At 38.5% G+C, this 65659-nt stretch overlaps 1 protein-coding gene across 3 annotated transcripts; it reads left to right on the top strand.

Annotated features, from left to right (window-relative positions):
• The first annotated feature begins 15600 nt into the window (after positions 1-15600).
• On the top strand, positions 15601-38919 carry LOC136385762 (charged multivesicular body protein 1B2). 3 transcript variants are annotated; one of them, XM_066356971.1, is made up of 9 exons: positions 15610-15791; positions 21490-21690; positions 22391-22455; positions 28936-29082; positions 29452-29520; positions 29606-29713; positions 33774-33817; positions 37548-37620; positions 38023-38919. In XM_066356971.1, the coding sequence occupies exons 2-9, from the start codon at positions 21600-21602 to the stop codon at positions 38065-38067; spliced, it is 642 nt and encodes a 213-aa protein (XP_066213068.1). In that variant the 5' UTR covers positions 15610-15791; positions 21490-21599; the 3' UTR covers positions 38068-38919. The 3 variants fall into 3 exon arrangements, with proteins under 3 accessions (XP_066213070.1, XP_066213069.1, XP_066213068.1); XM_066356973.1 differs by lacking the exon at positions 21490-21690 and having other exon boundaries at positions 15601-15791; positions 22358-22455; XM_066356972.1 differs by lacking the exon at positions 37548-37620 and having other exon boundaries at positions 15606-15791.
• Positions 38920-65659: the final 26740 nt, after the last annotated feature.

The following is a 65659-nucleotide window of genomic DNA, read 5'->3' as shown; positions in this document are numbered from 1 at the left end:
AGGGAAGGACAGCTCAGGATTTAGAAGTGTGATGCTCAGAAGCTTAAAAGGAACTGCCTTCCTACAGATGAAACCTCAGCCCCTGATTTCAGAGAAATGTTCTCATTTTCTTCTATTCTGCCCCAGCCCACATACCTACACTTTCTTGTGTCTGTTTTTTCTCTCTGTGTGTTGTTGGGCATGTTGCTTTTGATTTTAAGTGTAGAAAGTATGCATGGTTCTAGAGAAATCATCTTGCAATTCTTTTCAGGTGTGGTGCCAATCTCTTATAGTGGGAAACGTGGGCGCTCCTGGCATTCCTGTCTCCTTCTTTTTTCCCTGTGCTTCTTTCGTGGCTGGTAGAAGTTGCCAGCAACTGGAATTCATCAACCAACAAGTCAGGCTTCTTAGCTTCAGATGATGTATCCAATGCCAAGAGTTGCTGCCTCTCCAAATTGTCATCAACCTCAGAGAGGGGAGTTGGCCGGAGAAAACTCCATTTGCCTGGGGAGGGAGCAACCTGGTGGAGATAACACTGAGAAGACTCTGAAATGCAATGGCTTTCTGGGAAAGCTCGGAGCTAAGCCATGTAGTGAGATGAAAGCACCCTGTTCAGCTCGCCTTGACTCTCATCATAAACTCAGTAAACAGGTAAGCATTTCCCAAGTCATTCTAGAGCAGCGGTTCTCAACCTGTGGGTCGCGACCCCGGTGGGGATCGAACGACCAAAACACAGGGGTCGCCTAAAGCCATCGGAAAATACATATTTATTATACATTTTTAAATAAAATATGTATTTCCGATGGCTTTAGGCGACCCCAGTGTTTTGGTCGTTCGACTCCCGCCGGGGCTGCGACCCACAGGTTGAGAACCACTGTTCTAGAGCTCTTAACCACTTGTGGATGATCCTGTCCACACTCAAGGGATTAAGGATTTTTTAGAGCAGTGTTTTTCAACCACTAGTCTGAAAGAAATTTTGTGCTGCTCTACAAAAGAGCTAAGTACCATGATGTGGTATGAAGATCATAGACCCAATGATCTTAGTTGAATTCACCTATGCTGAGGGTGATTTCTACCTTAGCAGTCCCTGAAATACTTCTTCTAATTTTACTGATCTCCAAGTATAAAAAGGTTGAAAACCACTGTTCTAGAGAATGAAGAGGACTCCAGAATTATAGGTAACAGCACACACAACTTCCACATGATGCGTGACTAATACCTGAAGAAGCAGGAAAGTAGAAACTCACCTGAATGATCCAGGAAAAAACTTTAGCTTTAAAAAACAAAACAAAACAAAACATTTGTTAGCATCTCCTCACCTCTGCTCTCACCAAAGCCCTTGAGCCACAAGAACTCACTTTGCTGGCCGCTGCTCTCCTAGATCGTCCCTGGAAGAGCGCTCTGGAAGGGCGGGATGTGTTGGTAGAGCCAGGCTCTGGAGGGAGCCTGCTGAGATGCACAAAGAGAAAGAGGGTGGTCAGAGAGAGAGGAAGAAAGAAACACAGACAGATTAAAATAAAATGGAAGGAATCATAGGAGAAGGAAGGAAAGAAATTAAGGAAGAAAGGAAAAGAGAAGGCAGAGAGCAAGAACTAGCAACAGCAACTGCTAAGGCTGCTAAACGCCACTGTCCAAAGGCAAATGGGTGCTGCAACGACTTTCCCCCAACACACTCCGTTAGTCCCAGTCACCCACTCCACTGCCTCCCCTTCCTCCAAGGCTCATCTCCTTTCCACGGCAACCTGTCCTCATGCAATTTAAGCTGCTCCCAGGATAGTATTTGAACAATCCAAGCCACAAATCACTTATACCTGATATTATCAATAACTAAAGCAAAAATCATCCCTAGGTATATAAACAAGAGCAAGTCCACATACCTTTTATATCCCTGGGTTCTCTTAACAGCACCTAGTGGTCTGGCAGAAAAGAAGAGCTCAATTAACAAGGAAATAGCATGGCTATAATCCTGAATTATTATTATTCAGTAGTACTAGTTACTAGTGTTTTAAGGAAAAGTAGGTTAATAGAAAAAATAAGTCCTGTTTTTCATGACTTAAAGTACAAGGTAGCCTGACCAGGTGGTGGCGCAGTGGATAGAGCATCGGACTGGGATGTAGAGGACCCAGGTTCGAGACTCCGAGGTCGCCAGTTTGAGCGCGGACTCATCTAGTTTATGCAAAGCTCACCAGCTTGGACCCAAGGTTGCTGGCTTGAGCAAGGGGTTACTCGGTCTGCTGAAGGCCCGAGGTCAAGGCACATGTGAGAAAGCAATCAATGAACAACTAAGGAACTGCAATGAAAAACTGATGATTGATGCTTCTCATCTCTCTCCATTCCTGTCTGTCTGTCCCAATCTATCCCTCTTTCTGACCCTGTCTCTGTAAAAAAAAAACAAAAACAAAAAAAGCCCCCAAAAAACTAAAGTACAAGATAATGGTCCTTAAACTTTCTGAATATAAAGAGCCCCTTTTAATACCAAAACGATTCCCAGAACCCCACATAACAGCAGTTATGATGTTCATTGTCACTGACTAAATAACTATATGACAATAACTGTGATTAATCCAGTAACAATTTTAAATAATTGTATTTTGGGGACTTCATTTAAATTACAGTCAATTCCAAAACATAGATTATCTGTAATGAATCAGAGCTCTTGATCTTTTAGGAAATTACTGCTCAAAAGTGTATATAGCCTTGGCCAAGATATACACAGAATTTAAATCAATCGATTACAACAAAATATTTTTGAATTACCTACTAGGTGCCAGGCACTATGACAGGGCCACATGATAAAAGATAAAGTGAGTCCCTACTTTTAGAAAGTTCAGTATATTGGGAAACACTAATTGACCATTATAAACACAATCTGTGTGTACAAGAAATGACATCATTATACAGGGAGATAGTGAGGTGGCCAAAGAAAGATTCTGATGGATGACATAGAGCTAAATCTTAAATGAAGAGTAGGAACTACTAGGGTTTAATGACAGCCCAAAGCAATGCCACAGAGATGATAACTAGTATCATATAGACTTAGAGACAAACCTCTGGATTGTTGTAGCAAAATAAATGTATAGATCAAGCAATTGCAGAATATAAGAGTGAAAGAGACAGAAAGAGGCCTAATCATAAAAGACCTTATGTGACTATGTTAAGGAGCTTAAATTTTATGCTTAAATGATGGGGAACCATTTAGGGCTTTAAGCTGATATATGGATAATCAGACTTCTGCTTTATATAGAGCTTTGTGGTAGCTGTATAATAAATTGGTTTGAAAGGAATAAGAATAGAGGTAAGAAAACTATTTGTTGAATAAAATGACTAACTGAATGAATGAAACTGTATAGTCCAGACAAAAGATGGTGAGAGTTTGAACTATAAATGATAGAAGTAGAAAGGAAAAGATTTAAAAATATCTGCATCAAATCAGCAGAGCCTAGTGACTGATTAAATGTGAACTATGAAGGATAAGTAAAAGACAAATACTGGTTTAGTGAGTGGGTGGAAAATAGTGTCACCAAATGAAATTCAAAATACTGAATGAAGAGCTCTTTTGTGGGAAAAATAATGAGATCTATTTTTCCTGTCTTGTGAGACAGATATATCTAGCAAGAGTTAGATAATGGGGTTTGAAGCTCAACTGAGAGAAATGTGAGGTATATATACATTTGTTGGTCATCATCACTTAGGTAATAGGAGATAAAGTATAAATTAGTTCATCCAAGGAAAGAGTAAAAAATCAGGAAAAAATAGCTACATAATAAAATCTTGGAAACACCTACATTTAGAGGGTGAAGACAAGGAGTCCATGAAATTCACAGAGAAAGCACAGTACAAGGTGAGTCAATAAAAATGCTTATTTAAGAGTACTATAAAGTGGAAAGTTTCAAAGAGAAAAATGCAATAAACATTATGAAGTAAAGTTGTGTTATATAGTAAGATAAGACATTTTAAAAAACATTCATTAGCCTGACCAGGCGGTGGTGCAGTGGATAGAGTGTCGGACTGGGACCCAGAGGACCCGGGTTTGAGACCCAGAGGTCACCAGCTTGAGTGTGGGCTCACTGGGTTTGAGCAAGGCTCACCAGCATGGACCCAAGGTTGCTGGCTGGAGCAAGGAGTCACTCGGTCTGCTGTAGCTCCCCAGTCAAGGCACATATGAGAAATCAATCAATGGACAACTAAAGAACCGCAATGAAGAACTGATGTTTCTCATCTCTCTCCCTTCCTGTCTGTCTGTCCCTCTCTCTGACTCTCTTTTGTCTCTGCCACAAAAATAAATAAATAAAATTTTAAAAATGTTCATTAAACTTGGAAATTAGATAAATAACAACAACTATGTTTCTGTGAAGTGGAGGAGAAAATCAGATTGCAGTTGGCCATAATATCCATTATCTATTCAAGATAGTTACTGAGTACTATCTACTTGCCAAGCATGATGCTATTTGCTGGACATAGAATAGTGGACAAAACAGACATGAGTACGTTCCATTTATCATGTGGTTAGGTGCCTATACCACATATTTCCTGAACAATTGATAAAATAATTTTAATAAGAAATTTGTTAAAAATTAAGAAGATGATTTGAAACTATTTCCCTGGTTAGATGGAAGAAATATATTTTATATTATGAGGAAGACAAAAGATTATATATTTATACACACATACAAACACACACACTATGCCATAATACTGAATTAGCTGAGTTCCAGGAATACTTACAACTAACTTGAATTACTTTGCCTCCCCTGTTTTTTCTAATGAGAGAGGGGTGGAGTATGGGGGAAGGGAAAGAGATGAGAGGCATCAACTCTTAGTTGCACCACTGTAGTTGTTCACCGACTGCTTTTGATATGTGCCTTGACGGGGGCGGGGGTGTAAAGCTCAGCAGTGACCCCTTGCTCAATCGACCGACCTTAGGCTCAAGCCAGCTACCATGGGGTCACGTTTATGATCCCAAGCTCAAACCAGTGACCTTGTCCTCAAGCTGGCGACCTTGGGTTTTGAACCTGGGTCCTCAGCATTCCAGGCCTATGCTCTATCCACTGTGCCACTGCCTGGTCAGGCTAATTTTGTACTTTTATACTGGATTTGCTAAATAAGCGCTTCATCGTTATGCACAAAAATGTTTATACTACTATGCATACACATTCAACAATGTTGGAAAATACTGAATAGGTCCTAAAATAATAAACTATTTTTATAATCCTTCTGGAACAATTTTTCTTAAGTTATTATTAATCCATGTACTAATACAAAATGAATTAAGGAATACAAAATCAGAATTATAATCAGAATTGAATGATGGGCCCTGGCCGGTTGGCTCAGTGGTAGAGCGTCGGCCTGGCGTGCAGAAGTCCCGGGTTCGATTCCCGGCCAGTGCACACAGGAGAAGCGCCCATCCGCTTCTCCACCCCTCCCCCTCTCCTTCCTCTCTGTCTCTCTCTTCCCCTCCCGCAGCCGAGGCTCCACTGGAGAAAAGATGGCCCGGGCGCTGGGGATGGCTCCTTGGCCTCTGTCCCAGGCGCTAGAGTGGCTCTGGTCGACAGAGCGACGCCCCGGAGGGGCAGAGCATCGCCCCCTGGTGGGCAGAGCATTGCCCCCCTGGTGGGCATGCCGGGTGGATCCCGGTCGGGCGCATGCGGGCGCATGCGGGACTCTGTTTGACTGTCTCTCCCCGTTTCCGGCTTCAGAAAAATACAGGAAAAAAAAAAGAATTGAATGATTAATGTGAGACTAATTTTAAAATTCACAATAAAAAAATCCCATGTTACATTATGATTAGCAGCATATTTGAAACTCTTTTCGCTAAAACTGAAATTCAGTAACCTTAGTCATTTCTATGAAATTTTGTTATAGAACACATCTTCTTTCATTGCTTTGCTTATGCAATTATTTTCCTCCTTTGCCTTTAGGAGCAAAACTGTGCACTTTTCCCTTTTGGGCATTAAATTTAGTCTTTTTATAATAAATGAGACTTAAGGAGTTGATGTAACATAACATCATGGGGACTGGAAGGAGACTTCATTACGAAGGTAAAGAAACAAGAGTTTAGTAGTTCATTCCTTTGTAACATTCAAGTGAAAAATATAAAGATACAAAAGACAACTACAGGCTCTTTAATAAAAGCAGCTGCTTTAATTATATGTTCAATCTAAAATTCAGAACTTGTCCTGTCTGCAGTTTGGGTAGTTTCTTATGTTAAGCCCTATATAGTTGAGTTTCATTCACTTCTATTACTTGAAAGAAAGCAGTTCATATAATCATATAATTGTTAAATAATTCTATGTGTAGCTTCCCCATCCTTTTGCCAGAATCTGCTGTCATACAGTTTGTCAAAAACGACAGGCTATTTTGAGACAGTGCTGTCATAAACAACTTTGGTTGGTCATTGGCTTTTGCTTTTCTTTCTCTCTTAAAATCTTACTCGCCTCCTCTCACATCTGTGAATGACATGAACTTTGTATTCAGTGCCATAGCATTGCCACTTCCCATTTGTACATACTACCTTCTTTCAAAGCACCACTCTTACTACTAAGGATATACCAAAGTTTGATTTCCCTCCCAGGCCTGTACTTTCTGAGAACTACTGAATATTCCAGACCTATTATATTTTTTCTTTCTTACTGAAACTTGCCTGTGTTCAATATCTTCCAGGTTTTGAAGCTTTTAGCCCTTAATAAACTAATTCACACGGAAAAGTTGCTGGCTATAATGTAGTATCCCCCTTTAGGGCATATTAAAGCAGGATTACATAAGAATCACTAATATTGGGAATTTCTAGTGTATGAGAAGATGGTGATATGATTACCAAGGTTAGCATCTTTTTAACAACAACCTTCAAATCATACTGTGTCTTATACATAGGCAATATGTTCTAGTCAAAACAAAAAGACTAGATTGAAATGGAGGATATCTAGATTTTAATATTGACACTAGTATTGTGTGTGGGACCTGGTAAATTACTTTAATCTCAGTTTCCTCCTCTGTAAAATGAAAGAGTTGGAATAGATCATTAAGAATATTAGCATCTCTAACTTTATATGGTTTTATTCTACATAGAAAGTCACCTATACTGAGCAGGCTACACACAACTACTTTGCTTGACTTTAAACTATCTTCATTATACTTTTCAATTATATAGAATTATCAATGAAAAGTTCCCTTGGTTCTTCCAATATGCATGCCTTTATCATAGATATTCAGAGAAGCTGAGCTACTGTTCTGTAAACTCTCTAAACATAGACTATCAAAATCAGACACTGTTCTCCAATATCATGTGCAGCCAACAATCTGCAATCTGCCTCGTAATTGCTACAGATCAACAACTTGAGTTGAACTTTATTCTATACTTGAAGAAAAAAAGCATAATTCACTAAAACCTGTTTTCTAGTTCTAGTTTACACCAAGTCCGAAATTAAATTTGTTCATGTCAAATTCTGCTTTAAATCACATATAGTTAGCTTGTCTGAACAAGAACCAATGCTATCAATTTCTACAATGAATAACTCAGCCATGAAAATGAATACTATCTTGACATTATTACATGGATGAACCTTGAGGTTATTTTGCTAAGTGAAATAAATCAGATGGGTAAAGACAAATATTGTATGATTTAACTGATTTGTGAAATTTAAAAAAACAAAAAGGAGAAAAAATGAAACTAAACAACAACAAAAACCCTCTTAGTAACAGAGAACAGATTAGTGATTGCCAAAAGGGAAACTGTTGGGGATGTGAAATGAATAAAGGGGGTCAATTTTCTAGGAGAAGATTGGTAATTGGACTTGGTGGTGACTACTTTGTACTACATACTATGTCAAACTACAATGTGTACACCTGAAACTTATACAATGTTATATACCAATTATAACTGTGAAATATATGTATGTGTATATGTCTATATATATTCCAAAACTACCTGACCCAAAATGACATTGGTTTAAGTTCAAATGCCTAAATTAGGTTCTTCATTATTCTTGTACAAGAAGTGTATGGTAGTTGATCTCCCATCCAATAAAATAGTATTACTTTAAATTTTATTCAAAGGAAAAAATTAAAAATAACACATCTTTCAGTGACAACCCCTAAATTGTACCCACAACTTGTAAACTGTCTCATTATTTTTCTTCCCATTGAGTTCTTTAGTAATAATGAAAATTTATTGTAGTATCATTGTTGTTTTTTTTTTTTTTTCATTTTTCTGAAGCTGGAAACAGGGAGAGACAGTCAGACAGACTCCCGCATGCGCCCGACCGGGATCCACCTGGCACGCCCACCAGGGGCGACGCTCTGCCCACCAGGGGGCGATGCTCTGCCCATCCTGGGCGTCGCCATGTTGCGACCAGAGCCACTCTAGCGCCTGGGGCAGAGGCCACAGAGCCATCCCCAGCGCCCGGGCCATCTTTGCTCCAATGGAGCTTTGGCTGCGGGAGGGGAAGAGAGAGAGACAGAGAGGAAAGCACGGCGGAGGGGTGGAAAAGCAAATGGGTGCTTCTCCTGTGTGCCCTGGCCGGGAATCGAACCCGGGTCCTCCGCACGCTAGGCCGACGCTCTACCACTGAGCCAACCGGCCAGGGCCAGTATCATTGTTTTTGAGTTATATTAAGTGCAAAGTAAAAAAAAATGATGATCTGACAATAGAAAAGTAAAATCTGTAATGATTTGCATTTCCTTATATGTAAAATAGTGTAATGATGCCATTAATGTAAACAAGGGGCAAATGATTTGTCTCATTCATCTGGTTTTGAAACCTGTAAAACTATTTTAATATCACATAGCTCTGAGTATTCTCTTTTTTAAAAAAGAGAGAGAGGGAGGGAAGGACAGATATGGACAGACAAAAAGGGAGTGAGATGAGAAGCATCAACCTGTTTTTGCAGCACTTTAGTTGGTCATTGATTGCTTTCTCATATGTACCTTGATGGGAGGGCTCCAGCCAAGTCGGTGATCCCTTGCTCAAGCCAGCAACCATGGACTTCAAGTCTGCGACCTTTGGGCTCAAGCCAGTGACCACGGGGTCCTGTCTATGATCCCATGCTCAAGCTGGTGAGGCCATGCTCAAGCTAGCGACTTCAGGGTTTTGAACCTGAGTCCTCAGTGTCACAGACTGACATTCTATCCACTGCAACACTGCCTGGTGAGGCAAAATTCAGAGCTTTGGCTTTTTTTTTGTATTTTTCCTAAGTGAGAAGTGGGGGAGGGAGGCTGACAGACTCCCACATGCATCAGACCGGGATCCACCCAGCATGTCCATATGGGGGGGGGATGCTAGGCCCATCTGGGGCATTGCTCTGTTGCAATCGGAGCCATTCTAGCACCTGAGGCAGAGGCTATGGAGCCTTCCTCAATGCCCAGGCCAACTTTGCTCCAGTGGAGCCTTGGCTGCAGGAGGGGAAGAGAGAGATAGAGAGAAAGGAGAGGGGGAGGGGTGGAGAAGCAGATGGGCGCTTCTCCTGTGTGCCCTGGCTGGGAATAGAACCTGGGACTTCCACACAACGGACTGACACTCTACTGTTGAGCCAACCAGCCAGGGCCAAAATTCAGAGGTTTTAAAAGGTTTAGATAGAATAAAAACATGTAACAAACCTTCTAGACCAGGGCTATGTAACTCAGGCAATTAATGTGATAGACTTACACTTTGTTAACTTTTGCCTCACACTGACTTGTCTTATGGACAGTCTTTCCTTCTGACTGAATAAGAGCACAATAACAGCTATTCTGGCTCAGATTCATAGTCCATCCATCTTAGTATTCTATCATTTGTGCAATGGTGAGCACACAGTAGGCAGTCGATATTTCAGTAAACTGTTCTTCAAATAAACAGGCATATATGACTTATAAGGCACCAATATAAAAAAAAAAACCCAGGTCTTCCATAAAATGTATGCAGATTTTACTCCTTTTTGAACCTACATTTTCAGTATATAAAATCTTTTAACATGTAAAACAGTACTTCTTTTATTTATCCTAAATTACCAATTTCTATACCTCCAAACTCATTCAACAAGGCCAGAGCTACCCTGATACCAAAAGCAGACAAAAACTACAAAAAACAAAAGAGAATTACAGGCCTATATCCCTGATAAACATAGATGCCAAAAGTCTCACCTAAATAATAGCAAACCAAATTCGACAGTGCAATAAAAGGGTTATACACCATGATCAAGTGGTATTTATATCAGGTACACATGGGTGATTTAACATCAGCAAAACAATTAATTGATTCACCACCACAACAAAACTAAGAACAAAAATTGTATGATTAATCTCAAAAGATGCATAAAAATCATTTGACTGGCCCTGGTAGATTAGCTCAGTGGATAAAGCATTGGCCCAGCATGTGTACGCCCCAGGGTTTCATCTCCTGTTAGGACATACAGGAGAAGTAGCCATCTGTTTCTCTTCCATTACCCCTCCCCCTTATCTCTCTCTTCCTCTCCTTCACCTCTTGCAGCCAGGGGTTCAATTGGCTCAAGTGTCAGCCATGGACGCTCAGAATAGCTTGGTTGATTTGAGCATCAGACCCAGATGGGGTTGCCAGGTCGGGGTACATGAGGGAGTCTGTCTCACTCTCTCTCCTCCTCTCACTTAAAAAAATAGAATTGTACAATTGAAACGTATAAAATTTTATTTACCAGTGCCACCCCAATACATTTAATAAAAATTAAAAAATGATTTAAGAGTTAAATGTAAGGCCTGAAATCTTTAAAATCCTAGAATAAAACATAGAGAGTAAACTATTTGACATATTTGGATATGTCCCTGTGAGCAAAAGAAACAAAAAGCAAGAGTAAACAAATGATACTTTATCAAACTAAAAAACTTCTGCACATTGAAGGAAACCACTGACAAAATGAAAAGGGGCAACCTATATAATGGGATAATATATTTGAAAATATATAAGAATGTCATACATCTGAGTAAAAAAAAAAAAAAGAGAATAATTCAACTGAAAAATGGGCATAGGACATGAAACATTTTGCAAAGAAGACATACAGATGGTCAACAGACATATGAAAAGATGCTCAACATCACTAATCATCAGGGAAATGCAATTCTAAACCACAATGAGATACCACCTCATACTATTCAGAATGGCTGTTATCAAAAAGTCAACAAGTAGTATCTATTGATGAGGATGTGAAGAAAAGGAAACCTGTCACACTGTTTGTAGGATTGCAGATTGGTACAGCCACTATGAAAAAACAATACAGAGATTCCTGGAAAAACTAAAAATAGATATACCACATGCTGCAGCAATTCCACCTCTGGGTATTTGGGTTCTTTTTTGTTTGTTTGTTTTTTGTTTTTTTTTTTCATTTTTCTGAAGCTGGAAACAGGGAGAGACAGTCAGACAGACTCCCGCATGCGCCCGACCGGGATCCACCCGGCACGCCCACCAGGGGGCGACGCTCTGCCCACCAGGGGGCGATGCTCTGCCCATCCTGGGCGTCGCCACGTTGCGACCAGAGCCACTCTAGCGCCTGAGGCAGAGGCCACAGAGCCATCCCCAGCACCCGGGCCATCTTTGCTCCAATGGAGCCTTGGCTGCGGGAGGGGAAGAGAGAAACAGAGAGGAAGGAGAGGGGGAGGGGTGGAGAAGCAGATGGGCGCTTCTCCTGTGTGCCCTGGCAGGAAATCGAACCCGGGTCGTCCGCACGCTAGGCCGACGCTCTACCGCTGAGCCAACCGGCCAGGGCTACCTCTGGGTATTTATGCAATGAAAATTTAAAAAAAAAATGAAAATATATATACACCCTTATGCTCATTGCACCAATATTTGCAATAGCCAAGATATGGAAGAAATCTAGGTGTCTATAAAAAAAAGTAAATAAAGAAGATATGAGATATATATATCTCACATGCATGCACGATATATGCAATGGAATATTATACAGCAATAAAAAGACTTAAATCTTTCTGTTTGTGACAACGCAAATGAATCTAGAAGGTATTATCCTAAGTGTAATAATAAGTCAGACAGAGAAAGATAAAGACCATATGATTTCACTTATATCTGGAATCTAAAAAAATGCAAATGAACAAATAAAACAAAACAAAAATAGAAACAGAGACAAAAGCATGTTTACCAGAAGGAAGGAGGTGGAGGGTAGGTAAAAAAGGTGAAAGGGAATATAGTCAATAATATTGTGATAAGTTTTCACGGTGACTTGATTAGCAGAATTGGTGCGGTAATCACATTGTAAGGTATACAATGTCAAATCATGGTATTTTACACCTGAAACTTTTATAACTAATATAATATTGTATATCAACTGTACTGAAATAAAAAATAAAAATAGTTATTTCTACTCTATATCTCCATTAGTTCCAGTTCCAGTATATATTGTATATACTTTAGAGAACTCTTGAAATGTGTACAGTAAGACACAGTGAGTCACTACAGCATTGATTGTAATTGAAAAAATAAAATAAAAGCAACCTATAAATGTCCATCAAGATAGAAATAAATAAAATGCACCATATTTATATGGCAGATTATTACATATATAAACGTAGATACATCAACATGAATAGATCTTGAAAATAATGCGGAGTTAATAAGTATGGAACTAGAGATACACTAAGTGAAATATTAATGTAAATTTAAAAACACATATACATATTATGTATTATACATGAATGCATATTTATGCATGAAAGTAGTTTTCTGCAGAAAGGAGAGCAGAGAATAAGACTAGTGAGTGTGGTCAAAGGAGATTTAAACTTTATATTGCTTTATTTATTTTAAGAAGGACTTTAAAAATTGTGACAAAATATTAACTCTTGTAAATTCTTGGTGCAGGTGAAAACATGGGTGTTAAATATGTTATTCTTTACATTTTTATATTTAGAAAAGTTCTCATAAAATTAAAATGTCTTACAAAACTATAGAAAATCATGTAATATTGAGAGAACGTACTATTGAAATTATTTTAAAAAAGAAAAATACTTCCCCCAAACATTGAATAGGCTATAATCACCAAATATCACCATTTATTATTAAAATAATAATGAAATCTTAAAAATCATAATAGAAATGATAAATATATGGATGTATATTTCCTAAGTATCCAAGACTATTTTTTAAAAATTATTTTCCCTATTCACTTGAATCATACATTCAGCTTCTCATGTTGTCTTATTGTGCTCATCTCTCAATTCCTAGTTACAAACAGGATAATTTTTCTGGTTACTGACAGAAGCCACCAAAACCCATTCTCCTTGTTGTTTAACCTCTGTTTCTGCATCCTTATATTAATATTTGCCTCAGCTAATAGAGATTTACCGCTTCTGCAGCTCTCATCTCTTTCACCTGTCACTTGGAGTACTAAGCTAGAAATGTTGCATATCAAAAAAAAAAAAAAAAAAAAAAAGAAAACCCAAATAAACAAACCAAACAGCACAATGAAATCAGGAACTTGTTCTCTGCCTGCCTAGTTGAACCCAATTTTCCATTATGAACAGGAAAGACCCTCAGTTGTTTACCACTCTATGATTTCTAGGAAAATGAATCATTTTATGTAAACCAGACAGAATGCCTGCCAACTGGAATAATGCCTTCTTTTACTTTTATATTAAATGGGTACCTGAGCTATATAGAAAGCAAGAAGTAGAAGTGCTCTCAATTATGATTGATTCCTCCTTGCCAATCTGCTATACACATTCAAAAGTACTGGATTAGGAATCAAGGAGGCCTGAACTGAATACAGACTCATTTGTTCACAACTTGCTTGAGCAAATCATATTCTTTTTCTGAGCTTTGTTTTCCTTTTTAAAAAACAAAAACAAACTGCTGGACAGTGTAGAGTTATTACTAAATCTGGTAGAGTGGAAGAAGCAAAGCTAAGATCCAAGAAAACCCAGAACAGTAAGAAATATGAATAAATACAATAAAAAATAAATAATTGTGCTTAGGGTGAGAATAAAATTATATTGTTAAAGATTGCATCTGGCGTTAAAAAGATTAACCTTAATCATTACTATAAGTATTTTCAGATTTCATCCTAACATGTTTAGGAGGCTAAACTTAACACTAATATATTCTCAGAGATTATATTAACCTGGAAAGAAAAATATGCCTCATGTCCCTGGTCAGTTAGCTCGATGGTAGAGTGTCAGCCTAGTGTGTGGATGTCCAGGGTTCTATTCCCAGTCAGGACACACAGGAGAAGTGCCCATCTGCTTCTCCACCCCTCCCCCTCTTGTTTCTCTCTCTCTCTCTCTCTCTCTCTCTCTCTGTCTCTCTCTCGGAGTGAGTTGGTCCCGGGCACCTCTGCCTCAGGCACTAGATTGGCTCCGGTTGCAACAGAGCAAAGCCCCAGATGGGCAGAGCATTGCCCCGGACTGGACATGCCAGGTGGAACCCGGTCAGGCATATGTGGGAGTCTGTCTCTCTGCCTCCCTGATTTTCACATAAAAAAACAAAACAAAACGGTTCTCAAACAGTGAAGTACATTGGTTAGCATGGAAAATGACGAAATGATAAAATCTATAAAGTTTTGTCTCTCTATAGAAATATATTTTATGTCTCAAATACAGAGAATTGAGATATCAAAAATAAAAATAATTTTTATACTGTTTCATCTATGGAAGTGGTTTCCAGATTAACTTTATATTAAAAAAAAAGACTTTTCCAGCATGAAGGATTTACAATTAGGTAACAGTCCGAAACCTACCAATTATCGTTAACGTAAAACAGTAGGTTTTAGAACAATTTTGGTTCAATAAAAAGCTCAGCCATTTATGTTGTCATTATTTCGCCCTACATATCGAAAATTTAAATATGAGAAAAAAGCCAAACTTATAAAATTCCTCAGTAAGAGAATAACTATTCGAGCAATTTTTCACAAAGTACTATCTCATAGCTCTTCCTTGGAATTTCCAAGTTTTGAACTGAAATTCAGTGATAGTGGCGCCGAAGATTCCCTTCCTTCCAATAAATCTAGAGGGGTGGCGCCTCACGAGTTATTTTTGGTTATTTTAATAAATCGCATATAAAACACCAACTATGATTTCGTATTTCGGTTAACCTCCCACGCACGATAGTTTAGCGAGATTCGGTAGTAATTTTCGTATTTTACATCAGCTATCGGAAAAAAAACTAAAATGTACTTATTATGAATATAAGTCTCTCAGAAACGTCACCTCTTTAAAGTCGGTTTACTTTTCCGTTCACCCGGTCCAACCTGAAAGTTCGAGGACCGCGACCTTTTTCAAAACTTCAGGGGAACGACTATCGCAACTCAATATTTCCAATCCCGCTTCTCCCTTACGTCCCTTAAGTAAGATGACAACTTCTTTAAAAAAGTAGTTCAAAGTCCTATATACCTTTTTCCTCCATCCGTCAGATTACTCTCTAGGAACAGAAGTGAGGGCCAAAAGGTGTGAGATCTGAGGAGCGAGGGAGGCAGGACGCGGGACGCGCACCGAACTAGGTAGACTGGCTGAGGAGGACGTTAAGCGCGCGCTTAGGCTCAAGTATATAAGGGGGCGGGGCGTAACCTCGGGCCCTGGCGCAACCTCGGGCCCTGGCGCTCACACGCCCCCTGGCGACGACAGCCCGCGCCAGCCGCCTCAGCCCGTGGCAGCCATGTTGGCGTCGTCCCAGCCCCGCCCCCGGGGAGCGGACAGCTCCGCTTCCCAGCCGGCCTCACGCAGAGACAGGAAGTGGGAGCATAAACTGAACGAGGCATCAGCCCGTGCCTGTGGCAGCTGGGGAGTGGGACTGCAATCGGAGCTTCCTCACTTCAAAGCTGGGCTGTCGCCCCCCAGGAAAAGTCGTGGGACCATGTCGACTATGGAGAGTATCCTTTCCCGTGTGCAAAGGTGCTGCTGGGGCTTAGGGACGGCAGCTGGGCTGGGGCGGGAAGGGTGGTGGCGATCTTGAGGTCCAGCTGTGTGGGGCCGAGGACACGTCGCCCACCTCTGAGCACTGGCAGCTTGCTTGGTTTGTTGAGGGGTATCGTTTTCTGGGAGCCGCCGCCATCCTAGAATCGGGAGACTTGGGACTTCTTTGGGGAGAGCCGGACTCGCGGGGCTGGTTGGAAAAGATTCTTGGGCATGAAGCCGCCCTTGTTGAGGGCTGCTGTCACCTGTCCTTTCAGTGACTTGATTCACCTTGAGCAATAAATAGATCGGGGGCTGTGGCGCGGACACAGGCGGCAGGACTCTGACGGAGGTTTGAAGCGGAAGTCTAGGTTTTGAGTGCAGTAGCTTCTGGGCACTTTTACGCTTTTCTCCCATGGAGGTGGCTGGTAAGACAAAGCGCTTATTATCAGCCCTCCAAAGTCACTTGATTGCTTGTGTGTTAATAATTCGATTTAGCGCACGAGGATACTTAGATCGTCACCTAAAGGTATAAAAATTATCAATTGAACCTATGTTCCCACTTAAGCAGTGAGGACGGGGTTAGGAACCAACCTGTATAAGACCCTGAATTGAAGAAGGATGCGATTTGCTTTTCGCAACTGGAATGCCATCACAGATTTTCCATGTCTGCTGTAATTCCTCCTTTTTTCCCAGTAGTCGGCAGTATAGAAAATAGAGGGACCTGGTATCTTGCCATTGAATGAAACTTGGCAAAATGGCAAAAATGACAGAGTGTGGGTTACATAGTGTTTGTTTCACAGCTCATTTTAAAGCGCTTTGCCTTAATTAGTTTGTAAGTCTGAAATACATAAAAAGTTTTGGTCAGAGAATTAAATTATATAAGCCATACTGGGAATATTGATAACACATACTGTTATCGGCCCAAGATAAAAACAAGAATAAAATGTGAAGAAGAGGTGTTACCTTGGCCAGATAGATCCATTGGTTAGAGCATTGTCCCGATATGCAGAGGTTACTGGTTCGATCCCTGGTCAGGGCACATAAAACACACATTGATGTGCAAAAATATGTCATTTTATGAACAGCATTGATAACTAATAGGCCCAGTTATCACTCCAGTTTAAAAGATATAATTTATGAAAGTGTAGCCATGTAGATGATTTTTTTTTAAAGCAGCATCATAAATGAAAGACTACTGGATTATGAGTCAGGAAGTCAATTTCTAATCCCAGTTTCACCTCTAAGAAACATTTGAGTTACGATGAATCAGCCTCTGCAGGGAAAGGTTACTCATCTATAAACATACTAACTGACCTGCCAACCTTATAAAGCTGGTATGAAAATAAAACGAGATAGGCATACGAAATCGTAAAGTATTGAATGTGCTGTTAAGAATTAACAAATAGAGTACTAAGTGCTATCTCTTTCCTTAGAACTTTTGGAAAGATTTGAGGTAGTAGCTCTAAAATTGCCTTTTTCTACACTAATAATGCAAATTAATTTTCTTCTACCTAAGCCTACCCTACCTATGTGATTTCCAATAACAAGATAATTAGTTACTATTTTTTTTCGCTGAAAATTATGTATGCCTGGCCAGAATTAAAATTAATAGCACTACTATCAATAGTTTAATATCTTAAAAATAAACTATTAACTACCCTTCAGTCTGTCAGAAGAAGTGAGGAGGTTTAACTTGACTCATACAGTATGTCAATGATTAATTCTCTTGGTTCCACTTTGTAGATTCTAGACCTCTTCCTTGTAGTCTGGAGGGGGAAAATGACATACTGAGTCAGACCTGTCTTCCATAAATAGTAACTTGAACTGAAACTTCAGGAACATTTATTTGTTACCTATATGTAATGCAAAAATCTCATTGTTAGAGTATATAAGCATATTAAATGTATTCACATTTGAATGAGCATGTTTAATTGTGACTTCTGTGTTTGGACAGTTAAAACACCGAATTTATGGTAGATTAGAGCAAATCTCACTTTACTTTTGTAGCAGCAGAGCCCTTTTTTTTATGAATGAATTCCTATGTGGAACCCTAATAACATAAACAGCATTGCCTTAGTACAATATAAACTTAAGTTGTAAACTTAAATGGGTAATTTAGTCCGCTTGCCTAGTATCAGTGGTGCTTTTTACCATACTGCAAAAACACTTTTCTACTCTTCATTTACTTAAAGCTATTGCGTACAGTACTTCCGTTAGGTACTGCTTTAGACTTATAAGGATGATTTGGACTCATTCTTATTCTCCAGGTGTCCATAATCTAGTTGAAGAATCAGACATGGAAAAATACATATCGTGATATATAAAGTACCATGAGAATATGTCGGAAGCCGATCAACAGCTGCTGGTTGACATAGTCACAGCAAAGAAAATCAACAGCTGCTGGTTGACACAGTCACAGCAAAGAAGAGGTGCAAAGATACTTCCACCTTTAACTTCTTGAATTAATTTTGTGTTTCTCCCCCCCCTTTTTCTGGGGGGTGTGTGCTATCATTTATGGCACAGGGATGATAGCTCCATGCTTTCCCTGCACATTTGCAGTAATTTCTCTGGAAATGAGACAGAGGGTGTGAGTTCCACAGAAAAGCCTATATACCCCCTTACCTAGACTTGTAGACATAGGAGGCTCACTAATCCCCGAAAAGGGGCTAAGTCTGTGGGAAAACTCCTTCCAATAAATCATATTAGGGAAAAATAGATTGTGACTTATGAATAAGTAGGAAACAGTAGCTATACACAAAGGCACCTTTCAGCCTTCACCTAATCCATTACTTTACCTCCCTAGCCTTTTCATATAATAGAAGAATAGAAAAACTTTTCCTTCCTCTTACATACCTGACCTTCAGGTAGTGGAACACTCTGAGAAAAATAAAGTTAGAACTTAATTAGTATATGAATATAGTAGACAAGTACAATTTTAGTACACAATAGGTCATTAGGTAGAGTTATTAATCAATACTGACCTTTTAGAAGCTTGTGTCAATATTGTTGGTACTCAAGTTATTGTATAACTGTACGTAGAATGGCTTACCACCTGATTTATAGCTTATAGAAATGTACTAACCGTTGCCTGGAATATTTACCCATATTGAAGCAAAAATAACTACTAATCATTGTGTTCTGCATAACATGTAATTGTAACTGAGTGTTTAAAAATAAAGTTGTTCTAGCCATTGGCAGAGATGCCTGGCAGATGAACTAAAATAATTCAGCTCTCTCACTCGTTTTGTGCCGACGCTGTCCATTTCTGTGGGACCCCTGGATTCCCCTCCGGGGTGGGACCCCGGCAGGAATACAGGCAAGGTAGCTACTGATAACTGTGAACTTCACATTGTGTTTCCACAGAGTAGAGGCATACCTCGTTTCATTGTGCTTCGCTTTACTGCACTTCGCAGATGTGTTTTATTTTTTTTTTTAATTCAAGGCAAAAACCCTCTAGCAGCAAAAAAGATGATAATTTGCTTTATTGTGATACATACTTTATTGTGGTGGTCTAGAACCAAGTCTGCAGTATCTCTAAGATTTGCCTGTATACTTAAGAGTTTAGGAACAGAATGTGAAAACATTCTTTGGGTGCAGTTATTTTATATTATATTTATATCAAGCACAAATAGGTTCAGCTTATCCAAATTATAATATTGCTACACATTCCTAACAGTGTTGTTCTTATACTAGTATTATTTAATACATGCTTTGGGTTTTTTTCCTTTCAATTTTCAAACAAACCTCATATTTAAAATTTAAAGATATTAACTCATGGTAGCTATAGACTTTTTGTTTTTTGAGGCAAAATTGAAATGAATGTATTTTTCTCCCCACAAATATTTGCTAAGTGTTAGGGTGCTATGACAGGCACTTTGAATGGTCTGTGGAAGTCATACATAATAGCTAACACTTATTGACTGTATTTACCATTTTCCAGTCCCTGATCTAACCTTTTATTTCAGATGAAATTTGTACAAAAATGTAACTTTAATCCTCACCCCCCCAAAATTTACAAAAATGAAAGGTACAATTTTTTTTTAGGGTATATACCAAGGAGTGGGACTGCTGGGTTGAAAAATGTGTACTTTTACTTTTTAATGTGGATGTGTATAATAATATTAGTATTACTTGATACATGGTATTGGGATTTTTTCCTTTTAATTTTCAAACAACCCTTTTTAAAATTCATAGGTACCATTTCATAATATCTATAAATTCCTCATCAAACCTTCTATTTGAAATAAATTTCATATAAAAGTCATGTAACTTTAATTATCATCCCCCCAAATGTATAAAAAACAATAAAATACTAGTTACCTATCATCAGGCATAAGAAATAAAACATTACCAATTCATCTCCTTTCTTCCTCTACCAAAGGCAACTACTGTTTAAACGTTCGTATTTTTCATTTTATTGCATTTCTTTGTATTTTACCACACACATGTACATTGTAAAGATATAGATATGTCTTGCATATTTTCCAGCTTTATATGTGTGGTATCATAGTGCCATTTTTTTAATTTGAGTTTATGCTTGGGATTCATTCATTGTGCCATTTTTATTTTACTTCTGTAAAGTTATTTTGTTGTAATGTTGGACTATCCCACAATTTATCCATTCTGTTATGAGTATTTACGTTCATTCCATTTTTTTCTGTCATTACAAACAATACTGCTGTAATCATTCTTGAACATATTTCCTGTGTCCACTGGGGACAATTTTTCTAAGGTTTATACCAAGGAGTGGGATTTCTGGGTTGAAGAATATATGTACTTTGACTTTTCTATGTAGACATTTGTACCATCTGAAAATAATTATGCTTTGATGATTTCCAGTGTAATTTGTATACCTTTGATTTCTTATCATGCTTGCTGGAACTCTAGCAAAATGCCTTATTTAATAAAAAGCTATAGCAGGATTTTCTTTTTACTGATTTTAAAAGGAATTCTATCTCTTCACTATTAAAGATGATGTTTGCTATATATTTTTATATGTTCTGTGTGTGTGTGTGTGTGTGTGTGTGTGTGTGTGTGTGTGTTTGTGAGAGACAGAGAGAGAGAGGGATCAATAGGGACAGACAGACAGGAACAGAGAGAGATGAGAAGCCTCAATTCTTTGTTGTGGCACCTTAGTTGTTCAGTGATTGCTTTCTCATATGTGCCTTGACCATGAGGACTACAGCAGACCGAGTGACCCCTTGCTCAAGACAGTGACCTTGGGCTCAAGCTTGTGAGCCTTGCTCATACCAGATGAACCCATGCTTAAGCCCGTGATGTCGGGGTTTTAAACCTGGGTCCTCTGTGTCCCAGTCCAACACTCTTATCCACTGTGCCACCGCCTGGTCAGGCTGTTTGCTATATATTTTTGATATACCTTTTTCTTCAGGTTAAGGATTTTTTTTTTTTTTTTAGAGAGGAGAGAGAGACAGAGAGGGAGAGAGAGAGGAGAGAGAGAAGGGGGAGGAGCTGGAAGCATCAACTCCCATATGTGCCTTGACCAGGCAAGCCCAGGGTTTCAAACCGGGGTTTGTTTTTGTTTTTTATGAGAGAGAGAGAGGAACAGACAAGGGCAGAAAGGAAGGGAGAGATATGAAAAGCATTAACTCCAGTTGTGGCTCTTTAGTTGGTCATTGATTGCTTTCTTATATGTGCCTTGACTGGGGCCTCCAGTTGTGCCAGTGACCCCTTGCTCAAGCCAGTGACCTTGGGCTGAAGCCGGCAACCCATGGTGTCATGTCTGTGATCCCACACTCAAGCTGTCAACCCTGCACTCAAGCCAGATGAGCTCGTGCTCAAGCCAGCAACCTCGGAATTTGGAACCTGGGTCCTCAGCATCCCAAGCTGATGCTCTATCCTCTGTGCCTCCACCTGGTCAGGCTAAAGTTGATGTGTTTTTTTTTTTGGTTTTTTTTTTTTTTTTTTTTTTTTTTGTATTTCTCCGAAGTTGGAAACGGGGAGAGACAGTCAGACAGACTCCTGCATGCGCCCGACCCGGGATCCATCCGGCCCGCCCACCAGGGGCGAGGCTCTGCCCACCAGGGGGCGATGCTCTGCCCCTCTGGGGCATCGCTCTGCCGAGACCAGAGCCACTCTAGTACCTGGGGCAGAGGCCAAGGAGCCATCCCCAGCGCCCGCCGGGCCATCCCTGCTCCAATGGAGCCTTCGCTGTGGGAGGGGAAGAGAGAGACAGAGAGGAAGAAGGGGGAGGGGTGGAGAAGCAAATGGGCACCTCTCCTATGTGCCCTGGCCGGGAATCAAACCCGGGTCCCCCGCATGCCAGGCCGACGCTCTACCGCTGAGCCAACTGGCCAGGACCTAAAGTTGATGTTTTTAATAACTATTTCTTGCTGTTCATTTAATGGCACTTTTAAACTAAAAATTATGAAATAGGTAAAAATTTTTGTTTTCTCAAATACCTTATGAATAGTTGGCTTAAATAGTATAATCTTATCTGACAAGTTTTATAAATTTAACATCTTGCTTGCATGTAGTTATATTGGGAAATGACTTTTTGAATAGCCTTAACTTATATTTACTGAACATCTATTTAACTTGAAATTTGCTGCAAAAGACCTTAATAGGAATGCCAAGAAATGTGATAAAGAAGAAAAGGCTGAAAAGGCCAAGATTAAAAAGGTAAGCTATTTTTAATAAGTTTAACTTTTTTTAAACTTGTGTTATGAGCACTATTACTTATGGATGTTTCAGTTTATTTTACATTGGAGAAAGATTACTGGCTTTAGCATTCTAAACTAAATATATTAAGGTAAATTATTATCAGACATAGTTAATAATGGCTCCTTTTTGTTTATTACTACTTATATGTTCAATTATGGCTCATATATAGAGTATAACTGTTCTGTTACCTACATCTAAAGACTACCCTTTGGTTTGTTGTCCAAACCATTCTTACTTAGATGTGTTGTTGTAAAGTACCTAATTCCACAATTCCGCAGGTGTTTGTAGAGGCACATAGTCCAAATAAGTTTTTGGAAAGTTTTATTAAAGGAGGAAATTTATTAAATATGTTGGCCGCATATGGCTGACACAGGGCAACAGACTCAAATTGTGCAGACCCCAAAAACAGTTCAGGGGCTGTTTATATACTCTTAATTATACATGAGAGGGGAGAAAACCTGACATCATGGCATAAATTTATACCTTTTGTTTAGAGATACATATATTAACTACATGCTTTCAGGAGGGGAGGGGTAGTTTCCATAGGGACAAATGCCTATAAATGGTTCATCAGTACAGGAAAAGATTTTAATTTAATCTTTTTTTTTTATTTTTTTTTATTTTTCTGAAGCTGGAAACGGGGAGAGACAGTCAGACAGACTCCCGCATGCGCCCAACCGGGATCCACCTGGCACGCCCACCAGGGGCGACGCTCTGACGCCCAGGGGGCTATGCTCTGCTCCTCCAGGGGGGTCGCTCTGCCGCGACCAGAGCCACTCCAGCGCCTGGGGCAGAGGCCAAGGAGCCATCCCCAGCGCCCGGGCCATCTTTGCTCCAATGGAGCCTCGGCTGCGGGAGGGGAAGAGAGAGACAGAGAGGAAGGGGGGGGGTGGAGAAGCAAATGGGTGCTTCTCCTATGTGCCCTGGCCGGGAATCGAACCCGGGTCCCCCGCACGCCAGGCCAACGCTCTACCGCTGTGCCAACCGGCCAGGGCCAATTTAGTCTTTTTATTCCTATACCTGGCTAGCTATTCACCCTTCCCCCATAGGTATGGAGGAAGGTCAGAGAATCCAAGTCTCCTTCATCTTCTGCATTTACAACAAAATGCCATTGGTCATATTGGTTTTATGCTAATCACACAAGTACATAGAGGTCATCCACAATACCTTTCTGTACACCCGGCCCAAATCAACAAAATGTTCTCTAAGCTTCCTAAAATATTAATATTAATTCTGTAGCTTTTGGCACCTTACAACATTGTAAAGCCTATATGTAAGAATAATATTTCATATTTTGGCTCATTTTAAGTTCTATAGTCTTTGAAGTTTTATATTTAGATAGTACACAGTATTAATGTATATTGTGTTTCTGTATTTGCTAGTAGTGTTAACAGAATCAGTGTATAGTTGTACTCATGGCTGTGATGTATTACGCTAAAGGGATCAAAGCAAAATCAACAATAAGACATAAAAAAGAAAGTAATCCTGCCATTTGCAATAGCATGGATAGACCTTTAGGGCATTATGCTAAATGAAGTAAGTCAAACAAAGAGAGGCAAATACATATGATCTTACTTATGTGGAATTAAAAAAACAAACAAACAACTGAACTGTGGTGGTGCAGTGGATAAGCCTTGAGCTGGAACACTAAGGCCGCCGGTTTGAAATCCTGGGCTTGCCTGGTCAAGGCACATATGAGAGTTGATGCTTCCTCTCCTCCTCCCCTTCTCTCTCTTTCTCCTTTAAAATGCATAAATAAAATTAATAAAAATAATAAAAATAAAACAACTCATAGATAAAGAGAACAGATTGGTAGTGTCCAGAGGACGGGTATGGGGAATGAGTGAAATGGGTGAAATTGAGGCCCTGGCCAGCTGGCTCAGTGGTAGAGCGTCAGCCCGGCGTATGGAAGTCCCAGATTCAATTCCCGATCAGGGCACACAGGAGAAGTGCTCATATGTTTCTCCACTCTTCCTCCTCCCCTTTCTCTCTCTTTCTCTCCCCCTCCTGCAGCCTTGGCTCTATTGAATTGAGTGCCCTAGGTGCTGAGGATGACTTTGTGGTGCCTCCCCATCAGGTGTTAAAAAATAGCTTGGTTGCGGCCCTGGCTGGCTGGCTCAGCAGTAGAGCATCAGCCCAGCGTGTGGAAGTCCTGGGTTCAATTCCTGGCCAGGACAAACAGGAGAATTGCCCACCTGCTTCTCCACCATTCCCCCTCTCTTTTATGTTTATCTTTCTCTTTTCCTCCCACAGCCAAGGCTCCATTGGAGCAAGTTGGTTGGGGCACTAGAATTGCTCCGACCACAACGGAGCAACACCCCAGATGGGCAGAGCATTGCCCCATGGTGGACGTGCCAGGTGGATCCTGTTCAGGCGCATGCGGGAGTCTGTCTCTCTGCCTCTCAACCCACTTCTCACTTTGGGGGAAAAAAATATCTCGGTTGATACCATGGCCCCAGATTGGCAGTGTAGTGGCTCTAGACGGGGGTTGCTGGGTGGAACCTGGTCAGGGTGCATGCGGGGATCTGTCTCTCTATCTCCCCTTCTCTCACTTGGAAAAAAAAGGAAAAAATTGAAAAAGAAAGAAATATGTGAATGTGGTCAAAAGTTATAAACCTCTAATTAGAAAATAAATATAGAAGGTCCTTAGGTTACAACACAGTTCCATTCCTATGACAGTGACGTAACCCAATTGTAGTGTGAGTTGAAACACACCCTAGCCTATGTCACTTACCTATCCTAACACTGTTTTACAATCATAATCTAGAATGTAAAAACACAACTAAGCCACAGAAAAAGGACATAAGTATAATGTACTGTACACTGTACTGTACTGTAGTAACAGAAAAAAAGTGACAAAAAATGAGTGTAAAAATTTCCATATTTTTATTCCTGTGGTTGACTTGCACCCTGGAAGGAGTGTTGCAAGGTGAGAGAGAGTGACCTATTGGGAGGAGGAAGCTGGAGAGTCAGGAGAACCTGCAGAAGGTGCTGGAGATACTGAGTCAGGTGAATCAGGGTTGCCTAAGGAACATTCAGGAGACGCTGGAGATGATTCTACCTGTGCTACAGACGTTTCATCTCGAGAAGGAGCTGGTGTAGAGGGTACCAGATCTGTTGCAGGCCTCTCTACCTTCTTAAAGAATTGCTCCAGGCTAGTCTGGAAGGTTGATGACTTCTCTTCCAAAGTCTGCCTTTAGCATTGTAAGGCATGCATAACAGCTCTGTAGACCTTACTAAATCTGTCATCGCTGGGGTCCTCAGCCTGAAATTTTGCCAACCCATCCTCTATCATAGAAAATCCTTCTGCCAAACCAAACCCTTGGTAGTAAATCTCTTGGGTTCTGGGGTCTCTATTTCTTTCTCTTCATTCAGCTGCTTTTCCAGCTGAATGAGGCCCTCCGCAGATGGCTCCTCTTCATGGGAGTAAGAGTCATAAACTTGAAACTGTTAGAGCCTGAGGACCCCCTGTAAGTCCTGTGGATATAATGTACAACATGGTGACTATAGTCAATAATAACTCTATTACAAGAAAAAAATTGTAACTATGTGTAGTGATGGATGTCACCTAGGAAAATTACTTAGAAAGTGCAGTGAGGTTGCATACCATAGTACTTTTATTACATTGCTCTTTATATTATTGAAGAATTGGAGACAAACCTAATTCCTGGCATTGAGGGATCTCAGCTGATGAACATTCTCAAGTATCTGTCACGTCTATAACTTGTGTGTTTTGCTTTATTGGAGGTCCATCTGAGCTATTTAATATCTTCTAAAGTGACTTTTAAGTTTTCCCTGGCCAAAGCTATTATAGCAAGAAAAGCATGAATCTATGTTAGTTATATCCATTTCAAATAATACATTTATATAATTACATAATTCAAGTGAAGGTTCTTGTTTGTGTAACATCTAAAGCCATTTTATGTACTCTCTGTAGTTTTGTACCAGTGATAAGAAAGCCCCTGGTTAGTGGCACATTCATACTACTAGCCTTTAGAAATGATGATGTAGTTATATATTTGACTTAAAACTATTTTTTTAATTAGGTGAGAAAATAGTGTGCTTTATGCATTTACTTTTTTTATGTTATTTTTTATTAATTTTAATGGGGTGACATTGATAACTCAGGGTACATATGTTCAGAGAAAACATCTCCAGGTTATTTGACATTTGATTATGTTGCATACCCATCACCCAAAGTCAAACTGTCTTCCGTCACCTTCTATCTGGTTTTCTTTGTGCCCCTCCCCTCCTCCCCACCCCTCCCTCTTTTTCCTCTCCCACCCCTGTAACCACCACACTCTTGTCCATGTCTCTGAGTGTCATTTTCATGTCCCATCTATGTATGCAATCATATAGTTCTTAGTTTTTTCTGATTTACTTATTTCACTCAGTATAATGTTATCAAGGTCCATCCATGTTGTTGTAAATGATCCGATGTCATCATTTCTTATGGCTGAGTAGTATTTCATAGTATATATGTACCAAAGCTTTTTTTTTTTTTTTTCATTTTTCTGAAGCTGGAAACAGGGAGAGACAGTCAGACAGACTCCCGCATGTGCCCCACCGGGATCCACCCGGCACGCCCACCAGGGGCGACGCTCTGCCCCTCCGGGGCGTCGCTCTGCCGCGACCAGAGCCACTCTAGCGCCTGGGGCAGAGGCCAAGGAGCCATCCCCAGCGCCCGGGCCATCTTTGCTCCAATGGAGCCTCGGCTGCGGGAGGGGAAGAGAGAGACAGAGAGGAAAGCGCGGCGGAGGGGTGTTGCCTCTGTGTTCCCTAAGTATGGGGTGTCTACAGCCCTGTCACCCCCTCTGCCGCTTCCTATGGCGTTCGGGTATGGGTGTTGCCTGGGCCACCCTGCTGCGGCTGTTCCTGGAGTTTCCATCTCTCCTCCAAGGAAGGGGCTGTGTTCACATGCCTGGCTCTACAAGCCTCAGCTGGTCTCACCCGTCGCCCCAACCCTGCAGGTGGGGTTGCGCACTGTGCACAGGCCATAAGCCTCAGCACCAAGGGCAGGGGTGAGCACATTTGCTCAACTGCATGTTTAGGCCTGTTCCCGGGCTTCCGCCCCTCTCCTGTGCTAGCCTTGGCTCCGTGGGCCGGGTGGGGCTGCGGGCGTGCGCTTAGCTCTGGATCTCCACCTTTTCCTGGGCTTTCGCCCTGCCCCTGCTAGTGGAACTGGATCGTGCATAGGGCCGCAAGCCTTGGTTTCACAGGTCAGGTGAGGTTGCACACCCTTGCTCAGCGGAAGATTCCGCTTGTTCCAGGCCTCCTTCCTTTATCCTGCAGGCAGGGTTGCAGGCGGCCTACAACCAGGCCAGACCGCTTTTGTGCGTCCCACTGCCTCCCGCCCTCCAGCAAGCCTTCAGCAGTGTGGGTGGGGGTGCTGCAGGTCAGACCCTAACACTGCATACTGTAGTCCTGATAGCTCCCTTCTTCTAAGTGGCTCTGCTCTGAATGCCACAGGAGAGCTTGTTTGGCTGGTGTCCTGCTTCCCTTTGCTGGTATTGCTGGTTCCAGGGGAAATATTGACTTCAGATTTGGGGAGTGACTCAGCCCAGGAGTTAGGGTGGCTGTTTCTCAAAGTGTTTCTCCCTGTGCCTCCTAGATTATACTCTCTTCCTGCTACTCTGGTCTTCTCCTCTCTTCCCATCCTCCAGAGCCCTAGGTGAGTGGTTGTGAGACAGATTTTCTGTGTGGTCCCTTTAAGGAGAACCTGGGACTGAGAAAACTGTCTCTTTCTCACAAACAGTATCCTGACTTGTTTCCAGCTAAACACTGTCCATACGCCTCCTCTAGGCTGTGGGGATGCAGGCTGGGGCTTTGTTCCTGGGGCCCAAGGCTCTCCCCTCTCTGCTAAACTCTCTTCCCACCACGTGAGTCTCTTCAAGCTGCTGTTCACTCTGGGGAGCTGGGCAGCCCTCTCTATCCACATTTCCACTTTCCCTACCAGTCTCAACGTGGCTTCCTCAGTGTTCCTTGGTTGAAGAGTCCTCTTAGTTTAGTTCAAAGCTGGTTTTTCCAGATGATGGTTCTTAAAATTAAGTTGTAATCCACTTTGGTTCTGGGAGGTGGAAGTTGGTATGTCCACCTACTCCATCGCCTTCTTGCCGCTCTCCTGCATTTGCTTTGTAATAAATTTATATTGTAATAAATAAGTGTATGTGCTGAGAATACTATGCACTAAAATATTAACACTGATAATGGCTCAGTGATGGATTATGGGGAATTTTCAAAAATATAATTTTAAAATTAAAGAACTAAATTTTCATTTTATTTCCTTAAAAACTAATTATAAAAGCTTTTAAATATTAAAAATAGATTAACTTGGGGTTGTTTTCCTCCTTTTAAGATTTCTTTTGCTCCCCATTTCTGCTGATACTTATTTTTGCTATTTGTCTTCACCACTCTTTACTTTTGCTGTGTTTTAAACAGGCCATTCAGAAAGGCAATACAGAAGTTGCAAGAATACATGCTGAAAATGCAATCCGCCAGAAGAACCAAGCAATTAATTTCTTGAGAATGAGCGCTAGGGTTGACGCGGTGGCAGCCAGAGTTCAAACTGCAGTGACAATGGGCAAGGTGGGGCTTAAAATATGTATGAACAGTAGGAATCCTTGATTTAAGTGTAATGAGAGTAGTAGGGGTTGTCAGAAATCTAAGTCCATTGCAAAGTGCTACAGGATGCGCTTTGGGCAAGGCCTTTATGGACATGAGAAGTACAGTCAAAGTATTTAGTGCAGAAAATGATTTTGACAGTGACTTTTAAGCTAAGGTCTGTGAATTATCTTCCAATGGAGAGTCAAAGACCAGAAGTGCATATTGTATTTTTACATATGGAAAGGGTGGACAGATTTTATAAGTTGATTTGTAAGTATTATATTTAAGAGACTGCCTAAATTTTGAGATTACTTATAGCATGCTCTTACTTTGTTTTAATACTCCCAATAGGTAACCAAGTCCATGGCAGGTGTAGTTAAGTCTATGGATGCTACATTAAGGAGTATGAACCTTGAAAAGGTAAAAAAAAAAAAAAAATCTTGTTTTGTTGTTCAGATAGCATTTTTTCACTAAGTATTTCTTAAGACCATATCTTCTTTGACAGATTTCGGCCTTAATGGACAAATTTGAACACCAGTTTGAAACACTGGATGTTCAGACACAACAAATGGAAGACACGATGAGTAGCACCACAACTCTGACAACACCACAAGTAAGGATAGTTTCTTTACTTAGAATAACTTTTTAAAATTAGCCAACTTCAAAATATAATGGTTTTGTGAGTCAGAATCATCTCTTGAATGTGAAGTACACATGGGGTATCCCCAAAATGCAATTAGGAAGTTATGCTCTGTCCCTGGATTTCTGGGGACATGTTGGAAGGTGCCTTTTCCTATCTTATTTTGAAGTTCTAAGGCTTATACTTGGTCATGTGTCTAGAGAGACTGGAACTTGGTTCTGCTTGGGTACCAGTGTTCTATATGGATAAAGACATTGCACTAGGGGCTCATTAAGCCAGTGGGTATTGCGTATTGTCCTAAGCCTCAGCTAATTCATCTCATTGCAAATATCTTTTGGCTTCCTCTGTACTCTTTAGGTTGTGTTATCTATGCAGAAGTCACAGGTGAATCAATATTAAATTAAAAAAATCAATTATTTCTCAGAAAACCAAGATGTTTTCTAAACCTGCAACTTAGAGATGTGCTACAGAGAAAATGAAACTTTGAAAATAGTTTGTACATGACACAAGCCAGAAACAAAGTTTTATGAAATTTAAAAATTCACATGGAAAATTTCTCTCATTATCACTATTCTCTTGGACCCCAGTACCTATCACATGGTTAATCAAATGAACAAAGAACTCATTACTACAGCTTTGGATGCTGATATGGAGAAAATATAATTTACAGACTAGGTTATGAAAAATCTGTAACCATCCATCAATATTTTAATATAGGTGACTCTTCACAAAAAGATAAATAATAAGATATAACCAGCTTATATTTAGGTTTTAGAGTAAAGAAAGAAGGAATTCATGTGTATGTCTTATAATGAGCCTATATATTTAGCCATTAATTTTATACCTTCTATAGAGCCTTGATCCCCAAAATATGGTTTAGGAATCAAGGACATTTGTATCCTCTGAAAGTTCATTAAGAATGTGGAAATTCAGACCCCATTCACAGACATATTGAATCTTTAACAAGATTCTTTGGTGATTTTTTATGTACCGGGTTTGAGAAGTATTGTCTTGGGATTTCTGATTCTTATTCAAGCACCTTAGGTGTTCCCCAGATGATTATATGATCAGCCAGATTTAAGAAACACAAGTGAATCGGAAAAATGACTTTAAGTCAGGACACTTGGTTTTTTAATTTCCACTCTACAACTAATTAACTTTGGAGATGTTTACTACCCTGGACCTCTGAATATTTAGCTGTAAATTGTAGAGTTTGGATTCAGTGATGCCTTTTAGCCCTAAAATCTCTTGAGATTCATTCATCCAACAGTTGCTGAACACCTTCTGTTTCAGGTTTTTTTTTGTTTGTTTGTTTTTTAAGAGTCAAATATATACAAAACATTCTTCTTAAAAACTCAACCAAAACTCAAAACAGCAATGGAGAAGGATCTGCTTGAACACATTTAGTTGCCCAAATTTTCATACCCTACTAATGAGCAGTTAGAATTTAAATCAGCATATCCACTCTGGAAAACCAATTTGATAATGTCTACAGTCTTGTTTTTAACCTAGCGGCAGAGTCATCCTGTTAAACATGTCAGATGGTGCTACTTTTCTGCTCAAAATCCTCTAATAGCTGCACATCTCCCTCAAAATAAAAACCGAATTCTTGACAGTAACCTGTAATGCCCTATGGGATCGGCCCCTCCCTGCTTTTCTTTTCCTTATGTCCTGTGGCTGCTTAGCACTCCACTTGGGCATGGGCCTCCTTGTTAACCCTCTGAGTAGTGAGATTTTTTCATATTCACTGTCCCGTTGGGGTGAGTTTTTTTTTTCAAAAAATGAAAATAGTCCCAGCTACAGTTTTATTCACTTAAAATCATGTTTATTTGATAACCAATTTATGGAAACAAAAAGAACATACATTTGGCTTTTTTTAATGTTGCCTTCCACATGTATGATCATACTCTGGATGGTCAGGAGGCACGAGGACGTACAAGAACGTTCATGCTACTCAAAGGGTTAATTCTCAAACACACCAACTACACAGTTGTTCCTCTTGAAGTTCCTTTGGCTGTTCGTCCTCCATCCAGCTGATACCTTCATTGCCTGCTCCCTGCCTCCTCTAGTTTTTTGTTCAGATACCATTTTCTCACTGAGGTCTTCCTGACCACGCAGCTTAGAAAGACATTGACTGCATACCCACCATTCCCTGTACTCCCTACCTCCCTGCTTTATTCTTCTTCATGGGACTTAACCACCTTCTGATACACCATATACTTTTTCAGAATTTTTATTTGCCCTCCCTTCACGTGTGCACACTAGAATATAAGCTTAAAGAAGGCAGGGTTGTATTTCTTTTATCATTTTTGTCATTGATGCATTCCTAGCACTTCAGATGATATCTGGCTTAAAGTAGATGCTGAATTAATATTTGTTGACTCAATCAGAGTATATGAAAATGCATGTAACTTGTAATCCAGTACTTTTACTTTCAAATTTATATACAAAGAAACTCCTATGTGTATGCAGTGGTACTTGCCCGTGAGAATGTTCATTGCATCATTGTCTCTCCAATCAAAGAAACTAGGGGTAAAAGTCTAAATTTCTAGAAATTAATGGATAAATAAAATGGAGTGAATTTCTGTACTGTAGTATCATCCAGGAGTGAATATGAATAGATCTCAACATAATTAGATCTTACAAGGTTGAATAAGAAAAGCAAGTTGCAGAATAGTATGTATAGTATAATGTTAAGTAAAATTTAAAAACACAAATAATGCTATTTGAGATATAAAATAACAAAATGTAAATGCACATGAGTATTCCATCTATAATTGACCGTTTCCTACATTTTGGAAATATTATAAAAGTGAATGAAAGAGAACCAGATTAACTAAGGCCCAACAGCAAGATTAGTGAGTTACTTAAAATCATACACCTTGTTAATGGTAGAACTGGACTACATCTTAGAACTCCCATCAGTATGTCAAAAATAGTTTTTTTTAAAAAAAAAAATAGTTTTTAGTGTGTGTGTGTGTGTATATATATTTTTTACAGAGTCAGAGAGTGGGACAGATAGGGACAAATAGGCAGGAAGGGAGAGATGAGAAGCATCAATTCTTCTTTGCAGCACCTTACTTGTTCATTGATTGCTTTCTCACATGTGCCTTGACCAGGGGGCTACAGCAGGCCGAGTGACCCCTTGCTCAAGCCAGTTACCCTGCGCTCCAGCTGGTGAGCCTTGCTCAAGCTGGTGAGCCCGCACTCAAGCGGCAACCTCAGGGTTTCAATAAAGCATGTGCACACTGTACCATGTGCCCATTGGTCCAAGCAAAGTCCCTTTTGCCCCATTTTCACCCCCTTTCCACCTATCCCCACTGCTCTTTCCCCCTGGGTAGCACTACACTGTTGTCTATTTGTGCATGTTTTTATATATTCTTTTTCCTTTGCTTAATCCCTTCACCTTCCATCTTCCAGCACCTCAGTCCCCTTCCCTCTGACAGCTGTCAGTCTGTTCCATGTGCTCATGTCGCTATTTCTGTTGTTTGTCAGTTTAATCGGTTTATTAGATTTTACATATAGGTGAAATGAAATAACTTAGTTAAAAACAAGAGTTATTTTGGTTCATCAGGCTCTGTTTCCAGAGAACTATCCTGTATACTATTTTTAAAGAGTAATAATATGAAATTTGTATCAACTAGCAGAAAGAAGAATATGATTAATATAAAATTCAAATCTATTTCACTTTAAATACAAGCAAAGTGGGTTAAGAAAGAGCTTTATAAGTTAGTTCACTTTGTTAATGAGAGGTACATTACCCAGATTTCAAATTACATGTGAATATCACTGCTAATATTTTTAACATAACCTTATAGTTTAAGGCTTTATTATTTAACATTGAGAAATAAATCTTTTTGAAATAATTCAGCTCCCTCTGGTGGTAAAAAAAAATATTTTAAGAGTTTTTTTTTTTTTTTTTTTTTTTTTTTTAATTTGAAGACCAGTTTCCCCCTTTTAAAGCAAAATCAGGAACAGGAACCACCCCCAAAAAATTGTCATTAAAATATAAATTATCATATTCTTATTCTAGAACCAAGTGGACATGCTGCTTCAAGAAATGGCAGATGAAGCTGGGTAAGAAGTTATTCAGGGGTTTTAGATAATCTTGATTTAATATGTCCTAAATTTATGTGGTCCTAAAATTATGTGGATAAAAATATTTGTCTTTACCACCAATACTCAGAGTTAGGTTCTTGACCCTAAAAGTTAGTATTGGAAGCGCCTTTGAAATATCATCTAGCTCTTTGCCGTGGTCATAAAAATGTGACTTTGTTCAGACCATACTGCTTAAAAATCTCTGGTGAGAAATTCATTTAGTTTGTGATAAGAAATGGAGGAAAGTAATTGAGAGAGGCAGAGGTGTTTAAACCTTTTCTCAGTACCATCTCTATACATCAAATATAGCAGTGGTTTTCAACTGCTGGTCCATGGATCAGGGCTGGTCCGCCACAAATTTCCTGCTGGTTGCAAAAGAGTTAACCGCCCTGTTGGGGTATGAGGATTATAGACCTGATGATTATAGAGGCTATAACCTTCATACCCTAACAGGGTGGTTAACTCTTTCACGGACTGGCATGAAATTTCTGGCAGAACCGTGGTTTAAAACCACTGAAATACAGCATATAGAAATTTTTTGGATTCCTTGTGTAGAAAATATCTTCCAAAAGAATTATGCTGTGATTAGGCCACTAAGTGTTAAGTTTGAGTCCTACAAACTGATTGATATGTGCAGTGTCCAAGGATTTTAAAAGATGATAGCATTGCATCATTGCAGAAGTTCATATATATATTTTTAAGTAAATAATTGACACCCTTAGTGATACTGCTATTAGAAATAGAGTAACTGTTAGTGGGCTACTTATTTCAGGCCCTTCACATTTAAGGGGAATCACTTGTCCATGACAACATCTGTGCTGCAGAAGTCTTTTTATTATCAGTATTCCCTTATATACTGTTTAGTTCAAGAGACCATTGTAGGTAAAGAATAGAAACTTTTTTTCAAAATCAAAGATTAAAATTTGATGATACTAAAGTTTTATAATTTGTCCTCCAAGGTAGAGTAATAGATTGAAATAGGGTTTATATATTCTTCTGCTTTTCTCCTGGAAAGAGAAGAATTGAAGGCACCTAGAAAATAGAGTTGATGAATAGTGTTCTAAACGAGCAGTTCAGTTTATCAGCTGTTTAGATAACTAACATGTCAATAGTGAATTAAAACCCAGGTTAATAAATCAGGTTTGCATTATTTGAAAACAGGGCTAGTGGTTAGGTTGTACAGTGTTTTGCTTTGTTAGTTTCCTGATGTAGCCCACGTACCAACAGGGAGGAGAGCAAGAAAGGTGACTTTTGTTAAGCAGTTAAGAGACTAAGCCCCTTGTATGTTGGAAGACTCCATTTTAGTAATATGAGGCTAAGGACTTGTTTCTGTTCCTACCAAAGGCTAAATAAGAATTCAAGGCTTGATAATACTGCAAAAGAGGTCTTATAAAATGAATATTGTCACATTGCAACCTTGCTGACCCTCAGTGGAAATCAAGTCCAGTAGATACATTTTTGAGAAGAATTAGAACAGCATTTCTCAACCTCAACACTATTGAGATTTTGCGCTACATAATCCTGGGGACTGTCCTGTGCACTGTAGGGTATTTAGCAGTACCTCTACCCATAAGATACCAGTAGTATCCCCACCCCACTGTGACAGACAAAAATGCATCCAGAAATTGCCGAATATTCCTGCGGGAGTAAGGTTGGGGGTCAAAGTAGAGAGGAATTAGATATGTCAATAATGGATGGTGATTAGAGCAGTAGAAACAGAATTACTGATGTACAAATCACTGATGTCCATCCTTAAAGATGTTTAAGTATATAAATTCTGTTTGAGTTTGTGATACCTTCAACAAATATTTCTATAACATATCTTTACCTTTTAAATAACCATGTGTTGATAGACTCTCTAAACGACTTTTATTTATTTATTTATTTATTTTTATTTTTTATTGTTTCCTGAAGCTGGAAACGGGGAGAGACAGTCAGACAGACTCCCGCATGCGCCCGACCGGGATCCAACCAGCACGCCCACCAGGGGGCGATGCTCTGCCCCTCCGGGGCGTCGCTCTGTTGCGACCAGAGCCACTACAGCGCCTGAGGCAGAGGCCAAGGAGCCATCCCCAGTGCCCGGGCCATCTTTGCTCCAATGGAGCCTTGGCTGCGGGAGGGGAAGAGAGAGACAGAGAGGAAGGAGAGGGGGAGGGGTGGAGAAGCAGATGGGCGCTTCCCCTGTGTGCCCTGGCCGGGAATTGAACCCGGGACTTCTGCACGCCAGGCCGACGCTCTACCACTGAGCCAACCTGCCAGGGCCTTATTTATTTATTTATTTTTGTATTTTTCTGAAGTGAGAAGCGGGGAGGCAGAGAGACAGACTCCCGCATGTGCCCGACCGGGATCCACCCAGCATGCCCACCAGAGGGTGATGCTCTGCCCATCTGGGGTGTTGCTCTGTTGCAACAAGAGCCATTCTAGCTCCTGAGGCGGAGGCCATGCAGCCATCCTCAGCACCCGGGCCAAATTTGCTCCCATGGAGCCTTGGCTGCAGGAGGGGAAGAGAGAGAGAGAAAAGAGAGGGGGAAGGGTAGAGAAGCAGGTGGGCGCTTCTCCTATGTGCTCTGACCAGGAATCGAACCTGAGACTTCCACACTCTGGGCAACGCTCTACCACAGAGCCAACTGGCCAGCGCTCTCCTAATGACTTTTTTTTTTTGATAGAGGGAGATAGAGAGAGAGAGAGATAGAGGGAGAGTGAGATGGAGGAACAGACAGGGAGTAAGAGATAAGAAGCATCAACTTGTAGTTGGGGCACATTAGTTGTTCATTGGTTGCTTTCTCATTTGTGCCTTGATGGGAGGGGGTGCTGCAGCCATATCAATAACCCCTCACTCAAGCCAGTGACCTTTAGACTCAAGTCAGTGATCATGGTATCATATCAGTGATCCCACACTCAAGCTGGTGAGCCCACGCTCAAGCCAGTGACATTGGGGTTTCAAACCTGGGTCCTCAGCATTCCAGGTGTATGCTCTAGTGCACCACCGCCTGGTCTCACTCTCCTAATGCTTTTAAAATTACTGTGTTCCCCATACTATTTTCAAACTGATGTTGGCATACACTGGTCTAGATATAGGCAGAAAGGCTAGTTTATATCTTCAAGGAAGAGTTAACAATGTAGATTAAAATCACAGGCCTTGGAGGTAGGAAATCCTGGGTTCAAATCCTATTTATCACTAAGGTGAAATCTTGGGCAAGTGAACTTAATTTTTCTAAACTTCATTTGTATGGGTGAAGGCAAGTAATGATTCTTGCTAAGGGGAGCTATTCACACTGAACTTGAAGTTAACTCAAATGTTAGATATGGATCCTGAGGCTACATTTATTTAACCTATTTTATCTTTTTTGGGCATATTAATTTTACTTTCTAGTAGGAGTCACATAGTAACGTCCAATAAATTGAATATATTGTATGATTTTTATTTTGGTCTTTTGTTCGGATGACCTGATCATTTTCCTGTCTTTTATTAGCCTTTCTATTTACATTTATAAAAATTAACCAGTTTTATTTTTATTTAAATTAAGGTAAAATGCTAGGTACAGTATTCAAATTTGCAATAAGTCTATTCTTTATTGAATTTATTAAGGTGACACTAGTTAACATATTATACAGGTTTCAGATACCCTATTTTATCACTTTTAGAATTACATAAGGAGGAAAATGCCAATATTAACATTCATTTATGCTAATTATTTTAAAATTCTAGACTTGATCTCAATATGGAACTACCACAGGGTCAGTCAGGGTCTGTTGGCACCAGTGTTGCTTCCACGGAACAGGTAGAAGTTGTATTTTATCTTGATTGGTATGAAATTGATGTATGAATGAAATATGTATTATGTGTATATTTATATTTATAAGTAAATGTATGTATACCTTTTTTCTGATATAATATGACATCATACATTAGCAAACTGTGATTAGCCTTTACTCCGCAATGCTGGATCTTTGCTATTTGCGTGCACTTTTCATTTAAAGATTGAAGTTGCTTCCCTTCATAGCTTTCACTTTATTTAGTTCTCCATTTATTTAGAAATGTTTAAAAACAGAAATTCTTAATGTTGGTTTTTGTGTGAATTTTTGAGATGATATTTTAATCTTATTTAAAATATGAGCTATTTGAAATATTAGTGATTTATGTTTGTCACAGCCTTCTGACTTTTAAACTTTTCTCTCTTCAGGATGAACTATCGCAGAGACTTGCTCGTCTGCGTGATCAAGTGTAGTTCAGAGAACTGGTGTTTTTCTTTACTTCACCTGCTTCTGAAGTGCTTCATGTGTATATATGGATAAAGTTGCACTCCATTCACATTAAGAGCACCATATATTACAGAATGCTTAAACACTATTTATATATAATGCTTTTTTTTTTTGCCATGCTGTACTTTCCAATAATTTAGGAAATTCCAGAGAGTTTCCACTTTGACAGATTTTATAGTTTTGTATATTATATGGAAAAATGTGAGGGACATTATTTTTTTGCAGTTGACTTTGACCAAGCTAGCATTACCTTGTTATATATGAAAAATCTTCCTCAAAAATAGCATAAAGCCCTGGCTGGTTGGCTCAGTGGTAGAGCGTCGGCCTGGCGTGTAGAAGTCCCGGGTTCAATTCCCGGCCAGGGCACACAGGAGAAGCACCCATCTGCTTCTCCACCCCTCCCCCTCTCCTTCCTCTCTGTCTCTCTCTTCCCCTCCCGCAGCCAAGGCTCCATTGGAGCAAAAGATGGCCCGGGCACTGGGGATGGCTCCTTGGCCTCTGCCCCAGGTGCTAGAGTGGCTCTGGTTGCAACAGAGCGACGCCCCGGAGGGGCAGAGCATCGCTCCTGGTGGGCAGAGCGTCGCCCCCTGGTGGGCGTGCCGGTTGGATCCCGGTCGGGCGCATGCGGGAGTCTGTCTGACTGTCTCTCCCCGTTTCCAGCTTCAGAAAAATACAAAAAAAAAAAATAGCATAAAAAAATTTAGTGATAAAGTACTACAGAAGAAAGCATAGCATAACGTTTTTGGTTTCTTTTTAATTCAAAGTTGTTTTAAATTTCTGCATTCACATATGATGCATAAAAATAAAACCATAGAAAATATGTTGACTTAACGTGCTTACATAGCCAAAAACACCTCATTTAGTATCGTAGGATGGGCAATGCTATTTTTGTGTTTGTTTTTGCTGTTCAAGCGCAAATACAGTTGACTTTGATTTTGTGTTTATCAGTTTATTAATTTAGATTGTTATTGGAATGTTTAGCCAGTAATTTAATGACTATTGTATGAATTCCTGAAATTAAAAAAAATAACAATTGATAATTTTTCACTTTAACTAGAAAAAAATCTACAATGTTGAATTAAAGACATTAAGGTCTGCTCGGTTTTTATATTTTTTTCTTGCTAAATTTCACTGTTGTTAAGATTCAGTGAAAGCGAACCTTTCATACTTTCAAGTGAAATAGAAACACATTTTAAATGATTCTCTGGTTGCTATTTTACCCATAGTATACCATATTTTACAAGGTTAATTTACATGGCCTCAATATCATTTGCATTTATCTTAGGATTGTTGATTGCTTTTTGAAAATCTTAGCTTACATTTTTAAAACAGCCAAGAAAAATAACAAAACAAAATTAAATCAACTCAAGTTACAACTATTATAAGCCCTGGTTAAATGTGTTTGTCCTTTTAAGCAAAACTCTTTAGTAACTGGAAGAAATGAAGTAGGAATAAATGTTAGAATAAAATGTTTTTCCTAGCCATGTGAATAACTTCCTGACCAATCGAATGAAGTTGAAGTTGGGTGTACACATAAGGGGTGGATACACAGAAATGTCCTAAGGTCAAAAGAAGACTAGACTCTGAAAGGCCTGGATCTTTGGGGAAAAGCATTTGATGGCCAATGCTACAACTTTCCATCTCCCCCAGGATAGCTCTGTTTTATACAAATAAAATTAGCAAATACCTGCAGTTTTCTGTTGTAATAGTCTCAAATGTGGAGAAGTGACCAAGTTAGATTTTTAGCTACTGTGTCACTAATCCAAGTTAAGTAAGGTGTTTTTCATTACTTACTACATGATGGATCCATGAAAGAATTTTAATATTTCACTTAGTTCTGTTGAAGAACAGATCTGTTCAGAAAGTCTTTCTATTGTTAAGTCATGAAGGCATTCAAAGTGCAATTATGGAGACCTTTTTGCTAAGTATTCACTATTCATATATGTTTTCTATTAGAAATGAGAGTGTGCATAAATGAAGATTATTTTTACTAGTTAATGAAATGAGAAGTTATTCTTTTGCTAAGTTTTAGTTAAACCTATTTAACTTTATTGGTACTTAACTATATGGTTTGAACTCAACGTGGTAATCTTCCATTTTGTTTATAATTAATGCTTTGTCCTTTCTACTTAAAGGGTAAGTTTGTTTATATTGGAACACCCTGGGGAGGCATAGAAAAGATTATTACTAAAAGATCTGTGAAATAAAGTTATCTAATTATCATTGGTGGAAACTGTAGCTTTTGTTCTTTTGAATTTAATAAAAATTGTTAATTCTGAATATGGCTTACTTAAATCAAAAAATATAAATGATTCTTATCTAAAAATAACTTCATAGTTTTATTTAACAGCAATATCAGATTTGTTTTTTTAAAATATTATTCTTTAATAAACACTAAATTTTACTTCTGGATTTATTGATTATCTTATAATAAAAATTGTTTTTTACAAATTATTTATTTTATTTATTTAAATAAGAGAGAGAGAGAAAGAAAGAGACAGGGACAGACAGATAGGAAGGGAGATGAGAAGCATTGACTTATAGTTGCGGCACCTTAGGCGTTGATTGCGTTCTCACATGTGCCTTGGCTGGGGGGCTCCAGCCAAGCCAGTGACCCCTTGCTCAAGCCAGTGACCTTGGCCTCAAGCCAGTGACATTGGACTTCAAGCTAGTGACCTTTGAACTCAAGTCAGAGACCATGGGGTCATGTCTATGATCCCACGCTCAAGTTAGCGACCTTGTGCTCAAGCTGGAAAGCCCGCACTCAAACCTACAATCTCAGAGTTTAAAACCTGGGTCCTCAGAGTTCCAGCCCAACACTATCCTGTGTACCACCACCTGGTCAGGCAAGTTTTTACAATTTATTTTTACACCAAGAGCCCCACAACCTGTGAACTGTTACCTTGTTAGTATAAATTGCATTTCTAGTTTGTTAAGTTATTTGATAATTGAAAGTAACACATGTCAGATTATACTGTCTTTAAGGTGGACATCATAACACCTTTCATTTACAAGATTGAACAAAATGATATTATTTGAGGACTTGCTGTATATTGGCTGTGTAGATTGAAGTGAGTTGCTTTAGTATGGTACATTCCCTCTATTCTAGCATTCCCCCAAAATAATTCAGAATGCCTTATTAAGGTGTTATGGGTCTTATAATCTTTTCTCTCAGGAGACCAAGAAAACATCTTGTTCACCCCACCACCCATTTTATAGAAGAGAAGACCAAAGAGATTTAGTTTCACTATATTTTTTGAGCATCTACTATGTGTGAGGAATAATTCTGGGTACTTGGTTATATGGTGATTCATTTTATCCTCAAAAAATTGTATAAGCTGGTAGTTTATTGTTATCCCAATTTTTAGAGAAAAGGGAACAGGTTGATTGTCTGAAGAAATTGCCAAGATTTATTCAGTTATTAAAGGAGCAGCTAGGATTTTTTTCTGATAATGTACTGGTATCCATAATACAAAAAAAAATCCTTATATTCAGTAATAAGACAAATAACCAAATTTTAAAACTGTCAAAGTATTGGAAACACATCTCTCTAATGAGGATATATGCATGTTGAAGCATATTAAAGGATGCTAAATAAGTATGGTTGTAAGGGACATGCAAATCAAGACCAGAAGGAGAGGCCACTTCATACCCATGAAGATGGTTATAAAACAAACAGATGATAACAAGTATTACAGTGATGTGAAGAACTTGGATCTCACATACACAGCTGATGGGGATGAAAAATGGTACAACTTCTTTGAATTTCATTTTGGTAGTTTTTCATAGAGTTAACATAAGACCTAGCAATTCTCCTTCTAGATTTCCACTTGAAAGAAATTAAAACATGTTCACAAAAGCATGTTTAACAATAGAACAGCTAGAATTTTATTACAAAAGTCTCTCACTTTCTTATCCAGTGCTCATGACACTGTACTACACTTGGATTCTAACTGAATGATAAAACAAGTCTTGTTATACCTCATCCACATTTTATCCCTACTATATAATTTTCTGATTTTATTGCTGAGACATGGTAAAAGATACTAATCCTAGACTAAAGATAGTTCATCTCAAGACAAATGGGTGTTTAGTAGAGTGTTTTTAGGCAAGGATTGGTTCTTTTTTCTTGAGCCATCTGAGCTATCAGAAAAATTGACTCTCTTCCAATTTAGAGATCATACCCACTTCACATAACTTACCAATTGGAATTAATTTGTTAAAAAGTTAACTTTTATCCATAAACTTTTCATTTTCCACACTGGAGAATGTTCCAAGCAAAAGGATAAGTTAATAAAAATCATTGAACTGAAATTGCAAAAATAAAATCTATCTAGCTGACTGATGATACTGTTTTTATTCTTGTAAATATATTACTTCCCTATTGTAGTAGCAGATAAAAAGTTTTTGAAAATGACTTACAACATATAAATGACTAATATGCCTGTGGTACTTGGTAAGTATATATTAACCACTGGCTCATGAGTTTTTTTTGTCTGCCAGATAGCTAAAATCCATCTAACCTTCAGTTGTAAAAGTCCAAGTAGAACACTAAAGGAAAATGTATGCCTAATAAAATAAATTACTTATTCTGTTTTATATTTGCTCTCAAATTTAGAAAGGGAAGGAATAAAGTCTTCATTTTATATGCCACTTAATCATTAAAATGAAGTTGGGTCATTAAATGAACTCTGTTTATTTCTTAGAAATCTTGCTTAGTCCTGGTCTATTGGCTCAGTGGTAGAGCGTTGGCCAGGTATATAGAAGTCCCAGGTTTGATTCTGGGTCAGGGCTCACAGCAGAAGCGACCATCTGCTTCTCTACCCCTCCCCCTTCTCTATCTCTTTCTTTTCTCCTCCTGCAGCCATCTTTCAGTTGGCTCCAGCGAGTTGGCCCTGGGTATTAAGGATGGCTCCTTGGCCTCTGCATCAGGCACTAAAAATGGGTCTGGTTACAATGGAGCAATGGCCTCAGATGGGCACAGCATCGCCCCCTAGTGGGCTTGCCTGGTGGATCCCAGTCAGGGCGTACATGCAGGAGTCTGTCTCTCTGCCTCCCTCCTTTCAAAAAAAAAATCTTGCTTAAACTTGGTCATGCCAGAAATTGACATGTTTACCTTTTGCTTTATAAAAATGACATGAAATCATTGGGAGAAAAAAGATTGAAAATTTTGGAAAACAACATTATTGCACAGTGATTTTATGTTACTTCCATAAAGGGATTTAGGTGTTGACATAATGCAATAATTAACAAGGCCTTTCTGTATGGACTTCTGATCATTTCTTGTTTAGATTCAAACAAACATAAAGTCTTAGAGCTATTGAGAGTGAATAAATAATGTGATGAGAGTGTGACATCACCAAGATGGCAACATAGGTTGTCCCTGACTTCATGTCCCCTCAGAAGAATAACTAAACTATTCAAGAACAGGACACCACTGAGAGAATCCTGGAACATGGGTGTGAGGCTGAAGCACCTCTCCATCTTACATAACAGAGACCAGGGCAGACTGTACCAGAAAGGTAAGAGCAGTGGCTCCATGTTAGCCTCATTGCCCCTTTCCATACCAGCACCATGCAGAGAGGTCTCTCCTGAGTCAGTATTTTCCAGTGGGAAAAGCAGACCTGGGTGGGAGGCAATCAGCTCCCCAGCATTGTGAGTTGTTTTGTGGAAGCCCTTATGCAGCATTTGCACCACAGAGATTTCAGGGCAATATGTGGGGCCCAAACACTGGGAATCTGATTGAGAAGGGTTTGCAGCAACCTGCACAAAAATTTTGGCAAACTAAGTTCATACGTGTACTTTCCAAGTAGTAATCATAGCTAGTGGCTGTACACATCTTCAGGACCATGTTGGTGGTGCACTCTGATCAGGGAACTTGGGAGGGTGCAGATCTACTTCATTCAGATCTTCAGACTTAGTTTTGGCAGGCTTACAGCCAGGTTTACCCACACCCAAGCAAGGAGCCGAATTGTAGCCTCACCTCCCATATTATTGGTATTTTATCAATATTAATAATTTTCAAGCCTTATAACAAATGCTAAGAGGAGCTCTTTGAGCGGAAGTAAAAGAATGCTAATTAACATCATAAAAAATAAAAAGGTAGTATAAATCTCACTGTAATAATAAATATATAGTCATAGAATCTGCAATATGGTAATAACAGTACATAATTCACTTACAACTGTAGTTTAAAAGTAAAAAAAAAATATGAGTGAAAAGAACCATAACAGTAATACATACAATAATCTTGTTATTAGTTATACAATACAAAAATTGTAAATTGTAACAGCTGTAACTTAAAATGTGAGGGGGAGAAGTAAAGGTATAAAGTTTATAAATTCTACTAAAGTTAAGTGATTAATGTAAAATAGGGTATTACTATAAGTTTAAGATCTTTTATGCAATCCTCATGGAAACCACAAAGAAAAAGCCTATATTGTAAAAAAGAACATGATGAAGAAATCAAAGCATACTGATATCCGATGATATCAGAACACACACAAAAGAAACAAGGAACAAGGGACTTATAAAACAACTGGAAAACAACAAAATGATTAATTGTAAGGCCTTACCTATCAATAATTACTTTAAATGTAAACAGATTAACATATCTAATTTAAGGACACGAGTAGTTGAATGTATTAAAAACACACAAAAAAGATCCAACAATATATTATCTATTTGAGATTCACTTTAGCCTTAAAGACACAGACTGAGAGAAAAGGGATGTAAAAAGACATTTCAAGCAAATCTTAACAACAACAACAAAACACCAGGAATAGCTATAAATTACATAAGGCAAAATAGACTTTGAATTAAAAATGGTAAAAAGAGACAAAATAGTAGTACATTTTTTAATGATAAAGAGGTCAATACATCAACAAGATACAATAATTATAAATACTCATGATCCTAATATTAGAATACCTAAATGTACAAAGCAAAAACTAACATTGCTAGATGGAGAAATGAACATTAATATAGTAATAGTTAGGGATTTTAATACTCCACTTTCAACAATGGCTAAATCAGACAGACAGACAAAATCCATAAGGAAACAGTAGATTTGAACACCACTATAGATCAGTGGTAGTCAACCTGGTCCCTACTAGCTACTAGTGGGCGTTCTGCTTTCATGGTGGGCGGTGGCAGAGCAACCAAAGTATAAATAAAAAGATAGATTTAACTATAGTAAGTTGTTTTATAAAGATTTATTTTGCAAAACTTAGCAAAAATCCAACATAAAGTACTTGGTAAGTAATTTTTATTATATGCTTTAACTTGCTGTAACTCTGCTTTATAAATTTTATAAAGTTACTTCTCTACTTTATAAATCACCATTACTGTGGAATCAGTGGGCAGTTAGAAAATTTTACTACTAACAGAGATACAAAAGTGGGCAGTAGGTATAAAAAGGTTGACTACCCCTGCTATAGATGAATAGGCCTAGCAGTCATATACAGAGCATTCTATTCAACAACAGAATATACACTTTTACATTAAACATTTTCTATGATAGACCATATGTTAAGCACAAAACAAATCTTAGCAAATTTAAGAAGATTGAAATTATACCAAATATCTTCTCTAACTACAATAGCATGAAACTAGAAATCAGTAACAAGAGCAAAACTACAAAATTCACAAAAATATAAAAATTAAAAAACACTGTTCTAAAAAATCAATGGTTCAAAAATGAAGAAAACAAAAAATTGTTTTTGAGAAAAAAAAATCAAAACCCAAAATAACAAAGTAGAAACAAATTCATAGATATAGAGAACAGACGGACTGCTGGCAGAGAGGATGGGGGTTGGAGGCTAGATGGAAAAGGTGAAGAGATTGCAAAACAAACAAACAAACAAAGAAAACCATTCAGATACAGACAACAGAATGGTGATTACCAGAAGAAAAGGGGGTTGTAGGTAGGTAGGATGAAGGGCAACTTGTCTTGGGGTGGTGAACACTGACTATAATATACAGATGATGCATTATAGAATTGTGAACCTGAAACCTATGTAATTTTATTAACCAATGTCACCCCAGTAAATTCAATAAAAATGAAATAAAATATATACCAGAACTTGTGAAATGTGTCAAAAGCAGTTCTAAGAGGGAAGATCATAGCAATAAATACCAATGTTAAGAAGCAAGAAAGATCCCAAATAGCCTAACTATATGCCTTAAGGAACAAGAAAAATAAAAATAAAATGAGCTCATGGTTAGCAGAAGAAAGCTAATAAATGTCAATGTAGATATAAATAAAGTAGAGAACAGAAAAACAACAGAATGGATTAACCAAACTAAGAGTTGGTGGTTTGCAAGAGTAAACAAAATTGACAAACCTTTAGACTGGCTAAGGCAAAGTAAAGGACCCACATTAAGAAATTTATAAATAGAAAAAAGAGATGTTACAACATATGCCACAGAATGGAAAGGCTCATAAGAGCCTATAAATACACTGGACAACCTATAAGAAATGGAAAGAGGGTGTGAGGGCGATCTGGCTGCGACATCTGTCACCCCATTGATCACCAGGGTTGATTTGGCTGATCTGGCTGGCTAGGTGGGTGTCCACTTCCTCCCTCACCACTCCATGTACGTTTCTCCCGAAGCTGCACGCTCGGTCGAAGAGGACGACCTTCCCCACTAGAGGAGAGGACCGTTGTTCGGTCAAGGATATACGAGTAGCTGCACTCCCCTGCTAGAACCTCCAAACAAGTCTCAAGCTCCATTTGTAGGAGAACGTAGGGTTGTCAAGCTTCCAAGACTCCAGACACATCCAAATGAGGCACTGCATGTGGCAGTCTGCCTTAAAAAAGAAAAAAAGAAATGGAAAGAAATTCTTAGATACATACAACTTATCAAGACCGGATCAGGAAGAAATAGAACAGACAAATAGACCAATTATTAGTAAAGAGATTGAGTTAGAATTCAAAACTCTCCCAGTGAAGAAAATCCCAGGACCAGATGGCTTCATTGGTGAACCTGACCAAACATTTAAAGAAGAATTAACACCAATCCTTCTCAAATTCACCCAAAAGATCAAAGAGGAGGGAATACTCCTAAACTAGTTTTATGAGACCAGCATTATCCTGATGACACTATTACAAAACTACAGGCCAATGCCTGATCAAGCAGTGGCACAGTGGATAGAGCATCGGACTGGGACGCCGAGGACTCAGGTTCAAAACCCCAAGGTCGCCGGCTTGAGTGCGAGCTCATCTGGTTTGAGCAAGGCTCATCAGCTTGAGCCCAAGGTCCCTGGCTTGAGCAAGGGGTCACTCAGTCTGCTGTAGCCCCCTGGTCAAGGCACATATGAGAAAGCAATCAATGAACAACTAAGGTACTGCAACAAGGAATTGATGATTCTCGTCTCTCTCCCTTCCTGTCTGTCCCCCTCTGTCCCTCTCTGTCTCTGTTACACACACACACACACACACACACACACACAAAAAAAAAAAAAACAAAACCCAAAAAGAGACAAAAAACAAACAAACCAAAACACTACAGGCCAATACTCCTGATAAATATAGAAAAAAAAAAAAGCTCAATAAAAGACTAACAAACCAAATTCAGCAACACATTAAATGTATTTTTCACCATGATCACCTGGGATTTATCCCTAGGATGTAGGACGCTTCAACATAGTCAAATAAATCAATGTGATACATTAATAGAGTGAAAGTAAAAGAATCATATGATCATTTCAATAAATGATCACAAAGGATTTGATAAATCAACATCTATTTATGATAAAAAAAAACCCACTTATTAGGCATAGAAGGAACATCATCTCATCAAATGAAGGCCATATATGACAAGCCAGATTGAAAGATTATCCTCTAAGATAAAGAAAGACAAGGGTGCCTACTCCCACCATTTTTATTCAGCATAGCACTGGAAGTCCTAGCTAGAACAATAAGGAGAACCAGAGGTCTTTGAGTGGGCGGAAACCCCGCCTGATTATGCTAGCAGTTCTGACTGACTGAGCCTTACCCAGAGCCCTGTGCTGAGTGGAAATAGAGTGGGGAGTTGCCAGCTCTTTGAGCCTCTTACTATCCAGGCAGAGGCAGCAGCAACCCCATAGCTGGATTATCAGGCTACTAATTGAGGAAGGAAAGACTAGGAGAAAGGCTCCAGGAACACGGACTCTCTCACTGTCGGAGCCTATAAATGCTAATGAGACTCGACTGCCAACGAGACTAAAGCACAATACATGACATTGCCATAGAGACTTATCAACTGCAAACCTCTACCTGAGCGTGCCAAAGGGGCAGAACCCGGGGTACAGAGTCACTGACCAGGAAGAGGGAGAGAAAAGAAAAAGCAAGAATATAACCTCTCAAAATCAAGAATAATCTGCAGACTTTATAACCTATCCCATTTTATTATATTTGTTCGTTTGTTTCTCTTATCTTCATTCTTGATACTTTTTTTCCTCCTCCAATTTGGCCGATTAACTCTCTGGCGTTCTTACTCTCTCCTCTCCTTGAACTACACTACCCATAAGTGTTACATCTCCCATTATCTTTTCTCTCCACTTCCTTTCTCTCTATGAGGGTTGCATTCCAAAACCCTTAACTCTCTCTCTCTCTCTCTCTCTCTCTCTCTCCTTTCCTTTTTCTTCTTTTAGTGGTTCCCTCTTTTTTTCTCTCTCTTTCTTTTCTCCCTCTATATTAGTTTCTTCCTTTCTCCTTTACATCTCCTCTCATTCAAACCTCAATAACAAACAAATTATCTTATCTGGGACTCAAACTTATGTTTGTGGCATTTTGGGGGGTTTTTACTTCACCTTTTTAACTCACTAGCAGTGCTCCCATCCCTGGCTCTCCATTTTATCTAGTTCTTGTTCCACTAAATACAATAGTAATTTTTTAATTTGTCCCCCCATTTTTCTGTTTTCCTCTTATTCCTCTCATCATAACTCTTAGAACAATAAGGAATAAAAAGTGATCAGAATTGAAAAGAAGTAAAATTTCTCTATTTGCAGGTGACATGATTTTATATGTAAAAAATCCCAAGTAAAAACAACAACCTGTTCTCTAATCAATGAATTCAGTAAAGTTGCAAGATATAAAATTAATATGCAAAAATAAGCAGCATTTCTATACACTAGCAATTTTCTGGAAAAAAATAAATTGACCTCATTTGCAATAGCATCAAAAACAATAAAATACTTAGGAATAAATTTAAGAAGGTGAAAAATCTCTATTGTGAAAACTATAAGACATTGATGAAACTGAAGAAGACATAAATAAATGGAAAAGTACCTCATGTTCACGGATTGTAAGAATTAATATTGTTAAAAACTAAATATTACCAAAAGCTACTTATAGATTTAGTGCAATCCTTATCAAAATTTCAATGGCATTTTTTACAAAAGCAGAAAATAAGTTACTCCTAAAATTTACATGGAACAACAGAAGACCCCCAAATGGTCAAAATAAAATCTTCAGAAAGAATAACAAAGCAGAGGGCAGCACAGTTCCTGATTTCAAGCTATACTATAAAGCTGTAATCATCAAAACAGTAAGGTACTGGCATAAAAACAGATAAATGGAACAATATAACAATATCAGAAGCCCAGTTCTGCATGTTTTAACTCTTAATCCTCACAACGGCCATTTTACAGTTAAAGAAATTAGTAAGAGGCAGGGCTGAAATTCACACCAAACTATTTTAAGTTATTTCCATTTGAGGTTAACATAGAAAAACTGAGATCACATCTGCTAAAGAGGACGTATTATAATGATACATAGAGAAATACAGAGGTCAGGACACCATTTTTATAATCATACAACCAAGCCTCCTACATAACTGAGATCTTGACACACTCAGGATACAACAGTAGCTCTAGAAGTCTAACAAGAGACATGGATTATAAAAAACATACTTTTGCTTCTGCCTCTAATATTACAGTATCGTGGTGATGCAATGATCATGATTATCAACTTACTCTGTTTGTATTGTTTCATTCAGCACCATTTATTGACATACCAGTCTTTTTTTCTACTTTCCATTCCCCTCATCCCTCTCTATCACCATCAAATTCAAGAGAATCTGATGGGCTCATCATTCCACTGAGCCCCTACTGGGTGAAACTTTCATGTTAGACTGGACTATGTTATAGCCAATTGAAAAGCACATTATATATGCTGTCTGGGTGGAATGGTCATGAAAGGATAAGAAAGTTCTCAGTGAGCATGGAAAACACCTTAAATATCCTGTCCTGCACCTTGACTGACTCTTAAGCCCATATATGGTTAGAGCGTGTCACTTGGCTTTTTTTATTATTCATTTTAGAAAGAAGAGAGAGAGAGAGAGAAGGGGGGAGGAGCAGGAAGCATAAACTCCCATATGTGCCTTGACCGGGCAAGCCCAGGGTTTCGAACCGGCAACCTCAGCATTTCCAGGTCGACGCTTTATCCACTGCGCCACCACAGGTCAGGCCTGTCACTTGTTTTTTATTTTAGTGTACTAACACATTTATGGCACTGGATTCTTACACCTTTTCCATGATTTTGATAGTAGGGTACTCAAAAATATAAGGCCTGGAAGGCATAAGGTTGTCTTCAGTGTCCCAGCTTTCCCTTTACCAACCATCACTCTACTTTCAGCACTCTCCGTTGCTGAGAAAAAGCACGTTGAGTGCTATTATGCACCAACAATGTCACAAACATCTCTCATAATTTTCACAACAGTCTTTGTGTGATATGTTATCCCCATTTCACAATATTATCTGACCTGATCCCAGTGATAGAGAAGGTATGATGTGAGAGATGGTTCAATACCATACACATATTAAAAACAAATCAAACAAATAAAACCCTATTGTCAGTTACAATGTCTAATCTTCCCTTTCGACACATTCTTCAGAGTTGCTACTTTTTATGCAAAGTTTTTGAAATAAATATTCCATTAAGCAGTATCAACATTCACACATTCAGTGTGAACTTATCTATGTACAGTAAGTAGCAAGTCAAATGCCTAGCCAGATATTAGCGAAATAGAAATTAAGTCAAAATAGGTTTCCCTGGGGTGTTGGTTAACGTGTATAATGCCCACTGCCCAGAACTAGAGTGTTAGAGAATTGGGATACCAGGGCTCGGCAAGGTGAGGGAAGTACCTGGTACAGTCACTAAAATGGCTGAATCTGTCATCCCAAAACTGACAATCTCAGCTGTCAGGACTCGGGCACACATTTGCCAGCCTTAGTCTATTTGTCATAACCTCCCCAGTCACACTGAAAAATACATTCATTTCTCTGACTCTTATCAGTGGGAGATAATCTGATTTCAACCATCTTGATGTGTTTTACAAGCCTTAAGCTATGTTTACACATTATTTAATCCTGTACCGTTTTAATGGCATATTTTCCAAATTGGAGGGGAATGTGAAAGAGTAGAAAGGGCAGCTCTCATAAAATAGTGCTGGAATAGTGAGTTGCATTTACAGAATGTCTGAGGCAGTGATCCCCACCTTTGGCATGTCGGTGCATTGTGCCAACACATTGGGCAGCTGTCAGGATTGTTTGGCTCTTTACCCTAGCTAACATCAGGATTTAGATTGTTCATATCTTTAACATTGACTAAAAATGTGTAAGTTATTGAAAAAGCAGTAGTATATTTTGAGATTGAAGCCTTTATTCTTTTTTGTTTATCCAAGTAGAAATCTGCAGTCTTCATTTTTCTTCATATGGTTCTTAAATTGCTGTTTCGGTGAATTCTTAATACCAATGTGGTAAACTTTAAAATTGTTTTTCAGAAGTCCAGAGTGTTAACCACCAATGGTAAATTTAATGTTATATGATTGTAACTACAATAAAAAATAAAAAAAAGAAAAGAAAATAAGCTTTCAACAATAATAATTTTACATGATAACTTACATAATCAACAGTTGCCGTTTCTTTGTCACAGAATATCACTCTAGCTTATGGGAAACAGGATGAAAGAAGTTGAAAAAGAAAAGAGGGCTAGCTGTCCAGGACATTATACTGTCGGGAACATTTTAAATGAGGGTAAATTAAGACAAACTGAAGCCTTTCAGATTCACACAATTCTTACGATAATATTACCTCCTTCCTTGACCTAATCGTTTTACTTCTTCCTTCTATTTAGGTCATTTTAAAAATCACCTTTTCTATAATTAACAACATTTGATTATGGACTATACATGAGATGCTAGAATTGCATCAATGTTAACTGTTCTAAATTTGATTATTGTACTGTTCTTATATATGATACTGTATTTGTTCTTTGGAAATACACACTAATATATTTAGGGGTGAAGAGTTATAAGATTTGCAACCTATTCTCCAGTGGTTTGGTAGGAAAACCAGAGAGAGAAATAAGTTAAAAAACATTTTTTTTTAATCTCAAAGAAAGAAATGTCAGCCTTTTTTCTTCAAATGAAGCTGTTGGCTGTAGCAACAGCTCAAATTATCTTGTCCCAGGGTCATAATGCTGGAAATTGACAGGGCTGGGACAAAACCTTGTGGCTTCTGCTTCTGATTTGATTGTTTAAAAGTGGGTATGATGGCATCGAATCTTAAGCAAAAAGTTTTTTGATTTATGACCTATGAAAAATTAATTCTAAAATTGAGTTGAAAATACTGTTGATACATTTTTATTTAAACTCAATTTTTGTTGACTAAATAATTCAGATGATGGCTTTTCTAAATTTCTCCAGCAAATGAAGCAAATACAGTTTTCTTGTTAAGCTAATTTATGATACATCTTAACTACTCTCTGGTATAAATGTGATGCCAGATGTTGCCAGACAAGAACTGTCAAAATATGGTATGTCTGTTTCAGTGAACTCAGTGAGTCAAAATTTATTTGTTTAATCTTTCTGTTTATTTTTCTTTTAAGAGACGATATTATATTCACCCTCACGTAGAATGCGCTGACTGTTGTTTGAATCATGTCCAATAAGGGGACATTGAAAATCTCAGAAGAGGAAAAAGTGAGTATATATTTAACTTAGGAATGTTTTCCAAATATAATATTACTTGAAAATCCAATTGGACATGTTACAAATGTATATGACTGTAGATCTTTGCTAAGAACCTTGGGAACAGAGAAAAGCTACAGATTTATAAATACTTTTGGCAACAAACAGACAGCATGAGGTATGTTGACCAATGTTCAGACACACTGTTTAGTCCACAATTTGGTAATAATGTGATGTTTACTAAATTGTTCTCAGAGTTTGCTTTTGCTTTAAATAGGAACTCAGTCTTTTCTTCCTTTGATCATATTAATGTATGCTTCTCAGATGCACAAATTGAACCATTTTTCATCAGGCTAAAAAAAGGAAACTCAGAAAAAGAGGAGAAAAAGGAACAACTTGGAAGAGTTCTTCCATTATTTTTGGGCCTCTCTGGGTAGCCAAGAACTGGATGTTTCAGAAACTTCAAGACAGCTGGTAACTATATTGAACACTAGATTATTTGCTGCATTAATGCTGTGTTAATTCAATGCCTTTTGACAGTGAGAAGCAAACCTGGTAGGTGACTTTTTAAATGAAACTGAAGAACGGGTTCCTGTAGATCAATGCTTGTCTCAGTGTTGGTGAACAGGAACACCTGCAGGTCTGTGTGGAAAGGGAGCAGGGTAGACTGAAATAAAAGGAAAAATGGAAGTTGAACGGACCACACACAGATCCTAACCAGACTGAGCTCTGCTACCTCACATGAAAGCCAAACAAGAGGCAGGCTGGAGCTGAAAGAATTAGACAGGAAATCACAGACCTGGATTATGCACTGCTACTATAGGATGCTTCCAAGTAATTGATAAATGTTGGGTAGTAGATTAAAGTGAGACACAGTGAAGTAGTACAGTCATGAAGCCCATATCACATGAAGGCCAACATCTGATTGTTTAATTACATTGTTACATTACTAGTGGGGAAAAGAAAATTATTTTGATATAGCATATACTGTCTATTCCTCTCCTGCTGAATAATTGATTATTTTTTATTTAGTAATTAAATTTAATGAGGTGACATAGATCAATAAGAGTACATAGGTTTCAGTAAACATTTCTATAGCATTTGAACTGTTAACTGTGCTGTGTGCCCATCACCCAAAGTCAAACCATTTTCCATTATCGTATATTTGTCTCTCTTTACACCTTTCCCCCCCACTCCCACCCCCTAGTAATCACTTCACTTTTATCTATGTCTATGAGTCTCAGTTTTATATCCCACTTATGTGTGAAATCATATAGTTCTTAGCTTTTTCTGATTTATTCATTTCACTCAGTATAATGTTCTCAAGGTTCATCCATGTTGTTGCAAATAGCAGTATGTCATCATTTCTTATGGCTGAATAGTACTTATTGTGTGTGTGTGTGTGTGTGTGTGTGTGTGTGTATATATATATATATATATTACTTGATTATTTGAAAATTCTTGTTTGCTGAATGTTTCCTATGTGAATTAGGTATCACCATCCCTTGACCTCCCTTACAAAAACATAAAATAAAAAGGAAGGAAAAGATTGTGCTGTGACCTCTGCCTCATTGCAATATGATTCCACATGCCAAAAAGGAAAACCATGTAACAAGCCCCAGATGCTAATAAGACAGTTGAACACCCTGCATAAAGTCTAGATAATTTTTAAGGAATTTAAGATTTTTCTTTAAATGACATAAGTAAAGAAAATCAAGGTTTGGGTTGAGTTTCTTTCCCCTCTGGAGTTTCGAGAGTAAAAAATACAAAGGAAATAATATGAAAATAGTTGAAAGTGAAAAAGGAAAACACCAAACAGAAAAATAATCTTTGTATTTAGTCATTTTCTGCTATGTAATTTTATCTACTGAAAGTCCCAGGCAATTTTCTTCTTGAAATTCTTTCTATTTCTACACTACTGAGGGAAACTTTTGCATGCATGGTGTTCACACTATCTGTCAAGAGCTTGAAAATGATCAAGAAATGAATGATAATGCATTAAACCATAATCATGGTTGTGCATTATGTTGAACATAAAAAAATGTACTGACAAACTTAGTTTACCCATATTTTTATTGAAAATAAAAAGACAAGGTAATTAAAAAAATTATTGATTGATTTTAGCCAGAGAAGAAGGAAACAAGAGATAGAGAGATAAGAAAATCAATTTGTTCTTGTATGTGCTCTGACTGAGTATTGAACTGGCAACCTCTGTGCATTGGGCTGATGCTCTAACCAACCCTGCTATCAGGCCAGGACGAGATAATTTTGTTAAGGAAAGAAAAAGGAAAGACAATTGACAGAAGATGAAAAAGTATCTGAGAAGCAAAGGCAGCAAGCAGAGAAATTAAGTAATTTTGAGGTTCTATCCAAGTCCTGTAGAGTTAATTTGGTTGAGAGGAAAATGCACCAGCCAGGAGAGCCTGATCTCATCTGTCCTGTTGTTCAATAAAATGTGTGAGGGACCTGGAGATAGCAGCAGAGTAGGCAGATGCACAGACTCCCAGCTCACATCACTGAACTGGATTAAAAACTAATTTATAAACAATCAGCATGAAAAAACAACTCTGGACTACAAGAACAGCTCTCGAAAAACCAAGGAGCAAAGAAGAAGCCACAACAAACCTGGTAGGGAGTGCCTGAATCTCCCCTGCTTACAGGAACAGAGAAGGAGGTGAGGTGGAGAGCCCAGAAAGGCTCTCACTCCAAGGAAAAGAGCATAAAATACTGCTCACAGCCACTTGCCTTGCATTGAGGAAACAAGGTGCGTTGAAAGGGCCAGCTCGTCTTCCAAAAACAAAGGGGAGAGAGAGAGAGACAAATGGTGTGGGGCGGGCAGAGGAATGCAGGGGACAACCTGAGAAGCTGATTCATCCAGTGCTGGAGGCGGCCATAGCTGGGGGAGGGGCTGATCCTTCCACAAACAAAAGACTGAAGTACATCCAGGTCACAGATCTCCAGACATCTCTCCAGTTCCAATCAGCTCAACAAGACACAGCTGAAAACAAGAAGTGCAGAGGAGGGTCAGTAACTCATGTCTCCATGGAGATCTGAGATACACCTCCCCCTATTGAAGCTGAAAAAACACCCTGCCCCCAGAGAGAGTAACTAGCAGAAGAGGCATTCAGAGTCTCAGGTTACAGCCACTGCATTTCTAAATATAGTTTCAAATAAGACCTCTACTGAGATTCGTAAACAAGACTATCACCTGTTAAGAAAACAAACAAATCAAGACTTCAAAGCAGCCCAAATCTGAAAATGGATTACAAATAATAGCTGATGCCAACCCAAGAAGACCTAGAAATAACACAATTGAAAACTGGAGGCAAACAACACCAACCCTACACTCAATGAGCTCTACAAACAAAACACCCAAACACACAGACATAATGAGAAGACAGAGAAGTGCAATCCAAATAAAACCATAAGAGAAACCTCCTGGAAATGAACTGAGTGATATGGAAATAACCAAACTTCCAGATGCAGAGTTCAAAATAATGATTGTAAGGATGCTTAGGGATCTTAGAACAACAATGGATAGTCATTATGAACACCTAAATAAAGAAATAGAAAGTATAAAAAAGGATATTGAAATATTAAAAAAGAATCAGTCGGAGATGACAAATAAAATATCAGAAATGAAGACCACAATGGAAGGAATTAAAAACAAGATGGATGGAGCTGAGGATTGAATCAGCAAGTTGGAGGACAAGTGGACTGAAGGCATGAAAGCAGAGAAGAAAAAAGAAAAGAGACTCAAAAAGTCTGAGGAAACTCTTAGAGAGCTTTGTGACAACATGAAAAGAAGTAAAATCTGCATCATAAGGGTTCCTGAAGAAGAAGAGAAAGAACAAGGGATAGGGACTTTGTTCAATCATATCATAGCAAAAAACTTTCCTAAATTAATGCAGGAGAAACTCTGACAAGTTCAAGAAGCACAGAGAACTCCATTAAAGAGAAACCCAAAGAAACCTACATCAAGACATATTATAATTAAAATACCAGAACTAAGTGATAAAGAGAAAATATTAAAAGCTGCTAGAGAAAAAAACACTATCACCTACAAAGGAGCCCCCATAAGGATGACATCAGACTTCTCAAGAGAAACACTTGAGGCCAGAAGGGAATGGCAAGAAATATTCATAGTAATGCAGAACAAGAACCTACAACCAAGACTATTTTATCCAGCAAGGCTATCATTTAAAATTGAAGGAGAAATAAAAACCTTACCAGACAAAAAAAAAAAAAAAAAAGAAACTCAAGGAATCCATTACAACCAAACCAATGCTGCAGGAAATGTTAAGGTGCCTGTGGTAAACAGATCATAGTGAAAAAAGAATATAGCAAAAGAGGAATACAGCTTTAAGAATAAAATGGCAATAAACAACTACATATCAATAATAATCTTAAATGTAAATGGATTAAATGATCCAATCAAGAGATATAAGGTAGCTGATTGATAAAAAAAAAAACAGGACTCGTACATATGCTGTCTACAAGAGACACACCTCAAAACAAAAGATGCACATAGACTGAAGGTAAAAAGATGAAAAAAAACATTTTGTGCAAATGGAAATGAAAAAGAAGTTGGAGTAGAAATACTTATATCAGAAAAAATGGAATTTAAAACAAAGGATACAGTCAAAGATAAAGAAGGCTTCTACATAATGATAAAGGGAGCAATCCAACAGGAAGATATAACTATTATAAATATCTAGCACCTAATATAGGAGCACTTAAGTATATAAAGCAGACTATGATGGATATAAAGGGTGAGATCAACAGCAATACTTTAATAGTTGGGGATTTCAATACCCCACTAACATCACTAGATAGATCCTCAAGAAAGAAAATTAACAAAGAAACAGCAGACTTAAAGAACACACTAGACCAACTCGATTTAATAGATATCTTCAGAACCTTTCACCCTAAAGCAGCAGAATATACATTCTTTTCAAGTGTTCAGGGTACATTCTCTAGGATAGACCACATGTTAGGGCACAAAAGTGGTCTCAACAAATTTAAGATTGAAATCATATTAAGCATTTTCTCTTATCACAATGGCATAAAACTAGAAATCAACCACAACAGAAAAACTCAAAAATATTCAAACACTTGGAAATTAAATAGCATGTTATTAAGTAATGAATAGGTTAACAATGAGATCAAAGAATAAAAAGATTCCTACAAACAAATAATTAGCATAAAACAACTCAAAATTTATGGGACACAGTAAAATCAGTACTGAGAGGGAAGTTCATAGCAATACAGATACACTTTAAGAAACTAAAAAAAGCTCAAATAAACAACTTAACCCTGCATCTGAAAGAACTAAAAAAGAACAGCAAGTAAAGCCCAATTGTAATAGAAGGAAGGAAATAATAAAGATCAGAGCAGAAATAAATTACATAGAGGCTAAAGAAACAATACAGAGGATCAATGAAACTAGGAGCTGGTTCTTTGAAAAAGTAAACAAGATCGATGAACCTGTAACTAGACTCACGAAGAAAAAAGAGAGAAGATTCAAATAAATAAAATTAGAAATGAGAGTGGAGAAATAACAATGACACAACAGAAATACAAAATATTGTAAGAAAGTACTATGAAGAACTTCATGTCAAAAAGCTAGAAAACCTAGATGAAATGGACAAATTCCTTGAGACATATAATCTTCCAAAATTCAATCTGGAAGAATCAGAAAACCTAAACAGACCGATTACACCAAATGAGATCAAAACAGTTGTCAAAAAATTCCCAACAAAGAAAAGTCCTGAGCCTGATGGCTTCACAAGTGAATTCTACCAAATATTCAAAGTAGAACTAACTACTATCCTTCTCAAGCTATTTCAAAAAATTCAAGAGGAAGAAAGACTTCCAAGCTCCTTTTATGAGGCAAGCATAATTCTGATTCCAAAACCAGGCAAAGACAACACAAAGAAAGAAAATTATAGGCCAATATCCCTGATGAATTTAGATGCTAAAATCCTCAACAAAATATTAGCAAACCTGATCCAGCAATATATGAAATAAATCATACAACATGATCAAGTGGGATTTATTCTGTGGAGGCAAGGCTGGTACAATATTTAAAAAATCAATCAATGTGATTCATCACATACACAAAAGGAAGGAGAAAAAACACATGATAATTTCAATAGATGAGGAAAAAGCATTTGATAAGATCTAGCACCCATTCAACAAAGTGGGAATACAGGGAACATATCTCAACATGATAAAGGCCATCTATGACAAACCCACAGCCAACATCATACTCAATGGGCAAAAATTAAAAGCAATCCCCTTAAGATCAGGAACAAGGCAGGGGTGCCCCCTTTCACCACTCTTATTCAACATAGTCTTGGAAGTCTTAGCCACAGCAATCAGACAAGAAGAAGAAATAAAAGGCATTCAAGTTGGAAAAGAAGAAGTAAAACTATCATTATTTGCAGATGATATGATATTGTATATATAAAACTCTAAAGTCTCAGTCAAAAAACTATTGGACCTGATAAATTAATTCAGCAACATGGCAGGATATAAAATTAATACTTAAAAATCAGAGGCGTTTTTATACACCAACAATAAGCAGTCAGATAGAGAAATTAAGAAAACAATCCCCTTCACTATTATAACCAAAAAAATAAAGTACTTAGAAGTAAATTTAACCAAGGAGACTAAAGACTTGTACTCAGAAAATTATAAAACATTGATAAAAGAAATCAAGGAAGATACAAAAAAGTGGAAACATATAACATGCTCATGATTAGGAAGAATAAACATCATTAAAATGTCTATATTACCCAAAGCAATTTATAAATTCAATGCAATACCATTAAAATACCAATGACATACTTTAAAGATGTAGATCACATATTCCAAAAATTTATATGCAACCAAAAAAGAACACGAGTAGCCTCAGCAATCTTAAAAAAAGAAGAATAAAGTGGGAGGTATCACACTTCCTGATATCAAGTTATACTACAAGGCCATTGTACTCAAAACAGCCTGATTCTGGCATAAGAACAGACATATAGATCAATGGAACAGAACAGAGAACGCAGAAATAAACCCACAGCTCTATGGACAACTGATATTTGACAAAGGAGGTAAGGGCATACAATGGAGTAAAGACAGCCTCTTTAATAAATGGTGTTGGGAAAATTGGACAGCTACCTGTAAAAAAATGAAACTAGACCACCAACCTACACTATTCACAAAAATAAACTCAAAATGGATAAAAGACCTAAATGTAAGTCGTGAAACCATAAGTATCTTAGAAGAAAACATAGGCAGTAAGCTCTCCGACATCTCTCGCAGCGATATGTTCGCTGATTTATCTCCACAGGCATGTGAAATAAAAGATAAACAAAATGGACTATATCAAACTGAAAAGCTTTTGCACAGCCAAAGACAACAAGAACAGAATAAAAAGACAAAGTACACAATGGGAGAACATATTTGACAATACGTCTGATAATGGGTTAATAACCAAAATTTATAAAGAACTTGTAAATCTCAACACCAGGAAGACAAACAATCCAATCCAAAAATGGGCAAAAGAAATGAATAAACACTTTTCCAAAGAGGACATACAGATGGCCAGTAGGCATATGAAAAAATGCTCAACATCACTAATCATTAGAGAAATGCAAAGTAAAACCACAATGAGATATGACCTCACACCAGCCTGAATGGAGCTCATCAACAAAACAACACAGAATAAGTGCTGGCGAGGATGTGGAGAAAAGGGAACCCTCCTGCACTGCTGGTGGGAATGCAGACTGGTGCAGCCACTGTGGAAAACAGTATGGAAATTCCTCAAAAAATTAAAAATCAAACTATCTTTTGACCCAACTATCCCACTTTTAGGAATATACCCTAAGAACACCATTGAATTGCTCCAAAAGGAGAAATACACCCCCATGTTTATGGCAGCATTGTTCACAATAGTGAAGATCTGGAAACAGCCCAAGTGTCCATCAGTGGACGAGTGGATTAAAAAGCTTTGGTACATATATACTATGGAATACTACTCAGCCATAAGAAATGATGACATCGGATCATTTACAATAACATGGATGGACCTTGATAGCATTATACTGAGCGAAATAAGTAAAGCAGAAAAAAGTAAGAACTATATGATTCTATACATATATGGGACATAAAAATGAGACTCAGAGTCATGGACAAGAATGTGATGGTAATGGGGGGGATAGGGGGTGAGGAAGTGGCGAGAAAAGATAGAGAGAGGGTGGAGGGAGGGGAAGGTCACAAAGAAAACCAGATAGAAGGTGATGGAAGACAATTTGACTTTGGGTGAGGGGTATGCAACATAATCAAATGTCAAATAATCTGGAGATGTTTTCTCTGAACATATGTACCCTGATTTATGAATGTCACCGCATTAAAATTATTAAAAATAAGATAAAAAGGAAGTTAAGCACAACCCAAAGATATTGCAATTTTGCTTTCAGATCACCACAATAAAGTAAGTCTGGCAATAAAAAAAATAATAAAATAAAATTTGTGATCTTGGATAATTCATGGAACCTTTTTCTAAGGACTCAGTTTGTTCATATGTAAAGTAAGGATAATAATTTATTTTTATCTTAATTTTACAAGACCTAAAATATTTATGAACACTTTCCTGAAAACTTAAAACACATACAAATCTTTTCTTTTTGAAGATTTTATTTATTTATTTTTAGAGAGAAAGAAAAAGTGGGGAAGAAGCAGGAAGCATCAACTCTCATATGTGTCTTGACTGGGCAAGCCCAGGATTTTGAACTGGCGACCTCAGTGTTCCAGGTCGACACTTTATTCACTGTACCAGCACAGGTCAGGTAGAGACATAAATCTTAAGATTATACATCTGATTATCATCATCATCATCATCATCATCATTATTTTATCATACTTGTATAGCTAATAAAGCTCCTTTTTGTTAGGGCAGAAGACTACAGTTTGCTCTGCACTGGAGCCAAAGGAAGCTAGAATGAAATAGCTAAAGTAGAAGCAGTTGCCATATATCAAGAACTGCACTACATGTTCTTATCTTTATCTAATCCTTACGACTTTCTAAAGTAGAAATGGTTGTTCTCATTTTACGGAAAAGGAAAAGGCTCAGTGATTTGCCCAAGGTCATACAGCTAGGAAGTGACAAACCTGGGATATGAGCACAGGGCCTGTCCCATTTACTCAAAGAATTTCTGCTTCCAAATTAAGGTGGAGAAACCAGTTGAAATCAGGCTCTCTGAACAAGGTGCACTATGTAAGAGTTGGCCTAAAGATTATGCTTCCCCTTTGGGAATTCTTGCTTTCAAATATTCCTGTCAGTAGTATTGCACGTGATAAAATCCTTCCAAGAGTCTAGAGCAGTGTTTCCCAACCTTTTTTGTGCCATGCACTACCTTAACCTTTCTAAAATTTTTATGTCCCCCCTATGTAACATACATAATTTTTAACATTAAAAAATTGATTTGTTCACTTAATAAACATAAATGATAGGTTCTAGGAAGAAATCACTATGAAATTGTTAACAAAACACAGTAAGTAAAATTTCAAAACATATAATGAAAAACAGAAATTTAAATTCCAAATAATTTAATACAGATTCTTCTATATTAATTTATTATTTTAATTTACTGTGATCCTTGTGCTTGATGCTTGCTGCACAGAGATTTTATATTAGGTTCCAATTTGGTTAGCTTTAGTCTCAAGTCTCCACGTTGTGTTATATCCAGCCGATTTCTTTTTTTACCAGTAAATCATTTACAGCACTAAATCCACATTCAGCTAAAAATGAAGATGGAGACGGTAGCAATAGTTTTCTTGCACATTTGGTTGAATTTGGGTATTTGATTTCTGTTTCCTCACAAAGCCATGCCATTGCTCCTTTGATATTAAATAAAGCTTTAACTGGCTCATCATTTTGCAATTCTGCGAGTTCTTCTTGATACTGCATATTTGATATATCAGACAAATCCACTAACATTGGCTGCATCATCCATGTTGGGAAATCAATTTGTTTTAAATCAGAAAATCTTTCTTTTAAATCAGCCGATAGAATATTCAAATGATTGACAATAACAAGTAAAGTGGTATCAGTTACTTCACATTTTTGGAGCCAATGAAACTGTTTCAAGTTTTTGTTGTTAATATGTTTCTGACATAACTCAATATTGGTAATGAAACCAAATATCTTTGCTTTTGCATCGACAAGAGTTTTATTTGTTCCTTGAAGTTGCTTATTTAATATATTTAGTTTTTCAAAGATATCGGCTAAATAACTCACAAATGCTTTACCATCTATTGTTAACAGATACTTCATTTCAGGTTTGTTGCTTAAAAAATCACTAAGAGTATCAAACAGTTCCATAAATCTTTTCAAACAGTATCCTTTAGATAGCCATCTTACTTCAGTATGAAGTAAAAGTCTCACATGGTCTTCATTTTGTTCTTCACAAAATAGCTTGAAAAGACGCTCACATTTGGCACTAGCTTTAATAGCATTAACACACTTTATTACTGTATGTAATACTTCATTCAGAACAGGCGAGATGTTTTTAGCTACCAAGTTTTCCCTATGAATAACACAATGCACAAGAATCATTTCTGGATTTGCATCTTTCACCAATTTTAAGCAGCCATTTTTCTTGCCCATCATATTGAGCACCATCTGCAGCACAAGATGTTCTATTTTTCATTGGTATATCATTGACATCTAAGTAGTTTTTTAGCTTATTATATATATCTTTGGAGGTAGTGGTGCTTTCTAATCTTTTACAGAACAACATTTCTTCAGCAAAATGTCCTTTATCAATATATCTTACATAAGTTATCAATACTGCCTCACTGTCTCTCAAAGTTGATTCATCCATTTGCAAGAAGAATGTTCTTGTTTTCAGCTTTTCAATAAGTTGTTTTTCAATATCCTCACTCATTTCGTCTGTTCTTCTGCTAACAGAATTGTTACTGAGTGGCATAGCTTTTACATCTTTGTCATCTTTTTCAAGAACCGTTTTAAGAAATGCTGATATTGACGGTTTTATTAAATTCTCTCCTATAGTGTGATTTTCTCCAGTTTTAGCGATGAATAAAGAAATTTGATAACTAGCCTCAAGAACACGATTATTAGTTGAAGTATGAGCAGTAAATAGAGACTTTAATGTTGTTCTTTTTTCAAAATTTTTCTTTAAAGTTTTAAAGTAGAGAGATGACGTCAGAGTAATGGCGGGGTAGGAAGCGATACCGATAAATCTCCCCCAAAACTCAACAAGATCTTCAACCAGAAACAGAAAAACCTATACTTGGAGCTTCCAGATGCTTCGCAATACACCCAAAGGTATGATTGAGTGAAAAATTGGCTAAAAATATAACCAAACCCCGAAGGAAATAGGGAGTAAGAAATGCTCCGCCTTCCTCACTAACCTAAACAGGGCGGCTTTCTCTGGTAACTGTGAATATAGAAACTGAGGCGGGCAAAGGGGGTAAATACATCCAGGCCGCGACACAAACGGCCGAACCAGGCTGTGGCACGGAGATCCAAGCCAAGGAAAATCTGACCCTGTGGCAACCCGGGCAATACAAGCTAACACTCGCGCCAAACCCAAACAAAGAAAGACAAGCGGCGCGGACATTTTACCCGGTCTCCTGGTTGGTGCGCAGTTAGTGGGCGAGAGATTTCTTCCTAAGCCCTGGAAGTGGGTGCCCGTGTTGCCCCACGGAGAGGCAGGGTCAGAGGCCTTTCTGTGGGCCGAGGGCAGAGTCTCTGGGCAGCCCCAGCACCCTGGGAAAGCCACGCACGGGAGGGAGTGAGAACTAATTCCAACGGTGGAGATTTTCCGTACTAGAGGGTGTTTCACTTAGAGGGAAACGCGGCCGGCCTCATATCCTGGTTTGCGCGCGCAGATAAGGAGTGAGCGATTCCTCTGAGTGCCTCTGCAGTGTGCGCCCGTGTTATCGCACAGAGGGGCAGAGTCAGGGGCCTTTGTGTGGGCCAAAGCGGAATCTCAGGCCGCCCCAGCGCCTTGCAAAAGCCGCGCACGGGGACGGAGCGAGACTCAATTCCAACGCTGCAACTTTTCCCTGCGGTTGGGGGTTTCACTCAGAGCGTGAGACTGCTGGCCGGATATCCTGGTCTGCGCGTGCAGCCAGTGAGTGAGAGTTTCCTCCAAGCGCCCCGGAAGTGGGCGCCCGCTTGTGTTACCGGACAGAGTGGCAGAGCCAGAGGTCTTTGAATGGCCGGAAAGCCCGCCTGATTATGCTCGCAGCTCTGACTGACTGAGCCTTACCCAGAGCCCTGTGCTGAGTGGAAATAGAGTGGGGAGTTGCCAGCTCTTTGAGCCTCTTACTATCCAGGCAGAGGCAGCAGCAACCCCATAGCTGGATTATCAGGCTACTAATTGAGGAAGGAAAGACTAGGAGAAAGGCTCCAGGAACACGGACTCTCTCACTGTCGGAGCCTATAAATGCTAATAGCCTCGACTGCCAACGAGACTAAAGCACAATACATGACATTGCCATAGAGACTTATCAACTGCAAACCTCCACCTGAGCGTGGCAAAGGGGCAAAACCCGGGGTACAGAGTCACCGACCAGGAA

The sequence above is a fragment of the Saccopteryx leptura genome, chromosome X, assembly GCF_036850995.1.
Source record: "Saccopteryx leptura isolate mSacLep1 chromosome X, mSacLep1_pri_phased_curated, whole genome shotgun sequence".
NCBI lineage: Eukaryota > Metazoa > Chordata > Mammalia > Chiroptera > Emballonuridae > Saccopteryx > Saccopteryx leptura.
The sequence above is the reverse complement of the archived record's forward strand: the minus strand, read 5'-3'. Positions and strand labels throughout refer to the sequence as shown.

Bases quoted from the DNA above. Each gene is read 5' to 3' on its own strand.
- LOC136385762 (XM_066356971.1), top strand. From the start codon at position 21,600: ATGAGCTCGTGCTCAAGCCAGCAACCTCGGAATTTGGAACCTGGGTCC. The intron at 21,691-22,390 runs GTCAGGCTAAAG...TTGCTGCAAAAG, and splicing joins ATCCTCTGTGCCTCCACCTG to ACCTTAATAGGAATGCCAAG. The intron at 37,621-38,022 runs GTAGAAGTTGTA...TTCTCTCTTCAG, and splicing joins GTGTTGCTTCCACGGAACAG to GATGAACTATCGCAGAGACT.